The sequence below is a fragment of the Chinchilla lanigera genome, unplaced genomic scaffold (assembly GCF_000276665.1).
Source record: "Chinchilla lanigera isolate Chin_1 unplaced genomic scaffold, ChiLan1.0 scaffold00011, whole genome shotgun sequence".
Classification (NCBI taxonomy): domain Eukaryota; kingdom Metazoa; phylum Chordata; class Mammalia; order Rodentia; family Chinchillidae; genus Chinchilla; species Chinchilla lanigera.
Genome location: NW_004955412.1, coordinates 22,273,226 through 22,345,314, shown reverse-complemented (window position 1 = coordinate 22,345,314; position 72,089 = coordinate 22,273,226). Strand labels below are relative to the sequence as shown.

The window sequence follows — 72,089 nt, the reverse complement described above, 5'->3', positions numbered from 1 at the left end:
CTCCTCCTTCCACTTACTAGCTATGTGCCCTCAAGCATATAACTTAATGCTTTTCAGTGCCAATGTCCTTATCTGTAGAGTGAGGCTAATTAGGGGAAGTACCTCATTTCATTTGGTGTGATGGTTTAGAAAGTGATAGGTATAACACTTCACATACTGCATTCGGTAAGATTCGTGTATACTTGTTTGGCTGGGGCAAAGGAGTCTCTGCTGAAGGGAATGTGTATAGAAGTGTTTTCTTAGGACCAGGGCAGTGAGATCAAAGTTGGAAGAGGAGGAAGTGGGAGGGGAAGGCCTTGGCGAGGATACCAGTTGGTGCCAATAGGCCACTCTCAAAGTCAAGATACCCATTTGCTGAGCCTTAGTAGCCCCAGCACTTGGAAGGGAAAGCGGGTGCCTCTCAACCTGCCTGGACATCCTAAGGTCTCTAACTTTTTGAGTAAGGGAAGTTGTCACTAGGTCTTCATCCTCTTAGTCATCCCTTGAGCTGCTGACTGAGAGAGTTTGGGGCAGAGCCAAGGAATCTGTATTTCCTGAGGGTTCTTTGGTGATTCAGCTGCACAGGCAGCTTGGGAACGATGGCGCAGGCTACTCAGTGCAGTTAAAACTGTTCGTGGAAGAGCCTCTGCCTGAGCTGTGTACTTGCTCTTCGCCACGGATCATTAGTCCTGCAATTCCATGAAACAGACTTTTGTTTGGATTAACAAATATCCTCATTTGAACTGCACTTGTGCTTTGATGTGAAGTCACTGAGTCCTAGCACTGAAGATCAAATTCAACAAGTGTACAGAATTCTGGAAAGGGAAAAGGGAAAGAGCTGATCTGGGAAAAGGGGATGAAGTGGAAACATCAGACTTGTTTGGGGGCCCAGAAGAGCGAGCATTGGTTGACATGAAAGAAGACAGACAGAGAGGGTACACCAGAAGGGGGAAAAAGGCCCAGAATGAATGGAGCAGATCGCAAGGACAAAATGCCTTTTCGGTCAGCTAGCTACACCCCTGAAACTGACATTGACAGGGCCCTTACCAGATGACTGACATTGAGCCAAATATTTTAATACCAATTCGAGTTTCATTGCAATCTGGCCATCGAGGCCTTGTAATTCCGACCTTACAAGTGAAGAAGTAATTACCTTGTCCAATGAGGCAGACAGGTGGCCTTACATCCTTGAGTCTTAGATGCAAAGAGGCAAGAGCAAGCATTTTTGGAGAAGAGTTCTGGCTGGTGATTAGACCTCCTGTAATCTTCACTCTCTTGTTTTCCTAGATCCATCCGGCAGCACGTAGCTTCAGCTCATTCTATTCCTAAGAATGGAGGGAAGGAACTATCACCAACTGAGTTACCATATGCTAAACCTGTGTTCAAAGATTGTCAGAGCAGGGCACTAACAAAATACTGTCCTCCCAGCTCCCAGCTCCCAGCTCCCAGCTCCCAGCTCCCAGGAGCAGCAAGCACATTTGGAGAATTCCTCTCTCAGCTTCTGGTACGCATGGCAAACCACTACTATTACAGCCCAGAACTCTTCCTTGCATGGCTCTGTCTGCCTCAGAACCTATCTCAGGATATTGCTCCTAGTAGTTGGATGCAGTTGACACGAGTTGAAGAATACTGACTCTCCCTACTTAATTTATATCCTTAAACAAGTTGCTTATGATACTGGTGTCCTGGCTCTAACCCCGACACATGCCTTGCCCTCATCAGCCCTCCAAGTGCTCAGGTCTGTCCTCTGTTCTCCTGCTGCTACAATAGACCAATTACTTGCAGGCAGAGTGTCACAGCTCTTTCAAATGTTAAATGTAGAGTTCCTGGAGCTTTTTGCTGCTGTCTCCTACTCACTGGATTTGCTCTCTTGGGATACCAACCCAGCCCAAGTCAACACAGTCAGCCTTTTATAACTATTACAAGCAGGGCTGTTGACTACTGAGAGGTAGTCTTGTATTCTTTTCAATTCTTCATTTATTCATTCACACATATTTACTGAGCTCTTTCTTATGCCTAGCAAATGATTGGGACCTCAGTAGACAATGGTGAATAAAACAGTCCCCCATTCATCCACATCCAGTATAAACTCCTCAACCGTGCAGGAAGGGTGCCCCATCTCATGGCCCAGAGAAGGTCTCTGAAGAAGGATACTCAGCTAGGACCTAATGATAGTTTAGCAAGACAAACAAGGAAGGAAAGGACTCCAGGAACAGACAAGAGTGTGGGTGATGACTAGAACAAGACAGAGGGTGAACTACTGAAGAAACCAGAAAAGGTTTTGTAGGGCTAGAGAGCCGAGCATGAGCTGGTGTTTTACTTTTACTTCTATATGCATCATATTAAGGTATCAGTATTGGCTGTGTCTCTGTACTAGCTCCTGTGCTCTGTGAAAGGCAGGTCTGCATTTTTATTTATATCCTCAGAGGCCAGCCATGGAGCTAGCACACAGTAAGGGCTCACTAAAGGCCTGCTACACTGGACTAAGTAGAGCCAATGGCTCCAGCCTTGGTCTGGTCTGGTGTTTGTCTTTTTCCCACCACTCACATTCTTAGCTCATGTGCCTGAACTTACCCCCACTACAGCAGAGCTCTTGCTACTATAGAACACAATGTCTGAGACTTGCATACCCGCATGAGAACACCTTTGAGAATTTTGATGCACAAATAATTCAGATGTTTGGAGCACAAAAGCTTATCGAGGCAGAACTATTTTAAGACAAAGTAAAGACGTCTTGGCATAAAATCTGCCTTATTTCCTTACTCGTCAGAAGGAACTTTGTAAAATGTCTGAGAAGACTATTGGCTTCCAATGTCCCATTTCCCACAAGGGCAATTCGTTCTCTAATTTTTGTTTTGCTGTCTATATTTTTAGGCGAGTTGTATTATTAGGTAAAGAAAATTATGTTAATAACTAACTTCTATGTATCTATTCTTCTGTAAAGTTCCCTTTGGCTAGTGGGCTTAAAGAAACCTGGAGAGGGCTGGGGATTTAGCTCAGTGGCACAGCACCTGTCTGGCAAGCGTGAGGTTGTGAGTTCGATTCTCACTACTGGAAAAAAAAATGAAAAAAAAAAAAAAAAAAAAGGAAAGAAACCTGGACAGCCAGGTGTGGTGGCACATGCCTGTAATCCCAGCACTCGGGAGGCTGAGGCAGAAGGATTGTTGCAAGTTCGAGGCCAGCCTGGGCTACTAAGTGAGCTCAAGGCCAGCCTGAACAGCATAGCAAGACCCTGTCTCAAAAAGACAAAAAAAAGAGAAATCTGGAGAAAGCGTGCATTTGGTCCATCAGGTTGCTCCATGGTACTCTGTCCATAAAGCTCCAGATCAATACTACATATCTGCAGGTGGAATCTACGACCCTCCTGACCCCCACCTTCCATGCTCAGCTTCCTAATTAGTACACACAAAGGAAAACCCAGCCCACTACTGCCAAGATTACTTCTGCCAGCACTATTCTCAGTACTTACCAATGTTAGCTCTTTTAATCTTCTTAACAGTATTCTGAAGTAGGGATATTGTTACTTTAAACAGAGGAAGCTGAGACAGCCTGACTACAAACTTCACTCTCTTAACGATCATATTATGCTGTCTTTCTCCTGAACAGCCATTGTAGCATGGTAGAAAGCGGCTCTGAGATTTATAATACCCTGCTTTTTCACACTTATGGATGGCATGATCTTGAGGTTATTCAACTTCTCTGAGCCTCAGTTTCATTATCCATAAACGAGGCATAATTTTGAGTGCTATAATAACAAGTCAACGAAAAGAAAAGAAAAGGCTCACATTCTCAGCTCCTGAGCTGGCCATGGAGACTCAGCCCCGAGCATCTAACCTCGGCATCTTTCTTCTTGACTTTACCTGGGACCTTTCCCTGAAGTCTCTGGAAACTCAAGATTCATCCTCAAGGTCACAGGTCTGGAAGCTCCTGAGAACCTTTAGAAAGCAGTGAAGCCTCAGAGCTGCTGCTGTTCCAACATGCCTGCACTGGGCAGTGTCCCCCAAGGGGCAGGGCGAGGATGGGATTGAATATGCCAGGGTTTTACGAAGAGAAGTTTCTGCCAGGCAGGTGCTGTGCCGCTGAGCTATATCCCTGGCCCCAAGAGAAATTTCTGGAGGAGGAAGCAGGAAGGATCTCAGTGTAAATCTACCCAGATGTAGGAAGGTTGGAAAAGTGTCCCAAACATGAAGTCCAACACAGGTTTGGCAAAGCTGTCAGGGAAATCTGGAGCCCACATTGCAGAGGATTGTGTCTCTCCCAGCAAGGGTCTGTCTTATTGTCCTTACCCTCCTCAGTCAGCTAGAAGCTGCTCATGGGTAGCATGGCTGGATTCCACAATGCAATGGCAGGGACACTGATCCGTATGCTCTGATCCTCCCATAGTTGAGTGAAAAGATGAAAGAAAGAAAAATAAGTATAATGTTTGGTTTGTTGTTGTTTTTTTTTTTTTTTGAGACAGGATCTTGCTATGTAGTCCAGGCTGGCCTTGAACTCACTATGTAGCCCAGGCTGGCCTCAAACTCACAGCAATCCTCCTGCCTCAGCCTCCAGAGTGCTTGGATTACAGGCATGAGCCACCATGCCCAGCAGGGTAGAACTTCTTATTCCACTACTTTTTGTAACTGAGAAATTTCCTTAAAATAAAATATTGTACATTATTTGACTTCATCTTGGAGCAATCCCATATTTAGCTTTGTAACACTCCCTATTTATAGTCCGTTTGAATTATAAAATATTTGAGTTTCCTCTACAATAGCTCTGCTGAGAGGAGTCCATGGTAGGATCAACAGTCAGTTGCTTTCACTCTTGCTGGTGATGAAGAGATGACACGCTGGACAAATGACCTTGGTTCTGCTCTTGCCTATGGGCCTCTGCTTCCTTCTCCTAAGGGGCTGGTTTTTGCCTCTTCTGCTGTCTGCCCACGTGTTTATCAATGTCACCCAGGCTAGCTATGCGATAGAATCATCCAGGGAGTTTTTTTTTTAATAACACACACCCATAGACCTGCTTAATCAGCATCTTTGGGGGTAGGACATGGAAAATTACATCTCCGAGAAGCTCCCCAGATGACTGTCATGGTCAGCCAGGTGTGGCAGCTGTGATGAGGTCCACAAAAACTGTATAGCCCTAAGTGACACTGTAAAGCTGAGGTAAAGTACTTACAAACTGCATGTGGAGCTCAAATCACAGTTTGTTCCTATCTCTTTGGAGGCCCGCCTTATACCTGAGTGACCACCTACCTTACAGTCCCATCACCCCATGCTGCCTAGCACCCAGTTGTAGAGTAGGATGGTTCCTCCTGCATAGACTTTGGCATCTTCAAAGCAAGACACTCTAGATGTCTGTCTTGCGTGTTTTCAAAGGAATGTGGGTAAAGCTCTCCGTGTGTGCTCTAAAAGCTTTTTAACAGCTCTTAGTACAGTGGTGGCAAACCTATTGCATCTACTCTACAGCATGCTGTTTGATATCATTGAAAGCTCTAAAAGTTTACCATGCCTGCCTTAGTAGATAAGCACTGTCTTAGTCATCACGTCAGCAAAATGTAAGAGCAGGAGCATAGTAGAAGCAGGCACAAAAGTGCACATTTAAGACTCCCAATCAACAAGCCCTCTAACATGCCATCTTGTGGTTGTACCTCTGTATGACATGTTCATGGGAAAACTACGTCAGCTCCCTGAGAGTGGTTTGGCACTGCTGGTAACGCTGAGTTATCATTTGGATCCGACGTCTATCTGAAGGTGGACGTCTGAAGGGGTCCTCTGAAGGTGATTCCCACAGCAGAGTGTGACTTGGGTGGTGACTAACTGATTCTCCAAGTTCCTGGCAATAGTACCTGGAAAGTGCTCAACAAGTGTCCATAAACAAAGAAGAGTTGTTCCTTGTTTTTGGCCATGGCCTCTGCTGGTGCACTGAGCCTGCTCCATGCCAATACCAACTTGGTACTATGCATAAAGGAAATGGCCATATTAAAAATGTACCATCCGTTAGCATAGTGCTCAATGCTTTCCACAAATCATCTTACTTAATCCTCCCAACAATCCCATGAGGAAGGCATTACAATTGTCACTTTATGCATGAAGTTCAAGTTTAGGGAGATAGTAGTCCTGCTCAGTGTGAAAGCTTGTAAGTGGAAGAGCTCGTATCTAACTATTAAAACCAAACAGTTGCAAAGGCTTTTCCTTGTCTGCCTGCTTCCTTGTAAGAAGCTATTTCAGCCTGGTTAATTCCACTCACTGTGAATTTCTCCAAGGCTGTCTCCGCTTTTCAGGCTTTTTCGCAGTCACTGTGGGTCCAAGTTGGTGCTTCCTCAGCATATTGTCCCTGAGTGTCCCATCCACCTCCCTCTCCACCTTCTAGCTCCTCTCCTTCCTTCTCAGCCCTTGGTGCCCTCGCTTGTTCCCTGCCTTACGGTCTCGAAGAGGTGTTGGTGGGTGAGCTGGGTGAAACTGATCGTGACCTGCCTCACTGTGTCATTCCTTTTCTGCAATCTGTGGCCCTCAGTTCTTTTTCAGGCCACAGGCACCATCAGTTGGTGACAGAGAAGAGAAAAGGGGGCCATCTCCATGAGTTTAACTTTTCATCCTCAAATTAGTGACTTTGTGCAGTTAGTTTCCTACAATGCCTCTCTTCCCCAGATATTTCATTTACATACCCTTTCCCTTCTCATCTTCCTCAACCTTGCACAAATTCCTTCCAGACCTTTGGGGTCAAAGAACACTACAGATACTTCCAAAACTGACCATCTCCATCAGCATCCCCTCAGGTACCCGACAGATTTGCTGTACTCCAGCGCTCTCCTGGTCTGCTTCAAGGCAGAGATTCTGTCCCATTCTCCTGTTGTGAGAGAGTGTAAGACTGACCTGAATACAAACTGCCTCTCAGGATCAATCTTTAGGTGTTTCACCCAGAAAGGTGATGAGAACCAGACCCCACAGACGGCCTAACCCACAAGATAATAGCTAAAAGGCTAAAGTCAGAGCTGGTACTTTTCAGCTGTGCTTGAGAAATGGCAATGCTATGCCAAGACGAATAAACAACTATGAACAGATTTTTCAAGACAGAATCCCGAGTCTTGTCAGGTTAAACGACATATTGGTACAATCAGTTTGTAGATGTGGTTCTTGTTCTTTTTAAATTTTTTTTGCTTTGCCTCTGACATGTGACCAGTCAGTCATTCAGTCACATGGTAAATACTTAGTAAGTGTCTTCTGAATTCCTGGGGACATCATGATGAAGAAGACCTATAGAATTCTGTCCTTCAGGAGTCAAGATTCAACGGACACTAACTATGTGCCACTTTTCACTTACTAAAAATGATGTTGAATACTGAAAAGCCACATAAGTGAATTTCTAAAATGGTCTAAGTATGTGGCAGATTAACTTCAATTGTGCTTTGCTGGTTATTATTCTTCACTGCCTTCCAGTTTGAGAGACAGCAGAGTGACAAGATGGAGAGAAGAATGGGAAAAAGAGAAGCAAAAGCTGGTAAACAGTAGTGTCTGCTTGTCCCAGATAGGTTCAAATGAGGCTGTTTATGTAACCTCCAGAGCCAAGATATGATCAGGGTTCATTTGTTCAGTTATTCATTTATCAAACATTTACAGTGCTTGGCTCTGTGCTTAGTACTATACCCTTGATTTAAAGTAAGACATAAGCCTCTGTCCCCAAGAAGCTTTTATTCTAACAGTTGACTATAAATAAGCTATTTCATAGACCATAACAAAGGTTTTACAGGTTATAGTAGGACCCAGAAGAGAGATTGGTCAGCTTTACCTAAAGATGTAGTATCTGTCTATATATATTCTTTCAGTGCTGGGTATTAAACCTCAGGCGTGTGCCACTGACCACAACCCCAGCCCATGACACAGCATGTTTTGACTGGATTATGAAGAATGGAGATGAGTTCATCACTCAGACAAAACAATGATGGGAAAAGTATGTGCCAACAGCATGGTAAACCAATGACAGATACGTTTATAAAGCTGAGTATAGAATATGAAGTGTCGACAACTTTTAGCAGCTTATATAGGACCAGAGAGGTAATGATCAAAACTAAAAGTGGGGAATAGTGATCAGGCTGTAGGAATTTAACAGATAGTGATAAGGACTTTAGATTCAGTCCTGGAGTTCATATTGAATCACAGATGTGTCTTAGACAAGAAAATAATTGTCATTTTTTAATTTTACAAATCACAGTGTACTATAAAGTTTACTGTATTAGTAAACAGACTCATTACTGTTTCGAAAAACAACTTTTAAAGGGGGAATGAACCAGATTTGATGGCAGATTAGAAATGGGAAAACGGGGGCTGAAGATTTAGCTCAGTGGCACAGCGCCTGCCTGGCAAGCACAAGGTCCTGAGTTCAATTCCCAGTACCAAAAAAAAAAAAGAGAGAAAGAAGTGGCAAGATGATGCAAGAACAGGAGGGTTTTGTAAAACTCTAGAGTCCTCCCTTGGAAAAGTAAATTTGGGATGGTGTATTTAATTGTAATAAAGAAACCGGGAAAGAGATGAGTGAGTCTGAGCCGTTAGGGCAGGGTAGATAGAGCTGGCGAGTGCTCACCTGGGCTGCCATGGACTGTTCAGTAAGGTGCGTCATTTGCCTGCATTTGGTCAAGGACTGGGTGAAATGTTTGGAAGGAGGGAGATGGTGGCTAAATTAGATCTGGAGATAAATGCACCAGGAGCCCCTCCTCAGGATTGACAGATATCAATCACTAAGTCAGTGGCAAGCTAGCTGGAGTGAGCGCTGTTTGCTACCATGACTGGGGTACCAACAAATGCTTGATGAACGTATGCCCAGGGACGGGATGCTCCTTTCCTTCTGTCTGCATCATGTGCTCTGTGTGGGGCAGTTACTGTGCCATGCGTAGGCTGCTTGTGCGGCTCATAAGCATTACAGTTCCACGGCTGGGAGTATTGCTGGTTACTGAAGCTTTAGGGGACTTGGTGCACAGAGGACCACCAGGGCCCCTTGTGTCGGGCTGCTTGTTAGGTGGGTAGTTGCCTTAGAGAAGGATGTTTCGTGGCGGTCATTTCTTGAGGGCAACTTCCTTGCCAGTCCTGTTGGCAGAGAACACAGGGATGGGGGCAGCTCCCTGGGGCCTGGGGAAGGCTGGCTGGCCAGGATGCAGAAGGCTCACAGCTGCTGAAACTCTCCCACTGGCTTCCAGATCTGAGAGGCAGTGGGGGCTGTGGAGGACATGGCATTTCTCATGCTTATTAGGAAGGAAGGCAGCACCCACAGAACCACTGACTTGTGTTTTTATGCTGAGCATCAGGACTTACTTGAGGATAGGTGAGAACAAGGACCTCTCAGAGCATTAGTGTCAGTCTTCCCTGACCTCATGAAGGCACAGGATGCCTGAGCTGAGCCTCTTCTCACATTGCCTCTAGTGGGGCCACTGTGCTCTTCTTCCTAACTGTCCTCATAATAAGAGCTGAGACCAGAGCTAAGGCTGGCAGTATCTGCACGGTTGGAGGAAATCACCCTCCGGCTCCTATTAGTTAATTAAACTCACCTATGACCTTAAACTTTGTGACATCTGTGGGCATCTTTGGGGCATGAAGCTCCTATTTGCAAGTTATCCTAATGTGTGTGCACTCATGTGAGTTTAAACGGGCTTGTATGTCTTGGAAAGGAATTCTCCATATCTTATTCAATGAAGAACGTAAGTTTCAAAACAGTAGGTAAAGTATGAACCTGGTGTCATGAAATATATTATGAGCACTTATACATACAGTTGCTTTGTGGTGTCCATGGGGGATTGAGTCTAGGACTCTGAGGATACCAAAACCTGCAGATGCTCAAGTGCCTTCCATAAACGGAGTAGTATTTGCATATAACCTATGAATACCTTACTGTACGCTTTGAATCATCCTTAGGGTGCTTACAATACCTAAAGCAGTGCAAATGCTATATAAGTATTTGTTACACTTTATTCTTAAAGAGATAATGACAACAGAAGAAAGCCTATATATGTTCAGGACAGGTACATTTTTTCCTGAATATCTTCTATCAGCAGTTGATTGACTCTGCAGATACAGACACCACATATATGAGGGCCTGATTGTGTGTCTGCCTATAGTTATATATAGAGAAAAACCTGGGAGGGTGCACAGTACACTAAAATATTAGCTGTTGCTTTCTGTCTATTTCAAGATTCAAGGTAGAGTAAGTGTGCTCAGCATGTGTTTTGTCTTTTGGCATCTGCATTCCTTCTTTTTTACTCCTATTTATTTACTTTTTTATTTTTGCTGTGCTAGGAATTGAACCCAGGGCCTCCCACACGCTAGGCAAGCCCTCTACTACTGAGCTACACCTGTAGTCCTTCTTTATGTTCTAATGACTATATACTGCTTATATAAAAGTGGCAATACTACTAATAATAAACATAAGACAACAAAGACTTAAAACTTCCTCCCCTGATACATTTTTAGCACCAGGCCTGAGGACAGCCAGGACAGACCTGAGAGAAATGAAGGTCACAAACCCAAGAGAATTCAGAGGACTCTGCTCCTCGGTCCTGTGTGGGTTCTCCTGCAGGTCTGTGTGGAACACAGAAAAATGGAACGTGCACAGAACCATTTGGATGACTCTGTTCTCTGAGTCTATGCCTGCAGATGAGGGAGGACATGGGTGACTAAACTGGTGCAGGCCTGGAGGTGGGGTGGAGGCAGAATAAGCAAAGAAAATATAAAAATAGGGAGAACTCTTGCTAACTATGTTGACTAACTGGAATTTTTGCAGTGGAATTCCCTGTGAATAATATTCATATTAACAAAGTGGGTGGCACTCACTTCAGTATTTCTTTGAATTTGGAAAAACCTTTGCTATATTATCCACCCACCTCCCCAACCCTTATTCTGGGATCATAAACCCCACCCCAAACTTGGAGTAGCTGAAACTTTTTGGAGTCTGACACAGTTGAAAGTGTGAAATGCAGCCATCTGGTAGGCCAGGAAGCAAGTGGTTTTGAAATATTTATGCCCATGAGTTATCAGCCATGACTTTTTAACCATGTATTGGAGTTTCTGAGCAGAAGCAATTGCCTGGGGCTCTGGTTACTCAGCCAAGATCTTTTGGCTGGGCTTTTTCCTTTAGGAGGAAGTATATAAGAAACACAGCAAGAAAAAAATCATAGTTCCCTTTCTACTTCATAGGCCCTTTTGTGTGTTTTTGGTAGGAATGCTGGTTGTGAGGAGTGTGCTGGTGCTGAGATTAATAACCCAAGAGACTCTCAGAGTCCCCCTGAGCTTTAAAAATGTTTTACAGCTCTGAGTAATTAAGAATGGGGGAGAAGAGCCCATCTTAATCAGCAGCATGAGTTTAAATTTTGGACTCCCTGGTAAAGTATATGCAAGGGTCATTACCTTTCATTAATTACGCCATAAACACTTCAGCAGAAAAGGGCCACTGGCTATGGGAGGAAGGATTGGGAGGCAGGTCAGATGCCCTTTGGCTGACAGTTGCGCCCTGGATCCAGGGGGATGGTCTTCCCCTCTGCACTTTCTTCAGAGAAACTCAGGGACCAGCCTCTTTCCAGGGTGGGGGATGGGCACCCAAGGACATACCTAGAAGAATCTTTATGGGTTAGTCTCCTCGCAACTGTTTTTTTAATTAATTAATTTTATCAGTACCTTTCAGATATACATAATGATCACATTCACCACAGTTCCACCAAAATGTGTTATTGATGATTTCTTTTTTTATTTTAAAGGGAAAAAAAAAACAATAAAAAATGATACAGAATTTCAGAACAAGATAATAGAAAATTAAAAATGGTTATTATATTGCATAATGTTATCTTCAAAGTAATTGCTCAGGTTACCAAATATAGGTTTGCTAAATTGAATAAACAATATAAGCACTAACTGTTCCTTTCAATGAACTAATAGAAATTAGTACAATTACCTTAGCTAACTTATGTGTATGTGTGTGTGTGTGTGTGTGTGTGTGTGTGTGTGTGTGTGTGTGTATTTTTTTCCTGGGCTTCTTTTCTCCTTTCCCCTATCCCAGTTGTTCTTTCCTTTTGAGCAGTTTCTTTCCCTTTCACAATGTCAACTGTAACTTTTGGATCTTAATTATTCTTTCAGTTTCTTACACTAGAGAGACAATACAATGTTTATACATGCAGGTCTGATTTACTTCACTTATGAGTATGATCTCTAGTTGCATCCATTTGCCCATAGAAACCTCAAGTTTATCTCTTTTTATAGCTGAGTAATACTCTATTGTATAAAAATACTACATCTTTTTTAATCTATTACTAAGTTGATGGGCATTTGGGTTGTTTCCAAGATTTAGCTATTACAAATTGTGCTGCTATAAACATGGGTGCACATATATCACTGTGGTATGATGCTTTCAATTCTTCTGGGAAAGTACCCAGAAGGGGAATAGCTGGATCATATGGGATCTCTAGTCCTAGGTTTTTGAGGGGTCTCCACACTGATTTCCACAGTGGTTGTATCAGTCTACACTCCCACTGACAGTGAAGTGTTCCTTTTTTTCCACAGCCCTGCCAGCATTTATTATTGGTTGATCTTTCTGATGATAGCCATTCTTTTGGGGATAAGATGGAATCTCACTGTTGTTTTAATTTGCATTTCTCAAATGAGCATTAGTATTGAACATTGTCATATATTTATTTACCATTTGTATTTCTTCATCTGAGAAGTTTGTATTCATCTCAGATGCCCATTTTTGGATTGGGTCTTTGAATTTTGAGGGCCTGATTTTTTAAAAAATTCTTTTTTTTTTTTTTTTTGGTTTTTCTCTGGTGCTGGGAACCGAACTCACAACCTTGCGCTTGCCAGGCAGGCACTTTGCTGCTGAGCTAAATCCCCAGCCCCAAAAATTCTTTACATATTCAAGACAGAAGTCTTTTGTCTGAGGGACAATTGGCTAAAATTTTTTGCCAATTCATGAGTTTTCTTTTCTTGGATTTACTTTGATTTGCAAAAACTTTTTAATAAGATGAGAACCCAGTTGTTGATTTTTTGTAATATTTTCTGTGTGATCAGGATTTTATTCATAAAATCTTTGCCTATATCTATGTCTTCAAGAGTTCTACTATTCTGTCTCCCAGCAGATTTAGTGTTTTTGTTTTAATATTTAGATCTTTGATTGATTTCAATTTAAGTTTAGTGCATGGTGAGAGATATGGGTCTAGGTTCAGTCTTCAGCATGTGGAAAGCCAGTTTTTTCAGCACCAATTATTAAAAAGGCTATCTTTCTTCCAGTCAAGGGATTTGGTTCCTTTGTCAAAGATAAAGTAAGTGAGTGTGTCTGGAGTTGTTTCTGCATCTTCTAATCTGTTCCATTGATCCTAGGATCTATTTTTTCTGCTAGTACCATGCTGTTTCTATCACAGTAGTTTTCTAGTATAGTTTTAAGACAGGGATTGTGTTCCCCCCCTCCCTTGCCTTTGTTGCCCAGAGTTACCTTTGCCATTCCAGGTCTTTTGTAGTTTCAAATGAATTTTAGTATCATTTTCCCTAATTCAGTGTGATATACAGTTGGAATTTTGATTGAGATTGCATGAAATTTGTATAACAATTTTGGAAGTATGGCCATTTTCACTATATTGGTTCTTCCCACCCAAGAATAAGAGATATCTTTTCATTTTCTGATATCCTTTTTGATCTCCTTTTTCAATGTAAAGGTCTTCTTTCATTAGATTGATTCCTAAGTATTTCATTTTTTTGGATGCTATTGTGAAAGGTGTTGTTTCCCCAATTTCTCTCTCAGTGAGTCTGTTATTTACGTACAGGAATGCTACTGACTTTCGAGTGTTGACTTTGTATCCAGCTATGGGATTGAATTTAGTTATTAAACCTAGAAGTCATGGGGTCTTCTGTGTAGAGTATCATGTCATTCACAAATGATATAATTTAACTTCTTCCTTTCCTATCTTTATTCTTTTTATTTTTTTCTCTTGTCTAATTGCCCTGGCTAATGTTTCCAGAAATATATTGAACAGGAGTGATACTGGACATCTTTGTCTTATTCCTGATTTTAGAGTGAAAACTTTCAGTTTTTGAACATTTAGTGTGCTGTTGGCAGTTGATTTGTCATAGATGGCTTTTATCAGATTGATATTAAAAAACCATCTACTCCAATTTTCTGTAGGATTTTTTTTATCATCAGTGGGTGTTGGACTTTGACAAATCCTTTTTCTGCATCTATCATCCTCTCCACTGTTGTCAGACAAAATAGGGGCAGCAAAGACAGACAGATAGAACAAAGTTTTTTTCCCCATTTCCAGCTGAAGCAGTTAATATTGGATCACTTACATAGGAGATGTTCTTGGGACTTTTCCAGATTATTTTAAGAAGGCAGGCGCTTTCTGAAAATGAGCATTCTGCTTTTGGTTAATGTTTGAAGCCCATCTGTGATTGATTTACTAGCGTGCTAATAATATTTTGCTTTCTTCTGTTTTCTCTCCAAAGCACCATAAATGTCTTCCCTATTCCTGTGTATATACCAGCCCAGTTGTAGAGAGGCCAAAGTCACAGATTTTAAGACCCTGAGGTATTTACAGTTTGATTGGACAGCTGATTTAAGAGTTAGTACTCTTGCTCTTAACCTAATGTTGGGGTGGAGAGCATCTTCTGTCAAAACAACATGGCACCTGAGATTTGAGGATTTGTATTCTGGTTTGTCTTCTTGTTATGGTTTGTGTTTGGGTGTCCCCCCAAAGCCTCATGCGGTCTCGGGTCAGGCTTTTAGGGTTTGATTATGGGTGTGAGAGCTACACCCACCCTGGGGTGGATAGTTTGCATATGTAAGGGAGAGGAAGAGGGTGCTTGAGGCCATTCCACCCTTGTGGGTGCTTGTTGCTTTGCTGTGTTCCGTCGCCATGAGCTGTAGCTCTCTGCCATGTGCCAGTCTGCCTTGTAATCTGCCGAGTATGGACTGAAACCTCCACAAACTGTAAGCAAAATAAACTTTTCCTTCCTTAATTTTGGGCATCAGGTATTTTGTCCCAGCAAAGAGAGAAAAGTAACCAAGACACTTCTCCACTTCAGAGATTAAAGTCATGGAAGAAACGAATAGAAAAGCCAATCATAGGTTATACGTCTAACATGGATTTAACACTCATAGCTGCCTGTGGATATTGAGCCAGACACTATACTAAGAACTTGTATGAAATCCTTATTTAATTCTAGTACCCACGAAGGAGGCACTAGTCTGACTATGTCATAGATGGGGAAACTGTAGATTAGAGAGAAAAGCAACCTGCCCAAGTCTCCACGCTAATGTGGGGCCAGGATATGAATCCAGATCATTGTATACAATGGCTTGTGTTTTTATACCCAGCATTGTATTCCCCTGAAGGCAACAGGAAGGAGACATTTGACAATAACCCTGTTCCTTTAAGAAATTATCCTCTGAGTTAGAAAAACCATTTCCTAACTTTAATACAACTGTTTCAACTCCAGTTACAGAGCCCTCACTCAGTAGTCTATTTGATCCTTTACTCTTTGCACTGTGGATTTTGGTGCTAGTAAGAGAATATTAATTAGAGGACTTAGGGGTCTCCTGCCAGAGAACTCATCTGGAAAGAGACAGCAGCCAGAAAGGGTCAGTCCCAAGTACAGCATGGCATCAGCCACTAAGATCTGTGCCCTCATTCCACATCTGAGTCCCGCAGGGAGCAAGGAAAGAGCTGATTATCTGGTCTATTTCCATCCTCCTCTTGACATCACTTGTGTCTGTGTGCCTCATTAGAGAAGCTTGTTAGAACATCCTGATAGAAGGAGCCTTTGAGTTGTTTGCCTGGCTGGCCCATTTTTCCCAGACAATGCCATTTACACCCAGATCACAGCATTATGCAGGTGCCCACTCCTGGCCTTACCCCAAGCTATTTGTGCAGAGCTGAACTTTTGAGTAAAACTGAGCCAATCAGAGTCCCTTCCTTAAAGTTAGGAATTGGCTCTGTAAAGTAATGGTTGGATCAATAATGTGTGGACTTGGGAGCTAGAAAACTAGTCTTTATACAGAAAAGATAAATAAATAAATCACAGAGAGAAGAGCAGAGACAGATGGAGAGCAAAGACAGACACCTTTCCTGTCTCTGCTTCCAGTCCCCTTTATCCTGTTCTTGTCTCCGCAATACCCTACTTTTGTTTTTATAATAAAATCCTTGCAACAGGGAATCCTAACTTGTCTGAGCTTTATGAATTAGAACAGTTGCAATTTTCTCACTGAAGCCACAGTGTGAGGTCTACTTCCCCCCTGTAGGTGAAATGATTTTGCTCGGCCCTAAAGCAATAGTTTATGTCCTTATCTACTTTCACAAGGTGAGGAATGAGGTATGGATAAGCAAGACTGGTAGAAAAATGGCTGAAAAGCAAATGTACTTTAGAGAGTGAACATCTGTTATCTTAGATTATGATTGATGGCACATTATCTAACTGGGCTGTTTTTCCATTTTGCTTCTCCATGCACCCTATAGCCCTGAGGATACTACAGGAAAAAATTTCATACACAGAAGCAGTTGCTTTTCTTTATGTCCCCAGAAAGATGCAAACCAGGAAGACTGAAAGTCTTCACTGTTGTCAAATCAAAATCTAATGGTTAAGGAATCAGTAGCATTGAGGCCCAGGAGGTTCTGGGAATAAACAACCCAGCTGTGGAGTCAAAAGGAAAACACACTGTTGCAAAGTTTACCAGCATAACAGGGCTTCAGTCTCTACCCTGCTGCCTCTGCATCCTCTGGCAGGATAGCCAGGGGACCAATGCAGCCCTTGTATAAGTTTTCCAGGGATGCTCTAACGAAGTACCACAAGCCGGTTAGCTTAAAACAACAGACTTGGTACCGGAAAAAAACCAAGAAACAAACAAACAAACAAAAAAACAGCAACAGAAACGTATTATCTCACAATACCTCTGGAAGCTAGAAATCCAAAATTAAAGTGCTTGAGGGGCTGTGAAACCAGTGAAATCTGTAAGGCGGTAGTGTTCTTTGCCTTTTCTGGCTCACAGGAGTTCCATGTGCCCCTTGATTTGCAGCTGTGCCATTCTATCCTTTGTCTGTGTCATCACATGGTGGGCATTCCTCCTGTGTGTTCACATCATCTTCCAGCTGTGTGAGTTTGTATCCACATTTCTCTCTTCTCATAGTGAAACCAGTTTCATTGGATGAGAGACTTACCTTACTACTAAATAGCTTACTTCTCACTAATTATATCTATGACAACCCTATTTCCAAATCAGGCCACATTCTGAGATACTGAGGATTAGGAATTCAACACATCTTATGTGGGTAAGGAGCATAATTTAAACCATTTGATATGACTTGAAGCAATAGAAGTGTCCCAAGGAGCCTGATGCAGTGGGTGTGTTAAGGTAGGTGATGAGCCTCAGGAAATTTGATAAACTGATTGAGTTACTAGTAAAAGACAGTTTCATGAAAAGCCAAGATTGAGAATTTATACCAAAGGAAGAAAGAAGCAGGCATGTGACCCTGGGGGAAGATTTTGCTCAAAATGGAAGAGGAATTACTTTGAGGAGAGCATTCAGTCAGTTTCTTGATTCTCTCCAGGTCTAGCAATGATGAACATGTAGGAAGAAATATTTAAAATGGTGCTCCAGTTTGTGCATGGTGTTAGTGTCCCACACAGGCACTAATGCTGCAAGCTTGATACCCAGGGTGGTGCTGTTGAGTTAGTAGAAACTTAAAGATGTGAACCCTATGCAAGGTAAAATCGATTGAGCTCTGCCCTTGGAAGGGATTAATGCCAGTCTTGTGAAGTGGAGTTTGTTCTTAGACCATGGATTATTAGACAGCAGAGCCATCCCATACACTTATCCCCTTCTATACATTGCTATTTCCCTTTCTGCTTCTCTGTCATGTTGTGATGCAGCCTGGTAGCCCACACCAGAGGCTAAACAGGTGGAGCCAACTGATTTTGGACTTTCTACTTCCAAATGTTCCAAATCTTCCAAATCTTTCTACTTCCAAATCTTTTCCTTTAGAAAGTACACATCCTCAGATATTTTGTTATAGCAACAGAAAAATAACTAATAAAAACTCTCTAGCACATATTGGAACCCATACCAACAGCAGTCAATAATGCCAAAAATGAGTTATTATGGTTACTTTGATCCCATCTATGCTCTAGATTGGTAAGATAGAAGAAACCCTACTTACATCAAAATTAGATAGTGTGAGGAGTAGAGGAAGAAATAGCAAGAGGCCATCTCAGTTCATCTTCATATAAAGTTTGGCTTTAGGAGAGTATTATAGGATCTGTTAGTGAAACTTCAACCAAAGGAGATGGGGTCTCAAGTCAGGTCTATATTCCCAAGATTAGAACTGTAGCATGACTGAGAAAAGGGGACAAAAAGCCCATTAAATGATTTATGTATGTGTTGTCAAGATTAAGAAAAAGATAATGTCAAGGAGAGCTCACAATTAGACATTGGATGAAGGAAAGGTTGATTACTAGAAGGTCTTGTTTGCCTCCTTACCTGAAGCATTAGGGAGGGATTACATCCTTCCCTCTTCTACTCCCATCTAAAAGCACAGGACACATTTCAAGCCAAGGGCTCAATGCGTAAATGTTGGTTGGAGGAACATGGGCATATATAACCTAATGAAGATTGGCTGGTAAGTAGAGCAGGACTGAACCTATGGAGTTATATCCAATAATTTGGAGAAGCAGAAGGAGAGGGGCTGACATAATCAGTCTCAGAGTTTATGTGATCTGTCCCTAGCAGGGTGTGAAGTGGAAGAAAACACAAGGTAGAGAGAAGGAAGGAGGACGCTTGAAAGCATTATAGCTCCTTCTGTGCTGGCTTTTGCTGATTTAAGTTTCATTATCAGGTTTGTAATATATCAATAGGCATTCCATATTCAAGTTTAAGAATTTATTATCTTCTCGAGGGAAATATGAATTTAAATTATCCTTGTCATTGTTTCTCTGTATTTCTTAATTGGTTGTATTGATTTTTTTTTCTGGGAAGTATATCAGAATCTACGCATGATTACCATGAGTAAGTCCTGTTCCTGTTAAAGAACTAGAAGTATTCTTGGAATAGTTAACACCCCATTGAGCACAGATTCTTATTGTTATTGCTCTTGAGAGCTAAGGGCAGAGAGTTTAGGGAACAGATTGTAACTCCAATTCTATTCATGAAATTAGGAGATAATATTAGAGAGTTTTTCCAGTGCAAAGTAACTCCCTCAGGATGCAAACTTCCACTGACTTTGCAGAAGTCTGATCATCTAGCCACTACTAGACCACTTCCAGGGATGAGCAGCACATCTGTTTGCCAGGCAATAAGCTTTGGTATTGGACAACAGTCTGAGAATCTGACATAGTAGGTCTGGGATGAGATCCAAGAATCTGTACTGTAATGTTAACAATGCTATGTTATCAAGTTATAGCAATGTTTGACCGTGTTCTGGGACCACTGTTTCCAATCGGAGCTTTTCAAAATTATTTCAGCCACACAGCCTGTAGATAGAAAACAACAACCTCTACAGAATCAGGATCTTCAAGGGAGGATAAAGAGTAGGAGAGTCATTAGGCTGGAGCTCTGAATTCGAGAAATCCTCAAAGGTGTGCAACTGTCTAGTGATGGGGTCAGGCCTGGTCATTAGCTCTAGTTACAACATTTCAGCCCCTAAAAGCTACTACAAGGTTAGAAAAATAGACCTACGGTAAGGGATGTCAATTTTACAAAGGCTCCAGGCATCATTGTGTGGAAACTGAATAGGGAAAACCCATAAAAGAAGAGCTAGGGTAGAGCTCCAAGCCTGCTTGCTAGGGTATCCCCCAATCCCAGTGTGCCCACCCTGGCTAAGAACTCCTTTGTGCTCATGGGTAGCAAACTATTGCTTGAGAATTTTCGGTTTGTCAACATCCCTCTTAATCTGAGGCAGTGAAAATGGTCCATATGCCCATCAACTTCTGGAAGGATACAGGCATAATTTATTGCAAGACAGAAAATAATTTCCTACCATCTCGCAAGAAGCACACAAAGCCCAGATAAGGCTCCAAAGCATTACTTTCCCCTGAAGATGGTTTTATTAATTTCATTTCAGAAAGGACTTCATGGAGACCTTCTCTATCTTGTATCTCTCCCTCTTGGCTTCAGACCAACATGTCTTGGATTTTCCCTGTAAGAATGGGTAAAATTCCTTACTGCAATGGGTGTACACCTATGTGTTCCAGATTCTTCAGAATGGAACAATCCTAATGCCATTCTTGAATCATTTCTCATAGCATATTTTCAAAGATGGACCAAAGTTAAAAAATTAGCTTTTGGGCTGGGGGAGGTAGCTCAATAGAAGTGTACTTGCCCAGCATGTACAAGGCCATGGGTTTGATCTCCAGCAAAACACACACACATACACACACACACACACACACACGCACACATGCACACACTCCCCAAAACCATTTTACTATAACCTTCAAACCCCCCTCTTTCCACCAGGGAAAAGTTAAGGAAGAAATGAGAAGAATGAGAGAAATAAAAGTTTAAGCTTCCACATACACGGTCCAGATAGAGTCTGACTGAACAGTCAGGGGATTATCACTTCTTTTCTCTGAACTGTTGTACTATATTTCATTGCTTCTAAGATATACTTTCCCCCTCTAATTTGAACATCTCTGGAACTGGAAGACAGCTTGCAATCAGTGATGTGTCTTCCTTATTTGGCAAGATTTTTTTCTTAGTTGTATGTAATGTAGTGACACATTCCAGTAAGAGTCAAAGTCAGTGAAATCCAATAATTTGAACCTGCTTTTCATCTTTATGAAAGTAGCTCATCTCAGTGATCACAGGCCCTCATTGCTGAGCATAACTCTTTCAGTGACCTAGCAATAGCTAAGAACAAGTAATAGATTTTGTGCATGCCTCAATGAAAGAAAGATACAGCACTTTAAAAATCCACCAATCTAATAACCCTATTTTTCTTTATTTAAAAAAATTTTCCTCCTTTATTAGTACGCATTTGCAGTACATAATGATTACTTTCTTTGTGGCAAGTTGCTACATATACATAGCACATTTTAATTTATTTTTCATCCCCTTCCTGTCTGTCCTCAGTGTCTTGATCCTCTTCTCGTCTGAAAAACCTCCATTACCTGTCTTTTACTTTGCTCTTTATTTATACTTTGGGCTTCTCATATAAAAGAAACCATGTGATATTTAAACTTGTGTGTCTGATTTATTTCACTTAATACTGTGCTGTCAGGATGCACCCATTTTCCTACAAATGATTCAAGTTTATCTTTCTTTATGGCAGAGTAGTACTTTGTTGTGCATAAATATCATATTTTCTTTATCCATTGATCTGTAGATTCATGTATAGGCTGCTTCCAAGATTTAGCTATTATAAATTGTGCTGCTATAAACAGGAGCAAACATGTAACACTGTGATATGATGGCTTTAACTCTTTTGGGGAGATACCTAGGAGGGAAATACAGAGGCTGGGTCAAATGGAATTCCTATTTTTAGTTTTTTGAGGAATTTCCATGCTGACTTCCACTGGTTGTACAAGTTTCTTTCTATTCCACCAACAATGTAGAAGGATTCATTTTATCCTGGAACTTCACCAGCATATGTTATTTGACTTCTTGATGATAGCCATTCTTTCAGGAGTAACATGGAATTGCAGTGTTGTTTTAATTTGCATTTCTCTAGTGGCCACTGATGTTGAACATTTCGTTATGTCTTTATTGGCCATTTATACTTTTTTAAAGAAGTGTCTATTCATTTCATTTGCCCATTTTTTGATTGGGTCTTTCATTTTGGAGGTCTAATTTTTTTAGTTCCTTATGTATGCTAAATATTAGTCCTTTGAGGAATGACCTCATTTTTAAGGGAAGTTTATTAATTCAATCACTAACTTTTAAACTGAATATCGATTATGCACCAATTATAGTTCTAAATATAAGTATATATAGGAGTCTCCCTTCATTCATGGAGCATACATTCTGACATGGTCCTCAGATCCAGATAACACCAAACCCTAAAAACACTCTGTATTTTCATCTACATATGTATGTATGATTTAGGTTAATTTATAAATTAGCCTGAGTAACACATTAACAAGAATAACTAGTGATATAATAGAACAATTGAAATAATATACTGCAATAAGAATTATAAAAACCATATGATTTTTTTTATTTGTGAAATTTTCTATTAAATGTTTATAGATCACAGAAGACTCTAGGCAGATAAAATTCCAAAAGTGAAAACAAGGATATAGGGGGTTACTGTAATTTTAATATTCTGCTATATTTAACTAAATATAAGCAAAATATTTATTAATGAGATATTTTGCATTCCTTTTTACACCTAGTCATCAAACTCCAGTGTGTATTTTTAGGAATAACACATCTCCACTAGAGCTAGCCACATTCCAAGCACCAAGTAGCCCCCTTTGTCTAGAAGCTACTATTTAGGGGAATGTGGTTCCAAGAAGTGGAGACAGAAAATACAAAAGTAAACAAATAGGATCTCTTTAGATAGGGATAGCTATGAAACAAATAAAATAAGATCATGGGATCAAGAGTGTGGTGGATTAACAACTTGTGGTCAACTTGTAACACCCAGCTGAACTGAGTAAGTGTGGTGCTGGGTGTGGGAGGCCCACCTGTGGATTGTTGCCAGCAGCCTAAGAGGCAGAACTGGAGAAGAAGAGAAGGTGTTGGGAGCTGTTTGTTTTCCTGGTGCTGTTGGTTCTCCTGGAGGAGCTTGTCTTGCTGGTTTTCCTGATATGAACTTGGCTGTTCTCATCATTGAAGGAACTTGAGACCTATTGTCACTGAGAATGGCTACAGTTCACTTTGGGGGAGCTCTGGTCCTTTGAGCATCACTTTCTCACTCCAGAGGGGAAGATGGTACACTATTCAATGTCCTGGAGAAGCTTATGATGCTGGCTTTCCTGATATGGACTCAGCTGTTCTCATCTTCCAAGATTTCATTGTTGTTGAGGATGGCTATGGTACCTTCCAGAGGAGCTCTGGTACTTACTATGAGCATTGCTTCCTGGCTCCAGTGTAGATCCTGCAGCCTTCTAGCACAGATCCTTCTTCCCACTGGCACAGATTTTCTAGCTTCCACTGCTGACCTTTGGGCCTTCCCAGCACAGGTCCATGAAACAGGCTTGCATGAGACATGGTCATGGGCCCTTGACCTCTAGTTGGACTTGTGGGGGGCATTGTGGTGGGCCCTATGTCTCTAGCTGGGCTCATACAGGACATTTCCATGGACCCAGGCCCTCAGCTGAATTCTTTTGGTTTCTAGTGTGTGGACAGATTTCCTGAACTTTTTTGAACTATACTCTTTGGGTGACTATTATAAAATAACCCTGTAAATTATGTGTCATGTATTTAATTATTCCCCTTGCAAACCCTGACTAGAATAAAGAGTGACTGAATGGGAATTATTATGATAAAGCCTTTTCACTTTATTTTATTCCATTTTAATTCATTTTATTTTATTGTAATTATCCTTGAGATTTACTCTCTTACCATATGTACTGTAAGTGCATGACAAATTGTTATTGACTGTAGATCCAATGTTGTATAGTGGATCCCTAGAAGTTATTCATTCTGCTTAACTGAAACTTTATGCCTATTGATTAGCATCTCCCACTTTGCCTTCCTGCCAACCCCTGACATCCATTATTTCATCCTTTAAGGCTATGAATTTGACTATTTTTGGTATCACATATAAGTGGAATCATGTCATATTAGTCTATAACTGACTTATTTCACTTTGCATTGTGTACATATGTCTCATCCATGTTGTCCTGTATTACAGGATTTCCTTCTCTTATAAGGCTGAATAATAACAGTTCTTTCTAAGAAGCTCATGTCAAGATAAGATCTAGCAGGTGAGTAGTAGCCTGCTATGCTAATATGAGATGGAAGAGGGGTCCAGGTGGCAAGAACAGAGAGAGCAAATTTCCTGTGGTAGAAATGAATTTGGAACACAATGAACATTGGTGTCACTTTAGCAGTGTGTGTGTGTGTGTCTGTGTGTATGTGTGTGTGTATCTGTGTGTGTTTGGTGGGTGAGGGTAGAAGTGGAATGGGATGAACAGTTAAACAGATACTAGTTGATGAAAGACCTTGTGAGAATTATAAAGAATTGGAAAATGATGTTGCTTTGTCTTTTTTTTATGACATCACACTTAACTTATAATGACAATTGAATTCATTTTTAAAGTATTTATATCCACTTGTTTAACAATCAAGTGTGAAATCAACCAGGGATTTGTCTTGGTCTGTTTTCTGTTACTATAACACAATACCTAGTACTGAGTAATTTATAACAAGGAGAAATGTACTTGGTTCACAACTCTGAAGACTAAAAAGCCCAAAAGCATGCTGTGAGCATTTGCTTGGCATCTGGTTGGCAAGAACATGGTACTGGCATCTTCTCACTACGCTGTAACATGGTGGAGGATACTTCATGGTGAAATAGAGCAAGAATGTGAACTCAGGTCTCTTCTTGTAAAGCCACTAATGCCATCGGGGGAATCCATCCTCATCTAATCTTTTTTTTTTTTTTTTTTTTGTACAAGGAATCAAACTCAGGACCTTGAACTTGCCAGGCAGCGCTTGGGCCACTGAGCTATATCCCTGGCCCCTCATCTAATCTTAATGCTCTTCTAAAGGTTCCACCTCTGAATACCATTAACATGTAGATTTCGTGATTAAATTTCCAATGCATGATCTTTAGGGGTGCACATTCAAACCATAGCAGGACTTGTATGTAGATTTTTAGTGTAAGATCTTCAAAAGCCATCCCTTTTCCTTTGATGCAAGTTGGACATCATCTTTTGGCATCTTTCCTCTTTTTTGTGACATGTGAAAGATTACCGGAGCCCGTGCCTGCAAGCTCCCCCAGTGCCTGAGGGTGCCATTCTAATAGGCCTGGAGACATGCTTAGATTTTTAGTGAGCTAAGTCTTTCTCCCTACATTACTCCATATCTTCACCTTCATTTCTCCTTTTATGTCCTTTGTATTATTTTTTTCAGTTTAAAAAAATCATTTGATGGTCAAGGCAGAAGTACAATAGCAATTGAATTAATTTCACTTTCTATCATCTCTTACAATTATATCATTTTCCCTAACTTCTCTTTTCTTCTCTGCACATACAAATGTTGGTTGATTATTTTCTTTTTTTTTTTTTGCACAAGTTTCAACTCACACAGGGTACTGCTTTCTCTGTATCAGTGTTTATGTTAGCCTTGTCTTTTGTGTTTTGGATGACGAATGGTAGTAATCATCTTCCTCTCAGGTTTCCAGACATCAAGGTAGCATTGACTCAATTTACCTTAGGTCCAGCACTGGCCCAGTTCTTATGCTAGTCAGGGCTCTCAGTTGAGTATTACAGAAAGACAGTGCAATTGATTTAAACCAAGAGCAAGTACACTGATCTGGGAACACTGGACTGGGACATTCACTGATCTACAACACAATAGAATCTAAGTTTTAAAGATGTTAACAAGATTCTATCTGTCTTTTTGTTTTGTTTTCACCATTTGTTTTGATTCTTGAAAGGCCCTCTTGCTTGGTCCTGCCAGCCAAGAAAGAAAAAAAGTGTCTCTTTCTTAATAGCATTATCAAAGTCTCAGATATGGCTTCCATTGGCCACTCTTAGGGCCTAAACCTACTCCACACCAGTCCTCAGGGGATGTGGGCTTCTTATTAACTAATTTTGGGGTATGTGCCTTATGCAAGGCACATGGCCTGTGAACATTAAAGATGATTTCTCATAGGAACATCAATCAGAGTCCTGTTACAAGCAGAAAGGAAAATGGATAATAGGCAGGTATGAAATACCCAAATGACCCCCACCAGCCTGTACCTGGTTGCACCTTCCCTTTAGTTCTGACTTGTATTTGCTATGCCTTTACTTTAGCTGAGCTACCTATAATTTTCTGCCTAGGTCGTTAAAAAGCCACTTAACTAGTCTTCCAGCTTCTATCTTCTTCAGCACAATTTGCAGGACACTGTTTATGTGAAAAACTATATGAGTATGCCATGCAGCATCATGGACTTGACCTTCTCCCCAACTCCTTACCTGCCAGGTGTGCTCTTCAAGTAGTCTCCCAAAGTACCTATAAAGTTGTGGGTGTGTCACTTTCTGTGGAAGAATCACTAGACCCCAAAAAGAAACCATAAAGATCATCAACCAAAGGAGGTAAAGAAACAACCTGTTTAAAAGGTAGGAGCTGAGTTTGGTGAAACAATGAGAAGGAATAGCTACCTCGTATGAGACTCACCAATGTAAGGAACACAAAGCAGTGCCAGCACTGTCCCCTAAATACAAAGAGGTTACAATATTACAATGTGGCAGAGAGAATTTTGTGAGTGCCTGTCTAGGATATGCTACTACATAGGAGAAGCCATGGGAGGTACTCTACTCATAGTTCACTGATACCTTGTGACTAGAACCATGAGGGACAGAATTATGATGGACATGGCATTTGAGTTGGCCCTTAAAAAACAGGGTGGGTTTTACTGGCTAAGAAGGGGTGAGGGGAAAGCAAAGCTGGTAAAGAGAACAGCTCAAACAAACCCATGGAAAGTTGGCCAGTAGGTCAGAGAATAATGCATAGCTCCCTCCCTTAAGCTGCTTCCTTAGGGTGCTTGGGGACAGACAGTGGGACTAGGTTTGGGCCAGATTGTCCAGGATATTGAGTTGGATTTTGAAGATACTGGAATGTGTCAGGTTACTGTAAAAGATATATAATCCCAAAGACAAGCAAGCATCTGCCTGATGGTCTGAGGGCTATTTGCCCTTTATCTGTTTCCAAGAGAGACAGACCTGAGCTCCTGGGATCCACCATGGTGGGGCTGGCATCTCCCACCCTCTTCGTGGGAGGATAGGCCTGTCACCTCAGCAACTAAGACTCACATCCCAGACATAGATTAGCACAGGGTCCTCAGAGCATCTTGATATTGCATCCTTATTCCTGGCCCCATCTTTGCCCCCTGCTGGGATGTATTCATTTGGAATTCTTCAGTGTAACTGAGGTGGCCCCAGGGGGCTATGCAAGATTTTAGAGTAGTAGTGGGCGGAGTGGCAGCAAGAGACAGTGTGGGCCCTATTTGCATGCTCAGTGTGTGGTATAATTTCCCAGCTGGCCTGAAAGGTCAGCCAGGGGATCTTGTTTGTGAAACTAGAAAGAAGTGTAAGTTGCTGACTGTATCTTCTTTTAATTCTTTCTCCCTCCTACTCTGGGACTGGAAGTTGGGTTATGCTTCTTGCCAGGAGCTTTCCTTCCTTGTCAACTGACTGCCTCTTTCTTCCCCTCTAAAAGGGGAAGGATGGGTTCCTTGGCTGTATTTCTGATAGTTTCTGAAAGGACTTCAATTTTTCACTGGCAGAGATGGCTTCAGTGTGACTTGCACGGCATCACATGGTGTGTGTATCCGTACTTTGCCCCCAGGTGCCCTGGGAAACACACCCCAGCAATTGGGGGTCCTTGGATTGAGGGAGCAAAGAGTGGTGGAGTCAGAAACATTGGCGTGAGGTAGCATACATGGCCAATTTGAGTGGCTTCCCATTGTCCACTTGACCAGACCATTGGAAGGAGGTCACAGATGCCTCCTCTGTGATCCAGACCCGTTTAGAAAATGCTGGGTGATGAAGAGATGCCCAGATGTCCCATAGCAAGGATTCATTTCTGGAAGACTTTGGCCTTCTCCTTGGCTGCATTTCAACAAGATCCTGCCCCATTTCTCCTTCTGTTCCTTTGCTAGTGGTGAGATTAGCAGTGGACCTTCACTATAGCAGAATGTTGATGTCTCTGACCCAGCTCATCAAAAAAAGAGACACTGATCTGTTGGTTGGAAATATTCCTGGGCTTTGGTTAGAATATACTGGAGAATTTACACACACACACACACACACACACACACACACACACACACAGAGAGAGAGTGAAGGAAGCCTAGCTCCTCATTAAAAGGCAGTGTCCTCCGTAAGTCAGAAGAGCATTTGCTAAAGGGCTGGGGATGTGGCTTGGTGGTAGAGAGGCCCTGGGATCAATCATCAGCACTGTGCATGAGGAGACATAGAATCTGCTAGATTTAGATGACCCAGGTAAAACTCCCAGCTCTCCATCTCTTGCCTGTGAGCTGGGACAAGTTACATTCAGAGTATCAAGTTCCATATCTGTTAAACAGGTCACTGTTAGCTCTTACCTCACAGTGCTATTGGAAAAACTAGAAGAGATAATGTACAGGGTCTAGCATGGAGCTTGGTGCATATCATGTATTCAATAAGGAGTGACTAGGTTATTAAGGTGATGGCTTTGGCATGATTGCTTGGCAGTGATTAATTGAAGAGGGGAACATTGTTCAGAATCAGAATCCCAAATACTCCCAGCTGCTGTGGTTCCCACAAACATCGCAGGCAGCTGTCACAAAATGGCATTTACCAGGGGGTTAACTTAACACTTACTATTAATTTTAGGACCCAGCTGGGTCATCCCCAGGCTTCAGTGACTTCCCGCTCATGACTGGCACACTGCCTCGCAGCAGCAATCTTCTCTGTAACTTCCAGATTGACCTCAGGAGGGTGGTTGTGGTCAGCTATCAAAGGGTTGTTAATTTTACACATATACCACATTAACACACACTTTAAATGGTCTCATTAGTTTTTGTGCTGATATTCAGCTTTGAAATTATTGCTTTGGCTGTATAGCCCCTGAGGACAAAGGCTCTCATTATTTTTAGGGATAACACCCCTGCTCACCCATAAACCCAAGATGGCTTCTACTTGGGCTTTTTCTGTGGTTCACTTGTCCTGTTAGACTGGAGAGATGGTATGTCAGAAACTTCCATTTTGCTGTTGCACTGGGACAAATGTAGGCGGGGTAAGTCAACTGCACGAATGCAGGAGGAGAGTTGCCACATAGGTGAAAAGAATCAGCTGCTACAGCGGACGACAAACTCAAAAGTAGTCAGCAGCACTACTCATTTCAAAGGACTGACACTGATTATGTAGAGTGTGTGTGCACTTTTGCCTTATGCTCAGCCTGGTTATGCTCTGAAGAAGAAACCTTCAGCAAAAGAGGGACTCGATACATCTTACAAAATTTCAAAGGAGAATCGTTAAAGGCCAGCTGTGGGTATATCTCAACAGTGCCTTTTAGCTCTGAGTGCCAGAGTGTTACATTTTAAAATGTGCTCTTTCTGGACTACTCAGAGCCTTTATTTCTTAGGTTTTTTTAAAAAAATATTATCTCATATGTTTTGATTGTGGAAGCTGTTCATGGTACTGTGTGAAGCCCCTGGGGCAAAGTGCATGTATGAGGCCCCAAATCTCTGGTGACCACTTTTTTATTAGAGATTGGAGGAGGGCTTCAGTGGGGCTGGTAGCTAGAATTCACTCCCATGGCCTCCCCTGGCTTCTGCTTGAGGAGCTATGGCTAAACAGCCTGAAAAATGTTTCTCTCTTTTTTGGGGGCTGAGTTTGAAGGTCTTAGTAAAACTTCACTACATCTTTTCTACAGCCACTGTCCATAAAAAGGAACTCTAACTAGCCATAAGCCTCTGCTCTGGCAGATAGCAGTGCAAACTCTGTGTACGCGTGTCTCATTAGCAAACCAGTAATGGGAAACCTCAGTTGTGGGGACTTTCAGCGGGTAGCCACCTACCCACTAGTTCACGACCAACATTAATCAAGCATGCAGGGGCATTTTGCCAAGACAGTTTCCCACATAGTTGTCATTTAGCATCTAACCTCCTTGTTGGGTGATAAACTCCAAGAGCCCAGGTCTGCTCATCACAATGGACTCTGCATGCATTCCAGCACTCATTGAGCGGCTGTGAATGAAGGAATTATAGCTACACATAAACATGCCCTGAATTAAGAACTTTGAGCTGAATCATCCTCTTGTGGTCGTGTGTGTTTAAAAATGAAAAAAGTATTTATTACACATGATTAAACAAAGAAAACAAGTCACAGAACATTATGTACCTAAAATTCCAGTTTTGCAAGAGAAAGAAACCCAGACAGAGGAAGAAGATGTCAGGAGATAACAGACCTCCAAAGAGCTGGGAGAGTCAGAGAAAACCAACCCTAAATATTAATAGGGGTGTCTTAGGGTAGTAATAAGGTATTTTCTCTTGTGTCTCTTCGTAGTCTCCAAAATTTTTATAGTGCACATATATTAGAAACTCTTTTATTAAAATTATTAACAGATCCAAAATACATTGAAACTTGTGCCTTATAGTAACTTGGCAAACCAAATGTCACCTTAGTGGCAGAGACCTTTTCATCAGCTGCAGTCGCTGTATTTATGCATCCTCTTTTCTTCTGAGGGCTGTAATTTGTATTTCAACTTGAAGAACTAGGTAAGAGAGTGAAAGAATAACTCAAAAGCTCCTAGTAATCTGGAGGCTGAATTTTCTCCAAGCAAGCAGATCTCTTTGGGGGAAGTAGGGAACAATCGTACTGAATGAAGAGGTGAGCTGAGGTCACCATTAAATAGATGTGTTGCTTTTCTCAGAGTTGGCTGAAAAGATCAAGTGACTTCCTCTAGTGAGAAGTTACAGTCTGATGATTAACAGAATTTCCTCACAGCTTCTCAGGCTTCAATTCTTATTCTTCCAAGTGCTGGCCTCACTGCTTTCTCTCCTCTCCAGGGACAGCAGTCAGAATTGCAATTCCCAGAGAAAAACAGCAGAGCTGCACTTTGCTGGGGAGACTTAGTGTTAAAGGTGGTCTGGGGAGGCAGCCTGGAGACTGAAAAGGGCAGGGAGAAGCACCCAAAAAAGAGAGAAGTCACACCCATTGCTCCCGAGGGTTTGTACTCCAACTGATACTCCTCTTACTGCTTGAAAATCTCCCTCAGCCCCTTAGTGTTCATTAGAGATGTAGCTATTCTGAAGTCATATGGAAAAAGGTATATAATAATTCCGTTCAATAAAGATGCCCTAATTTGTGCATTGAATTCATTATTTAAATATAATAGCGATCTAATCCCACATGTTTTTGCATACTATCCTACTTTTGGTATATAATGTCTTATTTATTTGGTTCTTCTTTATGCAGTTTTGTATTATAATATACCTCACAACCTGTTGTAGCCCACCTCAAACACTCTTTTGAGCTGCAGTGTGGCATAAATTCATTCATTATGGTTTTTTTTAGGGTAAGGTAAAGGCTAAATGCTATAACAAGGGGTGTAGACTTGTGCAATCACTGTGGAAATCCTTGAGGAGATTTCTCCAAAAATTAGGGAGGTCCCATTTGACCCAGTTATTTCCCTGCTGGGTATCTTCCAAGGAGAATTAAAAACTTCATACCACAGCAATATATGTGCACCCATGTTTATAGCAGCACAATTTGTAATAGCTAGATCGTAGAAATAACCAAATACCCATCAACCAAAGAATGTATAAAAAAAGTGTGGTGTTTTTTACAATGGAGTACCACTCATCCATAAAGAAGGATAAACTGGAGACTTTTATGGGTAAGTGGATGCAACTCAGGACCATGCTCATAAGTGAAATAAATTAGACTCACATGTGTAAATATCATATTGTCTCCCTAGTATGAGAAGCTGAAAGAGTAAATACAATCCAAAATGTACAACAGATATTGGGAAATAAGAGTAAACTGTTCCAAAGGAAAGAGAAACTGGGATGGAGGAAAGGAGAAAAGAATGAAGGGAAAAGCAAGTATAAAAAAGCAAATATATTTATAGATAGATAGATGATAGATAGGTGATAGATATAGATAGATAGATAGATAGATAGATATGAATGATAGTTAAGATAGTTATCCTACTAATTTCTCTCCATTCATTGAAAAGAAACATTTGTACTAATATTGTTTGGACAATTAAATGCCTATATTTTGTACTCTGAGTAAATAATTTAAAGATAACAATACACAATGTGTTAACCATTGTTACTCTCCAGATATCTTGTTTTGAAATCTTGTTTTATATTTTCTCTTTAAAATAAAATAAAAAAAATAAACTGCTGTGACAAAAGTGTGCCCCTTTCTTTTTAATATACATTCCCAGTGCAAGCTGGGGGCTAAAAAGTAGGCTGTGCCTCATGAATCCCTGAATATATATATATATCTTTTATGTATATAATTGTATATATTATATACATTCTATATTTACAAATCTCACTAAATTATCGAGGCTAACCTTGAACTTGTGATCCTCCTGCCTCAGCCTTTACAGCAGCTGGGATTACAAGCCTACACCTCCGTGCCCAGCTTCTTGAATTCTTTTGAGGTGCATCCAAAGATTTGTTGTCCTGCCAATGATAAGGTTATGTCACTGATGGTTCACTATGGCCTTTGGACATGTCCACATTTCAGCTTGTGAGGAGAGACAGAGGAAATCCAGAGTAACCTGTTTATCTTTTCTTTTATTATTATTTTTTTATTTTAAAAATTAAAAAGAAACTAACAAAACAACAATGTAGGCAAAATCGAAACAACAGAAATGATACATGACCTCAAAACAGAATGATAGGAATTAACAACGGTTGCCACATTATATACTGTTATCTTCAATGAAGTTGCTCAGTCCACCAGACATAAGAATGCATTAATAAAGTTTATACTTTAGAGTAGCTTTAGATTCACAGCAAAACTGAGCAGAAAATATAGTAGGAGGTTACATATCTCCTGGCCTTTCCCAGCAATATCCCAAACCAGAATGGGATGCTTTTTATAACCAATGAAACTATGTGAACACATCATTATTCCTTGAAGTTTATAATTCATATTTGGCTTCACTCTGAATAGCTATATATTCAATAGGTTTTACAGAGGCATGACAAATATCTACAAAGTAGTGTTTTATAGGATAATTTCACTACTCCCCCCAAACCCTCTGTGCTCTGCTGTTCATCCCTCTCTCTCCACAACCATTAGCAAGTACTGATTGTTGTGTTTTGTTTGTTGAGACAGGGTCTCACTATACAGTCTGAACTGACCTTGAACTCACTATGTAGCCCAAGCTTGCCTCAAAATGTGCAGCGATCCTCTTCTCTCGGCCTTATCAAGTGCTGGGATTACAGGTGTGTGCCACCATGCCCAGCTGATCTTTTTCCTGTCTCTAAAGTTTTGCCTTTCCCAGAATGCCATGTAGTTAGAGTCAAACAGTATGCAGTCCTTTCACTTCTTCCACTTAGTCATATGATAGCTCATTTCTTTTTAGCACTGAATATCTCAGTGTCTGGATGTGCCACAGATTACTCACTCACCTACGTAAAGACATTTTTATTGCTTTGAAGTTTTGTCAGTTATGAATAAAGCTGCTATAAACATCCATGTGCAGGCTATTGTGTGGATATAAGTTTTCAATCCATTTAGGTAAATAACCAAGAACCATGATTGTTGGGTTATATGGTGACAGTATGTTTAGTTTTGTAAAGAACTGCTAAACTGTCTTCCAAAATGGCTGAACCATTTTGCGTTTCAGCCAGAAATGAATGAGAATTGCTGTTACTTCCACATCCTTGCCAGCCTGCTTTGTTGTTAGTGTTTCAGATTTTGACCATTCTAACAGGCTGTGTAGTGATAATTTATTGTGTTAACCTACAATTCTCTGTTGACGTGTGACACTGAGTACCTTCTAAAATGTTTACTTGCCCTCTATTGTGTATATTTCTTGATGACATATTTGTTCAGCTTTTGCAAATTTTAAATTGAGCCATTTATTTTCTTATGTTGTGTTTTAAGACATTTTTGATACTTTACTTAGTCTTTTATAGGTCTTCTGCATTCTAGATTACTTCCTGCACTGATTTGGCTATGGCTTGAGTGTGTACCCATAGGGTTCATGTGTTGGACCGGGACTTAATGTGGCAAGATGAGATGTATTGGAACCTTTCAACAACAGGCTCCATAAGAGATCCTCAGGTCACTGATGGAGCTACCTGCAGACGAGATTAAGGTAATTCTCATAAAACCCTTGAGCGCTCATGGGAACAAGTTGTTACAAAAGTGAGTAGGTGCTTCAGTCACTTTCTGGCTTCCCATTTGGTGATTTAAATCTCTTCCTCCCATGGGAGCTCTTGCCATTACATAATCTGCTATTAGGCCCTCACCAGAGGCCAAACCAATGGGGTTGCCCAATCTTGAACTTACAGCCTCCAAAACCACCCACTAAGTAAACTTCTTTCCTCTGCTTTCTTTTTATACAAAGAAATTTGTATATTTATTTATCCATTCTGTGATGGTGGGAATTAAACCGAAGACCTCACACATGCTAGACAAGCACTACCAGTGAGCTACACCCCAGTGACACCTCTTTATAAAATTAGCCTGACATTTTGTTATAGGAACAGAACAAAGACTAATACAGTTTCTCTTGTAACCATGTAGAGCATGGATATAGAGGGAAGAAGACATATATAAATGAGACCAGAGCAAGGGAGACAAACGTAACTGAAGTACATTAACCAGGAGGCTGAGAGCTGAGCTAGTGCAGAGGAGAAAACATAGAGAGGAGAATTCAATTAGGAATATAGCTGGGAAATTACAGGAAAAAGATTGAATGGTCAGTTGTAGTGGGGTGAATTAGAAAGAACAGTCTGGGATAAGTCCCAGGTTTCTGACTGCAGTAACTGAGGGGATTATAATGGCCAAGACAGAGAGAGGAAGGAAAGGAAAAGGATCCAAACTGGGGGCTGTGAGGCAATGATGTGTTTAGTTTGGGCCATGTGAGTTTCCATGTGCAATTTCCAGGGCAGACGTCTAGCAGACTATAACTGAGCAAGTCTGAAGTCAGGCAGCACTGTTGGTCTTGGAGGTTTGGATTTGAGAGCCATCAGCATGGGAGGTGAGGATTAGAGTTGTAACTGTGCTGGATAGTGTTGGAAAACAAATCAACGGACCAGAAGAAAACCCTTAGGACACTTTAGGTGGCTGATGCCCCAACATCCTGTTACCTCTGGACCCTAGAGTGGATATATTCCTACAACGTCCCTGAGTCTACCGCTTTGGCCAGAAATTTTGTTCTGCCAGATCGTTAAGGAGACCAAATCCACACAGGAGTTGGAAAGACAGTGCATGGTTGATACATTGTTTCAACTTGAGAAGTTTAAGTGACGCAGCAGGGGGCCAGGGTCCTCTTTCTGTAAACACCTTCATCCTGAGCTTGTGGAAAAGGAAGACCCAGAGATGGTGTGGGTCAATAGACTTAGCCCACATATAATATAAGGAAGAAAAGAGGCTTGTTTTCCTTTCTTTTTGCTCTTGCTGCTTTTGCTGTCTTCTGCTGCCTTGAACTGTTGCCCTTGTGTCACGCCACTCTACCTTGGAGCCAGCTGATTACAGACTGAAACCTCCACAAACTGTGAGCTAAGTAAACCTTTCCTTCCTTAATTTTGGCTGTCAGGTATTTTGTCTCAGCAAGGAGAGAAAAGTAAGACAGGCGAACAAGCTAATTGCCACAGATCATACCAGTTCTTTGCCATGGTGCACTTTGCCAGCCACCGGGAGAAGGTGACATCCAAAGACCTTATTTTAATTGAAAATGATTAGATATAAGGTATTTAGAAAAGATTTGACTAGAGAAGGTCCTTTTGATTGGGGCTGACAAGTTCGCGGTGGTTCTTAGCAAGTCACTCCTTAGAAAAGCGAGAAGTCACAAGGCAGTGCCCCCCACCCACGGGGGATTTAAGCTCTTTTATTAAGAAGTTAATAAAAACTCCTTCCTCTTCACCTGTTCCCCTCCAGTCCCCCTCGACAAAAGCCAACCCTGCCTTCATCTGCCTTGGCAGAACCAGACGTTCAACTCTTATGAACAACCCACACTGCGCGGGCTGTTCTGACCCATGGATACCCACTCCCGGAAAATGTTCTGGCCCACAAACACCCTCCCTGAAAGATAGCTTAAAAACCACACACTTTGCTCAGCTCAGGGCTGTCCTAGTGTACTGGGAAGCCGGCAGTTTCACTCCCCCCAATAAAGACTCCTCTCTTGTCAGAGGTCTGGTCGGGTTCTGTGTGGGTCTCGGTCCAAACATATAAAAAAGATCTTATTTGAATCCAAGCTACAGGCATTGAAAAGACAACCTCGGCCAAAAATCAATGTGAAATTTAAGAAAAGAAAAACTTCAGGAAAAAGAATTATCGCAGCCCTGCAAGACTTTCCTTGGGATTAACACCACTGAGTTTTCTCCATGTTTGCTGTGACTGAAGAGTAATAATTAATAAGTGTAAAAATAAACTCCTGGTTTCCAAGGAGAAAAAAGAACTGAGGAAGTAAAGACCCCAATGAAGGTGCTATTTTGAAGATTCTTGGTTGAGAAGAAAAGCAGAGGTCCCCAGAGACTTGCTCATTAATAGGCAAGTCCTGGTGTATTTATAGTCTGAGGGCAGTGAACTAAAAGAAAGCAACAGAACAAATTTATAGACAAAAGGGGATTATGGATGGAGCAAGGTTCCAAAGGTGAAAGTAGATAATGAGTAAAAAGCTGAGATGGGGATGGAAGGTGGGGTGGGATTCTATACACGTCAGAGTGGAGCAGGAAATCATCTTGAACAGAAGTGACACCTTCCCCGGAACCCTTAAAAAGAGAAAATGAGATAAAGCTTTCTTGGTTGCTGATGGATGTGGAAGAATTTCAGGACAATGGCGTCATTTACTTGATGAAAGATAGGGCAAGGCCGTGTGCTGAGAGATGTCTGGGGCTAAATGGGAAGGTTTGGCATGAACACTAGGTGGAATGGAAGAGCAGGTGCCAACTGAGAATTGATACAGAAAAGAGAGAAAGACCAGACTGGGTGACAATGCAAAGAGCAAGGAACTTGTACAGTATTCTATGAAATACTAACAGTGGCAATGGTGTATGAGAGCAAGGAGGAGGGAAATAGATTTTGCAAATATATTTCAGTTAGTTCTAGAGCAGTAACTAACTCTTGGGCATTTTAGGTCAATTCTCAAAGTAGCATTATGAAGCATGTTACTATTTCCCTCTGCTGTAGATAAAGTGAGACTCACAAAAAATGGTGACTTAGGTTAGACAATCAGCAAAGGCAGGACTTAAAACTAGATATATAAACTCCTGGCTTCACATAGACATCAAGTGATATTTAAAGAATTGCTAATCTAAGTCAGGAATAAAAATACGCATCTTGGGTTGATTTTTTCCAAGAGTGAACACCAATCTTCTCCTTTCTCTTCTCCTTGTGACCATAATCACAGGGCAGTCAGTGGCTTGCCAGCATGATGTTGACATCAAGGTGAGCCTCGACTTTCACACAGCCTTCCTAGGCGCACACACACACACACACCGCATGCTTGGTCACAGCTGCATGCCTCTGTACCTGCTGCCTTTCTTCCTGGAATATCCTCCTTTAACTGTCCCTTGGCCAGCTCCTACGTTGGCCTTTCAAATCTCTAGTAACCTCTTTCCTGAGGGCAAAGCTAAATGCCTTAGTTTGTGCTTCTACTCATACCTTGGGCACATCCTTTATTCCATCATATTGGAATTTTTGCCTACACACCTTTTCCTCACTGGACTAGGAGTTCCTCACAGGTAAGCGCTGTGCCTTGAGTGTCTTTGTATCTCTATACGAAACGCCAAGAACAGTGCTTGGTGTAAATATGGGTTAGTAACCTGCAAATACAGGAAATAGACCTTCTCCTTTGGGTATATCTCAGTGGAAACCAGCCAAAAGCATCAGTTAACTTGCCACACAATTTGTCTAGCAAGCTCATTATTCTTTGACTGAGATGACAGCATGTGGCAGAAACACAAAGGGAGATAATTAGGAAAATATTTCTTCCTTTCCCTGAGACTTTTTTTCTTTTCACCTTCAAATGTGTAGTATTTTAATACATCCAGAAATTAATTACATTCCTCTACTCTACTACTACTATTTTTCTGGTCCAGATCACTGTCCTTCTTTGTATGGATGATTGTAGCACCTTTCTAACTTGTTTCGCTGCTTTCCCATTCCCAGAACTGAGCTTATTCCCCATACCTAGATTCTGCATCGCAGCAATCCTGTTGCAGTGCAAGACTGTGTCCCTTCTTTGCCTCATCACTTGCAGTGGCTCCCATCTCACTCCATGTGAAACCAAAGTCCTTTCAAATCTTTCCAGTGCTCTGCACTGTCTGGCCCCTGTTAACACTGACTCCACCCTCTTCTCAGCTCCCTGGGCATCCCCAGCATTCAGAAGGTACTAGGCCCACATCCACCTTAGAAGTGCGGGTGGAATCCCTTGCCTGGAATTCTCCCCCAGCCAGTTCCACTATTACTCTTTTCTTCCTTTCCACTCTTTCATTCAGGCATCTCCTTCTTGGCAGGGCAGCCTTGATATCCTGTGAAACACTGCTGTCTTCCATTCCTGCCCCTCTGGTTACCTATCCATTTCTCTGTTACATTTTCTGCCTAGTGCTCAGTGCTAGCTGGCATAGCATATGTTTTACTTACTTACTTCGCTTATTTTCTGCCTGCCTTAGAAGGTCAATGATTTAGTTCCCTTACTCATTTCTGTATCCTTCACACCCAGAACAGCGTGTGGCTGAGTAGGCACTCAGTGAGTATTTGTTGACTGAGTTGTGATTCAAAGCTGACCGCTCATTTCCTGGTTAAAAATGCTTGGTTCTCAAATAGCTTGTTGGTTTAATTAGAGTGTATTCCTTTCAAAAGGACAGAACTTTTACACGTCATGCCTCTTGATCAGTGCAAAGTGATGACCCTCAGAGCTCACTGCATCTGTCCTGTGAATTGTCTACTCCATTTATGCCTGATCAGCTCAGCCATCCCAGACTACAGTGTTTCCCTTCTCACTCCCTCCATTACCTGGTCTCAAGAAAACTTCATCACTCCTGGAGAAATTCTTCCTTTCCAGCGCTTCTGCTGATTTAATCTTTGCTTTTTAATCAGCTCTAAGGAGGTGGGGGTGGAAGTGGAGAATGTACTCAGACCATCATACATCATTTTATGGAAGAAAAGCCCTGACATTTTCATTGGCAAAATCAATCTTAAAGCTCTGGGACTGGAAAGGACCTAAGAGGTCAGCCCATCCATCTTCACACCTCTGGGCAGGTCTGTATTGAAAAGTCACCCACCACATGCTACTGTCTTGTTTCTTCTCTGACTATTCTCTAAGGAAACTACCTTCCTGACCTCTTTGGAAAAGCCATTTTGGTGCCTTAGTGGAAAATGTAAACTTATTGTTAAAGTATTTGCAATACCATAGAACATGAAATTGCAGTATAAGTGAACAATCTCAGAGGTGTAGGCAGGAGGTGGGCTCCGAGGTCAGACCAGCTTGAGAATGAATTTTGTATTGACCACTAGCTAACTGGGTGACCTTGTGAAAATTAGCCTTAAAGGAACAAATCATAAAACAAGAAGAAAAATTTTAAAAGAAATCCTAAGGAATTTATAAGTGCATATATATACAAGAAAATAATAAATGTTTATGATCAGTATGTATAAATAAACAAATATGCCCCATCATGGTAGCACATGTCTACTGTCCTAGCTTCTTGGGAGCCTGAGACAGGAGACTTGCACATTGAAGGTCAGCCTGAGCAACTTAGTGAGACCCTGTCTCAAAATAAAAAGGGCTGAAAATGATGATAATAATATTTGCTAATATTTAATAGCTACTTTCCATTTCATATACATCAGGCAATCAGAGCAACCTTATATAGATCAGCTCATTAACAGTGAGTTGCTGCTTTCACTCAAGGTTACTGCTTTCATTATTACTATTATCATCTTTAAAGGCCCAGGAGGAGCATGACAAATAGCTTTTCTTTCTTGATTGATCCATTATTTTGTTGCAAAACTCAATGAGATGCATCTAATTCAGTGTGAGTGGCTGATGTCAACTCTGCTAAAGAGAGCAACAGGAGAAGAGGAAGGGGCCGAAAAGGAAGGCAGTGAGTCAGTCAGTAAGAGGAAGCAGCCTGCTACCCTGAGCACCTTCTTAATTGCACAAGTGCTGGACACTGAAGTTCACTTCTCAGGCCTGCACGGAGTAGGCTGCCTCTTACCACAGCATAATTGGTGACTGGGATAGGAAAGGGACGGCAGAAAGGGGACATAGAGTATTTGGGGTAGTGTGCTAAATTTCTGTGATTTGTGAGTACACATCTCTCTAAAAGTATAGGTAAGAGGTAGGGAAGGATTTGATTTTAATCTGGAAAAAAAAAAAAAAAACCCCCAACACCATAGCAGATCAAGTTGACCTAGCCAAGTAAGAGGCTTGGTGTGAATGATACAGTGAATTTGATGATGTTGGTAGTCTACTTTCCATTCCTGTAACAGATACTTGAGATAATCAAGTTGCAAAGAGGAAAGGTTTATTTTTGCTCACAGTTTCATAGTCAAGAACACCCACTGCTTTTGGACCTGTGATACGGCAGAAAAATCATAATGGGGAGCATGTGGTAGAACAAGCTGCTCACCTCAGGGCCAGTGGGAAGCAAAGAGAGAGAGAAGATGACACAGAAGACCCACAGTTCCCTTCAAGGGCACATCCCTAATGACCTAACTCCTTCTCACTAGACCCACCTCTCAAAGGAATTTGACAGGGGCGTGAACAAGCCTTTAATACATTGCCTTTGGGGGACATTTATTCAAACCATAGCAACAATGTTGCAACATTCTCAAAAAATAGTTTCATGTACTTTTTTTTACTATAAAGAATTTATGATTGCTATTTCCAAAATACTAAAGAAAATGTAGCAAGAAAAAATTTTAGAGACTATGTCTAGTCCCTTGCCCCTTCTCTGGCAGTTTTCCTGCTCTGCTTTCCAGCTGCCATGAACTAAATAACTCTGCTCTGCCATGTTCTCGTGCCATGATGTTGCTGCTCTGGAGCAAATGTTGCTTCTCATGGACCAAAGCCTCAGAAACCATAAACCAAACTAAATCTCTTCTGCTTTAAATTGTATTTGGGGGTTGGGTCAAATGACTCCAAGTGAGAAACCTGACTAATACAAACACACCAGAGGGAAGAATGTGCAGAGACAAGGGGAGAAGACCATCTACAAGCCAAGAAGAAGTCCTGGGAAAGATTCTTCACTTCACGGGAAACCAAACTTACAGACATCTCAGTTGTGAGTTTGTAGCCTCCAGATCTGAGACAATAAATTTCTGTTTCTAAGCCAAAAAAAGTTTTTAGAGACTATGACTACTACAGTTTATTATAAAGGAAAAAAAGCCTGCTATATATTAAAAATTCCTCCAGTTGCTGAATTTCCAGAGGATGCCTAACACAAAGATATCTGAGGTATAGCAGTTTTCTATACTAAAAGAACGTGATGAGCAGGTTACAAAGAATAGTGCAATTCAAATTACCTGCATTGGTACCAAACCTAAAATGTCCTTCCTGAATTGCTGCACTCCAGTTCAAATTAATAACAGATCAATTTCTAAATTGTTGAACAAGTAGATGCTTTCTAAGAGCATTTTTGAATGAGCTCCTTTTATTCTAGGAGACAACAGGAGAAGTGAGCTCACCTTTCTTAGGAAGTACCTCCTTCAAATGCCTCATATCTGTTTCTCTTTTATTCATTCATCTCCCAGAGCCATATCCAGGACCTTCCAACCTCAGACCCTCCCAATTTATGCAGCGATTTCTCCTCCCTCTTCCCTCAGTAGCTCATCCTCTAAGTTTGGGTTAAATATTGCCCACTGAGAGAGGCTTTTCTGAGTTACTCTGTTCAAAGCAGGGTGCCCCACCATGGTCTGATTGTTTTCTGGCTCATCAGCTTATCTGTTTTCTTGTGAATGGTTTCTCCCTATGAGATTATAAAGTAGCCAAGACTATCTGGTCTAAGCTAGTTGAGGCTAAAGTAGGCAGAAGTCATGTCTGCTTCTTTTCTCATGATGGTCTCCGCATCTAGCACACCGACTGAGATCAAGTAGAAACTTAACGTACATCAGTTTGTTACATTTGGTCCAAAGCTGCCTCTGGACATATTTCAAGTTTGCTCTTCACAGTGAACTCTAACCTAACTTTGTGTGTAAAGATTGTAATCTACTCTTACAACAAGTAGCTAATCGTTCAAATCATGTTCAAATAAGGCACGCGTCCTGTCTCTATACCATACATCACTTCCTTTCTTCTGGCAACAAATATAACCAGTTCATGTACTGGGGAAGGGCATTTTGAAACATTTTTTGGTCCAAACAGCTGCCCAGTTCTAGAACCACAAATAAAACCAGTTAAGTTCTGCAAAACTAGATGTGTTATGATTTTGTCTTTTAATGGTTCAAATAAGAAGAGTGAAATTTTTCCTTTTAACAGGACACATTTATAAAAAAAAAATAAACACCCAGAATACTAGTCCTTTCTCAGATGTGTATAAGTCTATATAGGAGGTTCATACAATTTCTTTAGCTAAAGATGGTTACCATTTGACCTTAGGTTATTCAAGACCCAGAATAAGGTTGTCAAGATATATTAACTTAAATAAATACAGTTTGAATTAAGGTTCACCTGTGTTTGAGTAGTTGGGGTTGGGGGATCTTACTGTTTAAAAGAGAAATGTAAATACCTTTCGCTTTGGGCTCTTAGTACCTACAAAGGGAGCACCTCATGCAGCATGAGGGCAGAGAGTAATATTCCGTGTCCTTATACAACTGTACAAGGTAAATATCAAGTCGCAGACACTTATTAACAGCTGGATTGGGAACCCACTTTCTGCCAGGCCCTAAGATAATGTTGCAATAATGCTCAGCACTCTTCTCATTTTACTAATGATGAAAACGAGGCTGTAGAAATTTAATAATTCTTCCAAGTCCTCAAACTTAGCAAGTGGCAAGAGAAGAGGCACAATCAAATGCCAGATCTGCTTAATGCCCAGACTCACGCAATTAGCCCTCATTTCAAATAGACATCCTAACTGGGAGTCCTGTCTGAGGCTGCACAATGTGGATCCAGGAATGGATATCCCAGGAAAGAAGTAAAGAAAGCACATGGCTTCCAGGTGGCTGTCTTTCCTTAGAACACACCATCAAACATATAGTAGAAAACATTAGCTTCTCCAAGCAAGAATGAGCCTAACATTTCTGAGCAATTAAATGAATGAAGGTCAAGAAGAATGAGATAATAACAATGGGAAAGACTGACAAGATCCTCTCGGGAAGAATGGAGTCAGCTAGATTTTCACAAGGGAATGCGGAATGGAAGAAGAAAGTATATGAGTACAGCTTCCTTAGTGGTCACTTCTGCCAACTCCCCTCAACAATATCCCATATCAGCTATATAACTTTTGGCTCCAAATGCAGCCAGGAAGGGTGGGAGGAATGGTCTGAAGATTCCAGGGCTGTGTTGCATGGCCGGTATTCGCCTGTGAGATTCAAGGTACTCACAAACTGGGGGGTGGGGTAGGGGGGTGGGCGGTGAACTTTAGGAAAGGCAGATATCTGTTTCCTCCATATGTGCAGTTGTGTACTTCAGTCATATATCAAAACAATTTTAAAATAAATAAAGGCATAAAATCAAATACTTTTTTTTGAAAAGGAGCCAGGAATCTACCCATAGTCCCAGGTTTCTCAGCCTGAGGCAGGAGGATCACTTGAGCCAAGGAGTTTGAGGTCAGCCTGGGCAACATAGCAACATAGGGAAACCCTGTTTCAACAAAACAAAACACCAAAGAAGGTTATGGCATAAGTCAGTGGTAGAGTGTGTACTTGGCATGCTAAAGGTCCTACGTTGGAACCCCAGCACAAGAAGAAAGAAGGGAAGGAGGGAGAGAGGAGGGGAGGAAAGGAAGAAAGGAGGGATGGAGGGAAAGCTGAAAGAGCTTTGCACACTTATACACTTATGAGTTACTAGCTGATTCCCAACTTTGCTGAAGAGGACAATTTGTGTCCCTTGTATTAGTGTATGTTTGCAAAAAAGAAGAGTGATGTTCATTTTGAGGTGTTGATATATTCATGTAACGTATCTTGATCATTTTTCATCCCTTTGCCCTCCCTCCGCCTCATCCCCTTCACCATCTCCCACAGTCTGCCCTCTTGTTTCCTACTATCCCTCCTTTATTTTAGTCATTTTTTAATTTATTTTTTATAGTTTAGGTTTCCCATGTAAGGGAAACCATGCAATATTTGAAGAGGACAACTGTCTTGTTTAGTTTTCTTGTTGCTAAGACAAAATACTTGACACCCAAAGTTAAGGCAGGAAAGGTTTATGTAGCTCACAGTTTGTAGAGGTTTCAGTCCATAGGCAGTTGACTGCAGGGCAGAGGGGCATCAGAGAGGAGAAACAGTTCTTGGCAGGAAGAAGACAGCAAAGCAAGCAAGGGATCTTAGCAGCTTTTTTCTGCCTCTTTTATATTCTATGTAGGCTACCGGCATTACAGCAGTGCCAAATCAGCGGACTGATCTAGTAATAACCCACTGTCAGTCCTAGCATCACACGTTCTTAATCCCAGCACCCTTAATCCTAGCATTGCACCATGAATCTACCACACACTCTAGATCCAGTTACCTCTGAAAAAGCCCTACTTATGGCTTCAGGAGCCCTGTGGGGGACAGTTAGACACAAGTCATAACACCAACTAATAAGGAAAATCTTGCAAAGATGCTCAGGGTGTTGACATCTGAAGGAATGCTATCATGATTACTTGAGGAAATTTTCTGTAGAATCTTGAGCAGCACATTCCCATTCTCCTGTCTTCATTCTTGTGTTGGAAAGAAAGAAAAAACTATAACATGTAGAAGTTCAGTTCCTGCTGAGGGGCAGCCCTCCCAATGCCTTACTGGTCCTTTTCCAGAGGACAGGGGCTTCTGCCTTTCGGTAATACAGAAGGGACCTGAGCATCACTGAGGAAGATTAACTCTTTATGGTTCAAATTACTGGGTTCTGTATAACACTGCTGAGACAAGGCAATGTGCCCAAGTCCCTTTGCCCTCCTCTCCTCTGGGATGGGTTCCATATGAATAAGAGCATGATTTATTTCTCCTGTTAAATTTCTTCAAACGTCATTAACTCTATTTGTGTATGTCCTTATTGGACCATGCTGTGCTATTTAGTACCCACTTAAAGTGGATATCAAGGAAAGCACTTGCTTATTGCCAGCATTTAATACAAGTATCTAATTAAGTTTGGGGTATTGTGTTAATTATCATCTATATCTATAAAGTTTATTAAGCTATCTGATTTTAATACGATCTTACTGCAATTAGTGATTATGTATTCATCCAACTGCTAAGATAAAAAACATTAAATCTGGATATGTAAGGAAAATTGTTTCAATTCACCTAACCATTAGATTTGATCATAAAATGTTTATTAGAATGAGGCACAGTTTTAGTTTACATTCATATCTTTAGAGCACCCGTCACCAATTCTTATGGGCAGGACTTTTACAGTCAGTGTCACCCTTTCAGACCTTGTATTAGCCATGAATTCCATTTGCCTAGATTAGGTTGTTTTTGTTTTTGTTTTTGTTTTTTTTCTTTTTGGTACCAAGAATCAAACTCATGACCTCAGGTTTGTGAGGCAAGTGCTTAAGCTGCTGAGCTATACTCCCTGCTAGATTTGTTTTTTTAAAACACAAAACTTTAGGAGTTTTCTCTTCCTTTCTCAACTTCATAAATACTATTTAAAAACTTCCCCTTGGCAAAGAATTTAAACTTTCACAATGAATATGTTAAAAAGTCCTCCTTGTACCTTTTCCTCTCACAGAGAAGATGAGAGTCGCCTGACCAAAATGTGCCCAAGCCCTTGCACTGAGCCTACAAGTGTCCATTCTTCTTACTTGCCTGCCTCCACTCAGACCGGACTATGTTTCCTTCTGCTCTATTGGGCTCAGCCCATCCAGCCTTCTCTTAACTCCATCTGGATCTCTTCCACCTCCTCAATCTGTCTCTTCCTTCTGTATTTAATCCAAATTTCTCATATTTATAAACCATGCCCCATCTTGACCCAATCCCCTGACATCTCCTACCGGTATGCTGTGTCTCTCTCTCTCTTTCTCTCTTTTCCTCCCCTACACCTAAGAGGTCCTTCTGAAGAGCCTTCTCTTCCTTTATCAATCATCGATTGCATGTCCTCATAGCCATCTAGCTTCTGCTCCTGTCCTTCTACTGAAACACTTTTATCAAGTTCACCCTTGACTTTCCTGGGTTAAACACCAAGGCTTTTTGATAGTATTTGTCACTACTTGCATCTCTGCTTTTGGAAACACTCTCTTACTTTGGTTCTCTCAAAGCAGTATTCCCTTGGCTGGTCCGGCTGTCCTAGCTCCTCCTTGATTTCTTTATGGGTTCCTCTTCCTCTGTGTAACCATCATAGATTCTTTAGAATTCCATCCTTGGCCCAATTCTTACTTAGCACACACTTTCTGAGCCATCTCTTCCTGGCTTTTGTTCACATCTATACTCTAACAACCCCCAAATCTATATCCCTCAGCTTACACACTACATCTGTCCCACTCACACAACAGTGGGAAGATATTTCTTCTATACAAACCTAATCCCACCATCTCACTGAATACCCTCTTCAGTGGTAGAAGAGGGTACTCTTGTTCACTGCTCTTAAGATAAAACCAACTTCTTTTCAGGTCCAAAAAGCTCTCTAGAGTTCATACCTGGATTTATCGTTCCAGTTTTCTAGAACTCTACATTCCTACCCTAGTGGACCTCTTCTAGTGTCTTGGATGCTCATGTTCTTTTAACTCTGAACTGTCTTTCATCCAGTTTTCCTACCTAGAACTCTCCTCTGTTAGCCCTCCTGCTTGACACTTTCAGACCTCTGGTTAAATGTCATATCCTTTATAACCTTACTCCAAGCTGCTAAATCCTGCTGACCTATGGCCTCATAGCATTTCTGCACACTCAGTATTGTTATGGTTTATATCTAAAATGTTCTCCAAAGCCTCATGCACTCCTAAGTGGGGATTTTGGGAGAGACTAGATTATGGATGTGATAACTAGATTAGCCCACTTATTGGTTTAGAACAGTTCTGGGTGTGGCTGGATGGATTTACTGAAGACAGAAGATCCACTTCGAGTGTGAGTGGCATGAACCAACAGGCTTGCATCCTGAATGACATAAAAAGGGAAAGGGAGGCTCATTCCAGATGCTTTCTTCTGCCTATGCTGCCATGGACTATTTCTCCTCTGCTGCCCTGCCTTGGAGCCAACCAGCTATGGACTGAAACCTCTAAAAACAGTGAATGAAAATAAACCTTTCCTTCTTTAACTTGTGGGTGTTGCATATTTTGTCTCAGCAATGAGGAAGTAATTAAGACCCCATCAACATATTCACTATATTTTTTAAAAATATTGCTTACTTCTTTATCTTACTTCCTAGCCGAATGCCTGATATATTATAGCTAATTGAAGTTATTTGTTGAATGCACCTATTTATCCCAGTGACAATAACATTATCTAAACATTCATGTTTGTCTTGGTTACTGTTCTCTTGCTGCTGAGACAAAATACTCAACATCCAAAATTAAGGAAGGAAAGGTTTATTTAGCTCACAGTTTGTGGAGGTTTCAGTCTATACTCAGCTGTCTCCAAGGCAGAGTGTCACATGGCAGAGGGCAGCATTCATGGTGGCAGAAAGCAGCAAAAAGCAGCAAGAGCAAAAAGGGAGGAGCAGCAGCAAGCAAGCCTCTTTCCAGCCCTTATATTGTATGCAGGCTACTCTACTCGTGGGTAGAGCACTTACACCCATAACGCCAGCATTGGACCATAAGTCAATCAAAAATTCGAAAAGTCAGCCCCATGACTGCATGAGGCTTTGGGGGCACATTTAGACAAACCATAACAATGTTTGAGAATTTTTACTTCCAGGAAATGTTCCTGTGTGTTTTCCCATGTGCTAGGGAACTGCTGCTTCCAAACCAATCTATTCATTCAGAACAGTTAGATTATTTTATGAAATCACAGAAGAGGGTGCAACACCTAAAGACAGTTGTGTTGCACTCCTACTATAAGAAATAGGGTGTGTGTCTAAATTGAAATCTGATTCAAACAACTCATGGCTATGTTTTCTTCTCAAACCTGCCGAGAAGTTTCCACATGTGCTCTAAAAACTCATTTGAGTATTATGATTAATAGGATCATGAAAACATTTTTCTTTTAACATCTAAAAAGTATTTACTATACTCCTAGACATAATTTTATTAATTCTAGATTTTTCCAAAGGACAAAAAACAGCGGGCTGGGGAGGTAGCTGAGTGGTAGAATGCTTGCCTAGCAAAAACCCATCAAAACAGCAATACAATTGTAGTTTCTAATGAAAAGTCAGATAAATATGCAGATATTTTAACTTCACAGAAAAACCACCAGGAATGTACTAGTTTCATAGCATTGAGAACAATCTTTTCATATGTTTCCTGTGGGTGAGACACAAAGAATGGGGAATGCATGGGTCTTCCTGCAGCTTATAGAAATGCTGCATCTTTTAGACCTTGCCCTATTCATTCTTAATTCTGCCATTTAGAAAGATCTTTGCTTGGTGTTTTTTCCCTCTGTATCTGAACCTAAAATATTGGGAAATCTCAACCTCAGATAAATACAACATTGCATGAGAATTGAAAAAACAAAAACAGAATCAAAGTAAATCATTATTCAACTGTCAGAATGGTGAGAATGACTGATATTCTGCATCATCAAGACTGATATTTTGCCCCAAGGGGAAGATGTGTATGCATCCACATATTGTACTTTATTTGAAATGTGTTGTTTTGTGAGCTTTGTTTTTGCTGCTTTTGTTGAGCCTAAAAAAAAATGACCAGAGATGGAACAGTGGAGCTTTAACCACCGTTAAAAAGAACACAGCAGGGAGCATGCATCACCACCAGGCTGATTTAGGAGCATGGTTTTCTAAAGACAAGGGAGTAGATGACCTTTCTGGATCCCTCCAGTCTGATGATTTTATGATTCCATGCACGTCTTCTGTCTAGACATACAATGTGGATGCTTTTGTTTTTATAGCTATAACACAGGAAAAAGTATAACTGCTCCACCTACAGTCTGAGCCTAGAAAGTGCTCAGTGTTAAGTAGGAAAACACCCAAACCATGTAAAACCAGGGAAAAAACTCCACTGAAAAGAATACAATTTCAGAGTGCAAAGCAGAGACTACCTCACTCTAAGAATCTATATTTACTTTTAGGCTAGCCTTTCTGACAGAAACTTTAATATCTGTGACTTGCACCATTCCCAGTAATCTCATTCATGTATTTAATGTCTCATAGGGGACCCCAGCCCATGAGGAGAAAGAAAATGTGGCTCTTGGGCTGGGGATATAGCTCAGTGGCACAAGTGCCTGCCTGGCAAACACAAGGTCCTGAGTTTGATTCCCAGCTCAAAAAAAAGTGGTAGAAAATGTGGCTCTTCTTTTGACATGTCAGGAACAAAGACCTGGAAAGGTCTAATGCAGAATATCAGTCATTTTCACCATTCTGACAGTTGAGTAATGGTTTGCTTTGATTCTGTTTTTGTTTTTTCAGTTCTCATGCAATGTTGTATTTATCTGAGGTTGAGATTTCCCAATATTTTAGGTTCAGATACAGAGGGAAAAAACACCAAGCAAAGATCTTTCTAAATGGCAGAATTTCTAAATGGCAGATCTTTCTAAATGGCAGCCTTTCCTGGAAAGGCTGTCTCTTACTGATGTGACCTGCTTGGAGAGGGCTTCCTCGATTTCCTTATTGAACAGTACCTCATGAGTTCTTTATTTTTTAAAGATCAATTAAGTATATATGATAGACCTTTCATTGTCTTGAGATATAATATGTGTACTGAACACTACATGAAGCCCAAGGCTCTCCTCAGCCCCCTGAGCCTCAAGTTCCTTGTTTGAACCCACCTGACAGACCTAGGACTGAATTATTGAGAAAAAAGAAGACAAGAAAAAGAAGGGAGGAACACCTTTATACCTCTTTGAGTCCTCGTTCTCAGTCCTAACCAAGTTCTACAGTTGGGCCTAATGCAGCCCTTTTCCACCAACAAGCTCCCACTTTCTGATTCCTATTCAAGAGATTATCCAATCTGATATTGGCATCCCCAAAGGAGTAGAAACTTCCCAGCTAGCTCCTAACCCAAAAGGCTGACCAACAAATTTCCTAATTTCCTGTAGGGTGGTGGTTGGAACAATGAATCTTTTAAGGATTATCTACAACCCCTTGGTAAATGATTTAAGATTCATCAAAGGATTACTTTTTCCACAACTGTAACGGTGCAAAAAACTTACAACTATAGTTGCCTAGTGTGATTTCATTAGTATAGTGGCTGTAGAGAGGATTTGAACACTTAATTTTGACATGTTTTGTCCCCTAGATCTTCTCAGTAGAGCTACTATTTCAGCTTACAAACTCACCGTGTGACATTGAGCAATGCACCTTATTTATTCAGACTGGTTTCTCTTTCTGCAAATAAAAGGTTGATCTCATGATTCTTAATGTCCTGGATAGGTCTTTGGGAATAGATAGTCCTAGACAGCCCACTTTGTGTCATGCACATCTGTGAATGAATCATAGAGGCTTCAACCTAGAAGAAGAGACGAGAGTGGAACTGAGCTTGAAGACCCTCATCCTGTGAGAGGCGTTAAGGTGTCAAGCGGGGGTTGGGGGGTGGGGATTGCTGATTTAGAGTGAATAAAACTGACAGCCATTTCATAGGCTGTGAAATGAAGTTTAGATCTGAGTTTAAGTCCTAAGTTCAAAGCTTCATTTTGCCGTAAACTTGCTCTGTGAATTGGACAAATCACCTAAAACTGCCAGTCTCAAATGTAGTCATCTGTAAAGTATGGGATTTTCCTCCTATGTTTTTGGGGAGGATTAACTGTCACAAAACAAAGGGGTCTGTAGAATATATTACACAAAATAGGGATTTAACAATGGAAGATATTTGCAATACAATAGGTGCTTAATTCCAAAATATAAACTCAGAACCAATACATGACTCCATGTCAGTTTTATTCCATATCTCCCTTTGCTAAAAGTGATGCCTCAAAACACTTGTCTACTAAGCAATTTTCTTTGCTGTTGGCAAGTAAGCGTTCAGGTCTTCAGTTTCACAGAAATGTGTCTGTTATTTCCTATACATGTTTAGAGTCCTACTCTTTCCCAATCAATGTCATAATTTTATTTTTTATTATGTTATTTTATTAGTACACTTAGTATATAATGTTCACATTCGCCTTAGGGAGTAGGTACATACATTTAACACACCTTAATTCCTTTTAATCTATTTCCTTTCCTCTCCTCTATCCTAGTCTCCAGAAATACAATGGTTACATTCATTGTGGGAAGTTGGTACATTATACAACATATCCCAGTTCTTTTCACTTCCCCTTCCCCTCCTTTGCTCCCCTACCTTTCATCTCTTCCTCCCCTTCCCATTAATATGTAAAACTCAGTAAAGATGGGAATTCAACATGCTGCCTGTACAACTTAACTTTGAGATAGATTTCTGAAATCTCAGTCTTACAACTACAAGAGATAAGGGTTTATTTTAGGTCATAGTGAGGTAGGATAGAAGAAAGAAAAACTAGGTAGAAAAGAAACAAGGAAATTGAGATTTTAAAATTAAGAACAACTACAGCTTCAAGATGCAAAAGTTATTCAAGGCTTTTCCCTTCTAAAAAACTAACACATACACACAAATTTAAAGTTCCTTTTACAATAAGTCTGTGAATCAGGGCTCTTAACTGCCCTTCTCACTGTAAATTGTACTTCCCCTATTCCAAGGAAGCAGCAATATTGTGGGCAGCATATCTCAACTTCAAATACAAGTACGTGGCTTGCATTGTAACCTGACAATGAGAATACACGTCTCAATGGCCCATCTTGAAGACACCCCCTTAAATGTACCCCAGTCTGGCTTGTAACGAGACATTTCTCTGAGCACTCACACTCCACTCTTAGGAAAACCTAACAAACACTCCTTATGTCTCTTTTTTTTTTTTTTAATTTTTTTTTTTATTTTAAAGATAAAAGGAGGGAAACATTAACAGACATACCACATTTTACAACATATCACAAGCACAATACAGACAATACAGAGTTACAAACAAAGTGGTAGGGAATTAACAATGGTGGTTGTATTACATTAGTACCATGTCCTGAAAATTCTTTTTTATGCAACTAGAGTCAGTGAATCGGCAAACTTACTTTAAAAGGACGGGATAGGTTCCTTCTTTCAGTCTCATTTACAATAGGATTTTGTGGTTCTTCAATTGAATCCTGACCTAGGATAAAGTCATGAGTTCATCATTTTTTGCTCAAGTTTCTCAATACACTTAGGAGCAAAATCAGTCCATCGCAGCCCTTATTTCCACTAAAATGTTCTATGCAGAAAATACTGGTTCCTCCAAAGTCTTTCCTTATATAGGTATCTAGTACAGGTATCTGTGGGCAAACTTTGTTTTACATTCCACAGACGTCTAATGTCCTCTTTACTGTTGGAAATAAGGTCATCATGACTTTAAATCTAATTGTATCAGAGAACCAATCGCAGATAACACAGCGCCAATTTTGAGAACGCATCCTTAAGCTTCTGACCCCAGAGCCATTCTCAAGGCGAAGCTCATTATCAGTGTTTCATCAGAGAAGTGAGGCTTCAACCATAGGCAACTGCTGCTTAACAGTCTATGTGAGGTGATTGTTTCTGTGTTTGCTGTTGTAACATGAAATGACAGAGCAGAAAGAAAAGAAATGTGAATGTGAGGTGGGGGAAGCAAGGACATACTAGAACTTGAGAGGTTTAGGTGAACAACTCATGAAGGCAACAGCTCCTGTCATCCTATCATCTCCAAACCTCAACTTTGAAGAAAGACTGCCCTGCCTTGGGAGCTGCTACCCTTTGTTACAGTTTATATCTAAAATGCCCCCCTCAAGTCTCAGGTATTTGGAAACTGATGGGATCATCAGGTGCTATATTCATCAATGGACTCATTCTTTGATGAGTTTAGTAGCTAGACGTGCTGTTAGGAGGTTGGGCCTAGTTGGAGGTGGATCATTGCAGGTATTGACCCAGAAGGATGTGTTTTTGTCCCAGGCTCCTCTTCTGCCTGCTTCCTGGCCTCCTTGGATTGAGCAGCTTTGCTCTGCCATCTCCTTTCACAATTGGAATTTATGCTTGGAGTCAGCTGACCATGGACTGAACCCACTGGAAACTATGAACCAAATAAATCTCTCCTCTTTCAAATTATGTTGTGCATTTTGTCCTAGAGATGGGAAAGTAGCTGATATGCCCTTCATCATGGGGTTAAACAAAAATGAGGCCCAGAATCTGGAGCAGCACTGGGCAGATCAGATGGGTGATAAGTGACAAGTGAGTGACAAGCATTTTGTGAACTGGTCCATCTTCCCAAAGGTGGCTGCTCCTCCACTTACACCTTTCTAAGTCACACACAAAACAACTTGTGTAACCTTGCTAACCTGGAACTAGGCAGGAAAGTCATTTGGGAGCCAGAGCCCTGGCTCAGGTGAGGTATCACAAGTCCACCACACCACTGGTCAAAGGAGGAATCTCACTGAAATAAAGTACTTTGAACTTAATAATAATGAAAATACAGGTATTTGATACTATGTATCAAAATGTGTAGGCTACAGTTACAGAAATCCTTACAAGGAACTTGTGGCATTAAGAGTTTATAAATAAAAAGATTAAATCAATAATCTGAGCATTGAAACTGAAGATAAGCAATAAGAGGAAAATCAACCACACCCAAAGTTAATGTCTTAGTTCATTAGGGCCACTATAGCAAAATACCTGAAAACTGGATAGTGTATAAACAACAGACTTACTTCTCACACCTGTAGAAGTGTAGGCCTGATCTCTGTTTCTGAGATGGTGCCTTGAATGCTTTATTCTCTAGCAGGGATGAATGCTGCATCCTCACATGATGGAAAGGATGGAAAAGGGTGGGAAGCAGTTGTCTGAAGTCTTTTTTTATAATATTGTGAACCTCACATGATCAAGAAAAAAGAAAATAGCTAGGAGTGGTCATGCAGCACTAGGACCCAGCACTAGGGAGGCAGAGGCAGGAGGACCATGAATTCAAGACCAGCTTGGGCAACAAAGCAAGACTCTCTCTCAAAAACAAGAAAAGAGAGAGAGAGTGAGAGACAGAAAGAGACAGACAGAGAGAGAGAGAGAGAGAGAGAGAGAGAGAGAGAGAGAGAGAGAAGAAAGAAAAGAAAAAGGAAGAAAGAAAAAGAAAGAAAGAAAGAAAGAAAGAAAGAAAGAAAGAAAGAAAGAAAGAAAGAAAGAAAGAGAAAAAGAAAGAAAGATCATCAATATAAGTCATAAAAAAGGAAGTATCACTATGGGTACTACAGGCATTAAAATGTTAATGAGGGAATTGGGAACGTTCAAATTACTTTATGGCATCAAATTTTATAACTTAAATGAGCATATTTCTTTTAAAAAGTATTCAAACTAATAGGAAATAAAAATATGAAGTTCTATCTATTAATAATTGAATTTATTTTCAAAAACCTTCTCACAAAGAAAGTTCCAGGCTTGCACTGAAGTAAGCAATGACTTCTTAGGTATGACATAAAATGCAGTAATTATACAAGACAAAAGTTGGTAAGTTGGTCTTAAAATTAAACATTTTCCATAGCATATCATTAACGAAATGAAAATGCAAGCTAAATTGGAGTAAATATTTGTAATAAGTACATCTGATGAAAAATTTATCTCAATTTATAAACAATTCTTTGAAGGCAATGATGCAAAGAAAAGCCACCCTCTGCCTCTGCATACTAGGGATTGAACCCAGGGCCTTTATGCTTCCTATATCTATCTCCCAATGTTTGTTTCTTGAGACAAGGGCTCCAAAGTTACTAAATTTTCTAGCCTTGGCTAGAATTGGCAATCCTGGTGCCTCAATTTCCCAGAGTACTGAGAAAACCCATTTTTTAAAAAATAGTCCCAAAAACAAATACTTCACAAAAAGATATAAAAAGTATAAAACAAAACAAGAACCATGAGAAAAGGTGCTTAACATCATTATTTAAAGGAAAATGCAAATTAAGCCATCATGGGACTTTACATGCACTAAAAATGCTTAAAAATACAGAAGGACAAAACTGGAAAAAAATGGAATTGTCACTACTGGTGGTAAAAATGTAAAATGGTAGTCACTTTAGAAAAGTTTACATTTCTCACAATATTAAACATCCACATACCCATAACCTCACAATTCTAATTGGTATTTACCTAAGAGAAATTAAAACATAAACACACAAAACTTGAGACAAAAATTTGCAGCAGCTTTATTTATAATAACCCATACTGGAAATAACCCAAATAATCATCAACCAATGGATTAAAAAATAGCACTACACTTCAGTGGAATACTATCTAATAATAAAAAGGGACAAACTACAGATTTATGCAACAGCATGAATCTCACAATGTGTTAAGCTAAAGAAACCAAACACAAGAGCACATACTGTCTGATTCAATTCAAATGAAATTCTAAAACAGGCAAAATTAACCTCCAGTAAACTGAAAATAGATCAGTGGTTACCTAGGCCTGGGGAGAGATGAACTGCAGAGGGAAATTAAACTTTTTCTGGTAAAGAAAATGTTCTAAATCTTGATTGGAGATGACATTGTTGTATAAATTTGTAAAGGCTCATTAAGTTGTACTGTTAAATTGGGTATGTTTTATGTAAATTATACTTCTACTAAGCTAACCAAAAAAAAAAAAAAGACAGAAATCACCAGTATATCTGAATGTGCACTAAGTTTCTAGGTTTGTTTCTTTGTTGGTAGAACGTGTCAGAGGTCAAGTTTACATTTAAATAAATGTCTTAGCTAAATTATAATAATGAAATAGAGGAAGATACGATGCAGTGAATAAAAACCTATGATATGAATGCTTTTAAATGACTAACTTTTCATACCAATATGCTATTTTGTGATTAAATATGTTTGAGTATCACAAGTTGTTAGAAAAACCAAGTACACACTCTGCCTCTTGGGGGATTTAATCAATATATTAAACCTTTATCAAATGTTTAAGAAACCTTAATTAATGAAGCATATGTGGTGTTAAATGTTTAGAATTTGGTATAGTTTTGGAATTATTCATCAAAGAAATGACTTTTTTTTTTTACAAATTTTACTGTACTTGTAATTTAGTAATATAATCTTCAAGTTGACCAGAGTTAAGGGGGCACACACACACACATCTGCCTTTCTTGGTGTAAGCAACCCTTTTCTATGAAGATCCATTCATAGCCCGAGCACTGTGTTAAGAGACAGGTAGACTCCACTGCCAATTTGTATGTGGTCAGAATCAGGGCTACTGGTTGATTGAGGGGAAAAATATATCTTCAAATAGGTACAATCTTTGACTCTTCTCCTTTTGACACCCCCAAGGCACTCAACAAATGTCAAGTAAGGAAAACAACTTGGTGGGTAAAAGAGAGCATTAGAACACATTAAATATGTGTATCCACTGCAGTGCTTGGCACCTACTTGGGATTTACTAAATATGCACTGAACAGAATGACATTTTCATCACTTCATTTAATACATTCAGCGAAGTATTTATTGAAGCTCAATTACGTATCAGGTATTTTGTAAGAATGCATGGATTAACGCAATGATGATTTCTATTTTCAAGGCCTAGAATAAATACAGTGCACATAACAACAAAAGATGATCAAAAGCAGGAACTGCTGAAATACAGTCAGTCAAGTTTTTCGAGTCTGAAGTTATAAACACAAGGAAGGAAAGTTCTTTCCTGTTAGTAATTTCTTGCTGCCTTCGACTGGGTCATTTACAAATAGGAATTTACTTCACACTGTTACAGAGCCGGGTAAGTCCAAGATTAAGGTCCCAGAGGGTTTGGTGTCTGGCAGACTCAAACTCTGTTTCCATAATGGCGCCTTGGTGCTGTATCCTCTGGAGGGAACAAATGCTGGGTCTTCACATGACAGAAGGAATTATAACACAAAAAGGATAGAGCTCCCTTATACTTTTAATTCCATTTATGAGGGCGTGGCTTAATTACTCCTAATGGTCCTGCCTCTTAATGTTATCATCTTGATGATCAGTTGGGTTTTAATGTATCAATTTTAGGGGACACATTTAGACCACAGCATCCCGCAAATTGTTTAGTTTCTTTGGATAACTTTATTCCTGCTCTGCATGGCTAATGAATGACTTCACACTTTTTCTACCTAAATGCATCCCAAATCTTTGCTCTGTTATCTCCTACACATCACTCCTCTATAAAATAACTGCATGTGCTGTAAACAGCATGCACTCAAAACTGAACTCCTAATTCTCTCCCAAACCTGTCCCTGGGCTCTAGAAGACAGGAAGCAAAAGAAAAGGGGAGGGTAGATTCCTCGCATTCAGTATTAAGAGACAGGAGAAAGATGAAGACACAGTACATTTCTGTGGGTTTCTCAACTGTGCTCTCAATCATCTCCATCTACCTCCCAGTTTCTACCAGCAAAGGAAAAAAATGTAACTTTTTTTACTTCATTTTCCACTTTGATAACTATAAAAGGTTTCAAAGTCAAAGGGAAAGTTTCTCAATTGCCATTCCTCTAGGAAGGCATTTAGGTCCTCACTTCCCTGAATATTCTGAACTGCTCTAATAGAGAATACGAGAACATGATGTATATGTGCTGCTGGAGTGAGCACAAGAAGAACATGATGAAGCATAAAAAAAAGAATTTTTCAACATAATTCAGCTTTAAAAGACCAGAATTTAAGAAGGGTGAGAAGGCAGAGATTAATCTGACCATTCTTAACACTTTAAAAATTTTCCTTCTCATAAATTATGTGCTTTCCTCTGTATTAGACAGGAATAAAATCTATTAATTTTCACATTGCTATCAGTTATGGAATTAAACACTGGGACAACTAATGCAGAGAGAACCTGAAATATTTCGGAGCTCATTTATCATTCTGACATCTTTATTTCCTCCATTCTCCTCATGAAGAGGGTAATAAACCACATGAATGTGGTAAAGTTTGCTATCTGCTCAAGAAACTGGCTTCCTCATTGCTCCAGCATATAGCCAGTCATGGGATGAAACCTTTTCCAGTCCAGGGGGGCATGACTGATTTTTGTCCAAGAAATGTGAGTGAGCAAAAGACATACACTCCTAGGCCCCTCTCAGAGAAACTCTCCATACACACACGTTTCCTTCTTTCCCCATGTACCCCGTGACAAAGTGGATTCTAAACTAAAAATTAGGAAGAGCCACAAGGTAGAGCTTGAGTTTCAGAATGACCGTGTGGAAACCTGCTGATGACCAGGAACATCCACGTGAGTTTCTGTGAGAAGTGAACCCTGCAACAGCTACTTAACTTCTTTGAGTTCTCGTTTCTTCATGTCAAAGACTCATAGCAATGCCTAGTGAAGAAGAAAAGCTCAATGCATATTAGATGTCACTATTATTGAGCAATAAATTTACTTCTCTTTAATTTTCTTCTCTTTCTTAGGCAAGGTGGAACACTGAGCCGGGTAGAACTAGTGAAAAGTACTCAGCTGCATTTACCTGTTATAAAAAACTAACTGGTACATGGAATTCAACGTAAGAACATTTTCTTCTGGATCCCAGGGATTAAATTTTATGACTAGTCTCCTGCTAAAGTACAGCAGTACCTTGGCTCACAAACTCAATTCTCTCCGTAATTCTGGTCACAAGTTGAACTGGATGAGAACCGAATCAAATTTCCCCATAAGGTCAACATTGAACCTAAACATAAATCTAATAAAGATGTGAAATACAAGAATGTAATATCCCCCTTCTCTCTTTCTCTGCTAGAGTGAGCATCTGGGAAGGTTCTAAAACAGTTTAAACAATCCACATTGTCCCTGGTTTCAAATTTACATCAATTTGTGCAATGAATATTTTGCACTATTACAATATTTAACCGATGCAGTTTAATAACAGTATGATCAACTTTTATTGATTTTACATAAATAACAATAAAGTATCTTTAAAATTATGGTTTTCCAATATAGTTATGTTACAACACACAACTTTTTTTTAAGAAAGTATTTGTCAAATCTTTTTGAAGAGGCGGTGTGGGAAAGTGCTGACGGAGAAAGAGGAGAATGAGGTTTGTACACAAATCTTCAAAGATAAGACTGCAATATTTGGCAATTATTTCCTGTTACAAGAGACAGGTTTGTAACTGTGAAAAATATCCAAAGTGCAGTGCATTGATTTAATTAAAAAATCATCAGTGCCAAATATATTATTTGAGCATCAAATTTCCCTACCTATACTCAGTTTCCTAACTTTTATGCTTATTAAATAACGGTTTTACATGGTAATCATCAATATCTTCAGTTAAATAACCTCACATTTGAATTAAATCATGGCAACACTGTTATTTTTTTTTTAATTCCAATTTATTTATCCATTAGTAAAATGGACCACTTGATGATATCCCAGAAAATGAGGCTTTTATAGGAAAATGATAACCCTATATCTGCTACTACCCTTGGTATAATAACTAATATATCAGACTTTTATCCAAACTGATTGTTCTACTTGAGCAAAATCCTACAAGTAGTCATTATCATACCAATACTGAAGTAGCCATTCCTCAACAAAGAACCATCTTCACATTAGTATTTCTTGATTAGGGTACTTAAGCCTTGGTATTATTGAACACAATGAATTTTTCTTACTGAGTATGGGTGGAGTAAGGCAAAAGGATATATAGCCAGGTCCCTTCAGTAGTTTATTCTTTAATTTAAAACTATTGTAGAGGCTATACAAACTATAGATCTGCTGGTTGGAAAGATACACACTGTTCTCGGACGAACGCTCAGTACTTGAAACATGGTATTAGAATCTTGGTGTTCACAGCATCTTCTTTTGATCTACCACATGGCCATTCCTCAGCAGCGTGCACAACGCTGATTTTCAAATGACGCCACTTACTTGCCATGTATCTTCACTGGGTATCGATTATTTCTCCTTATTAAAAATATTTAAGATTTGGGCAATAATCTACTCTATCTTCGTGAGCTCTCCATTGCCTAATTTTTCATTTTTATAACCATTCTCTGAAGGGCTATTGCAATTTTGTTCCGTCACACTCTTCACGTAACTATGTGGTCCCTTTCCCTCAAAGGAGGAAGGATTTTTGAATGAGCCTCCGATTCTATCCCACAAGGTGAAGTACTGTCCGTAGTTATAGTCAAAGAACAGGTGGTGGTCTGTATGATGAGCTGAGCCATTAATAAACGGCCTGAAGATCTTGGGGACACGAAAATCACCATCATGAATGGAAATTGTCCAGACATTAACAAGGATGTACAAACCTAAGTACACCAACTTGTGTAATGGAAAAATAAAAGGGTATATATGGTAAGGTAGACTCTGAAGAAAGCCATCCAAAGGGTGAAAAGCATGACTTGCAAATGGAGTAGGAATCTTCCACACATGATGAGGTTTATGTATGCGCTAAAGAAGAAAGGGACATAATTAGCACCATGAACTTAACAGTCTACTTCATACTCATGTTACAGAGGTGACCTATCTAAAAGATCCCTTTGAAATTAGCAAAACTGCCTTAAAAGGGCCTCTTCCTTTAATCCACAAGTGAAATTTTAACACAGTCCCTCTAGATCCATAAAGAAGAGTACAAATAAAATGTACCTGGTACTTCCTATGACTCTGGCTACTTAAACATTTAAAAGAGGAAATTCTTGGGAAAGAGAATAAATTTTATAATCATACACTGCTGAAATGTGTAATATTCTTTCTATTTCCCGTTCTAATGACTCTACCTTGTATACAAGTTTATGATGAAGGCCTCTGTGAATCCAGTAGATCAGCATGTCGGTGAAAAAGAGGAAGGATATTACACTAACAATGAGGTGAAACCAGCCTAGAAGAGATAACAGGGAACAGAAGAATCAAGATTTGGCTGCCAGGACTAGAGTTCACTTTTTATATGTCCATGCAAGTGCAAAATGGAATCCTACAGTCGAACAGTATAAACTATTTTGGCTAACTCAATACATTAGAAGTTAATCTCCCCTCACTCCATGCAGTCTGGTCATTTCCTCATTTTTCTTCTCATAAGAACTTGAAATGAGGGCTGGGGATTTAGCTCAGTGGCACATAGCCTGCCTGGCAAGAGCAAGGTCGTGAGTTCGATTTCCAGTACCGGAAAAAAACCAACTTGAAATGGCCAAGATTTAGTTGACTTTTTTTTACATTTTTAAAATATTACTTACAATACACAAAAACCAAAAATTTTAGATATAAGTGATTAATTTCTTATTAAACCATAAAGAGACAGATATAAGTAATTAATTTCTTATTAAATCATGAAGAGACAGAAAAGGACAGTCTCGAGACATCTTTAAATATGAGAATGCTACTTGATCATTTTCCTTCACAGTAGCCTTCCTACAACATTATCTTAACAATAGGATCTTCTCGCTTAGAACTCTATTTTCTACTAAATACCTCTGGCTAGCATTAATGCACAATCTGATCCTTTCTGACTTTTCTAACCTTGTCATTCCCATACTTCTGCTCTAACTAGGTGAGTTTACTCAGCGTCCTCCTGAAATGTCGCTACTCTTAAACTTCCATCCCTTTGCTCACCATCCATTTGCCAAGTGACAGAAGCAAGTTACTGAAATGCTCTGTATACCTAATCTACTCACCTATAAAAGGAACACAGTAACAGTTGCCACCTCATAGAACTGTTGTAGAAAAAAAATGCATCGAGACGTGTGAAGAGCTTAGGACTGTCACTAGCACATTTTAATACTCAAGTGCTAACGCTATTCTTATTTTCTCTAGTCTAAATACCAAAAATATATCTTGATGAAATAATTTCAGAATTGTACAAATTTTAATTATGGCAAGACTGTTTACAACAGAAACAAATATAAATATCTAAAGGTCTAATGATTAGGGATCAATTAATAATTTGCAGACATACACACAAAAAGATACTGTAATTAATATACTATTTAATGTCAACACTTATTGATATGAAATTATGTCCATATTTATTGAGGTGAAAAAAGGGTGCAAATCAATATGTACAGTACAATTGCATTTTTGCAATGTAAACAATAAGTATACAGGCACAGAAAAGTTGGACGATACATGACAAACGATTTATGGTTTCTTAAAAATCTGTATTTTCTGATTTTCAGAAACGTTCATGTGTTACTTGACTCACTTTTTTAGAAGTCTGAATTCATTAAAAAATAATAGAAAACAACCCTGTCTGATCACTTAATTTTCTCCCAGGCAAAATTTCATCGATAATACACTTTAAAGTTGATATGTAAAATGAAAGAAATACGTATATGTGGCAAGATATGAACTCATGAAAGCAAAAGGTTAAAAACAACAATATAAAAGAAGAAAAAAGAGGGAGAATTATTTCTATATAGAAATCAGCCCAGTTTAGACCAGCCTCTGCACCGCTGTCTCCTTTACTTACCATGTGGAAACTCTATGTCGTCATACAATTTGCTGTAACCTTTCACCTCTAGCAGGAACAAAGCAACGGTGGGAATACTGATCCATGGCATTGACTGGACAGTGAATTTAATCTCTCGATAGACTTGATTCTGAAAATAAAATCTCCAGTATTTTAAAAGTCACAAAATCTATGCTTGACAAAAATGGCATAAAATTGTTTTGGACTGGATTTTTAAACTCTCTCTTACATATATGGAAAGGCTTACCTCCATAATGTTTCTATAAAAATTTCAATACATGGGAGCATGTAAGAAAATACTCCTTTTGTATTGAGCAAACAACGTAACTATCTTAAATTCTACAATGATTTCTCCTTCCCACAAAATTTGTATTCTGAATTTCTATTTATGAAATAATCATTTCTTTCGTAATTAACTTCCATCCCCAAACCTATTCTTAAAAAAAATTCACAACAGGGATGTAGTTCAGTGGTGCAGTACCTGCCTTGATAGCAAGAAGCCCTGAGTAGGGGCTGGGGATTTAGCTCAGCGGCAAAAGCGCCTGCCTGGCAAGCGCAAGGTGGTGAGTTCGGTTCCCGGTACCGGAGAAAAACAAACAAAAGAAACAAACAAAAAAAACAAAAAAAGAAGCCCTGAGTTAATTCCTGCTACCAAAAAAGAAAAAAAGCCCCTAAAAAATGTTTAGTCCTTGTAGTAAATGACAAATACAAATAACTGAATGACTATAAACAACTCTAATGCTATGAGTTTGAATCCCATCTGACCAAAGAAAAATATACATTTAAAACATATTTGTTTGTGAAAGTCAAACAAAAATAACTGCATAAAGTCAGTACATTTATTATTCACTGTATTAGCAAAAAAATTCTCATATGCATCTAGCAAGGTAAGATAGTAGGCTTATAGTAAAAAAATTAGATTCATTCATATGTTTAAATTAAGGATGAAGAGATTGTCACTCAGAAAACTAATCTAAACTATTTTAGGGGCTGATTTCAAAAATTTTACTGGTTACATATACCCAGTTTAATCCGAAAATCTGGCAAAAACATCACATATTTTTACTATATATCACATTTTATTTTACTGCTACAGTAGCTAGAAAACAGGTAAGAAAATATCTTACCTTTAAAAATAGTGGATGTTTCATTAATGAATGGTCGTAGATAAAATAATAGCTCAGTGATGCACAGAGGAAATAAAGGACAAAAGCACCAAGGTTCGTTACAATCAGGAGACCAATAGTCTGTCGGAAAATGTCATCCTCCGGCCATGTAGATGGATATACATAGGGTGTAAAAAAGTAATAATCTGCGTAATTGAGAACATAGTCCATCTTCGACCCTGAAAGATAAACACATGCAACTATTCCTTATCACAGCTACCTTTTTCTAAGCAAAACTTTTTCAGAAAAACATGAAGTTTCCAATTTAGGATTTTATGTAGCACAAGTCTGTTGCCCATAGGTTCGTCTAAATGCCATCCTTAGCATCGAAGAGAACCTCCACATACGCACCTGTGTGGCGAGCCTTGTTACTGCACTGCTGTTTCTTCAGAAAGCAGTCACGTGTTTTGCAGGTTTGCTGGGAACACCATCACCACCACGATGACTGTGACAATATGCTTGGCAACTTCCTCATGTTTTTGTTTTTGTTTTTATTTTATGAAGGAAGCTGGGCACCTATAAGTATAAAGTCTCCGGCATGCACCCCTCTGTGACACTCTTCCTGCATCAGGGTCGTGCACACTGGAATGTTTTTCCCTTCTCATTTCTAAGTAGAGATTACTGCTCAGGAAGTGCTAATTCACTCTGTCCAAGATGCAAAGATTGTTCTCAGTCTTGTGAAAGGTTTTACACTTGGCAAATGACTATGCTGGAAGCTGTAGTCTGCTCTTGATAGAGGTGGGGCCAAAGGATTGAGTGTGTCTTGTAGCATTAGGTGCCTGGTTACACTGGCAACCAGGCTCCTTGGGTAGGCCACCGCTAATCCCATAGAAACATGGAATCTAGCTGCGGTGGAACAACCTGTGGTGGAATGAAAGGCCTTTGAGCAAACCCGAGCAGCTCCTTTGCCAACATCCTCTAAATTTGGATTTCATGATTCAGGCAGGTGACATCCTAAATACCATCTCTAGTCCAATCTCCTCATATTCTACAGGAAGTCACTAAAGCCCAGTTAGAGAAACTGAGGCCCAGGAAGCTTTTCCTCTAGGCCATCAAACTAGTAAGTGACATAAACCCAGCTCTAATTCCATGTTAGGGTTCCTGCGGCAACACTGCACATCGTAAAGATGGGAATGGAGAAGACCAGGTGTTCAAATGGCTACAAGTTCCATCACATCTCTGTCCTTTGAGGACTCATATTTCAGTGCAGTCTTTCTTTGCCCAGTAAGTCCAACACTTGGGCTTTCTCAGGGACAGTTTATAGTGACTGTCTTTTTTAGTGTATATAGGGCCATACTTTCTCATTTCCATGTATGTCTCATAATTTCTTTTGCAGAAAAGGAGTATTTGAAATAATGTAATATGGCAACTCTGGAAATCATATTATCTATATGCTTTCCCACCCTACCCTCAGGGCTTCACGCTGCTGGGCATGTAAGTGATTTTCGTGAATCCTTGTATAATACCTGTATTCTTTATTGGGCACCATTACTGAAACTCTAGTGATGACTGGATACAATTTCCTAAAAAGCCTTGAACCAATAGGTCTCCCAGCCTTTGCTGTAGTGCCATGGGGTGGGGGTGGGGTGGGGCATGATTTCAGTATTTCTGTGGATAGTTTACACCTCTAAGGTGGCCTTCACTTCCAGCTTGAACAGATAGTCAAGCTCCAAGATGACAGATCAGAGCCTGTTCCTTTCTTTTTTGGGTACACGCACAGCCCTTTGTCTCTTCCCATGGAGGTCTCATTGCCCCAAGTGACCTTCTTAATTTTTTGTTCAGACTCTTCTTAGGGCCTACTGGTAACAGCACTTCCAGGAGCTCTGATGTTAAACAATGATTACTCTTGACAAACACCTTATAAGGATAGGATGTTTACAGTAAGCAAGTTCTAAGACAGGTCTAAGAAAGACAAGCCTGAAGAATAGAGTTTTTCAGGGTACTGCATGAAGGTCAAACAGTGACAATTCTCTGGGTGGGAATTCTGGGTGAGCTGCAGACTTATTCTATTTCCCCCAATGGTTGCCAGGTTACTGTTTTTCTGTGATTATGTTTATTAGTTTATTAGTTTTCTTTCTTTCTTTTTTTTTTTAGGGCTATTAGTTTTCAAAACTCCCAGTAAGAAGAAGAAAGGGCAAGTTACAATGTCACAAAGCTCATTGTTCCTACTGGGATTTAGCAATTTTTCTCAAACTAATGCTTCCTAGAATTACCGCAAACTTTTACTTTCTAGAGATCCAAAAATGCTGATTTTGACAACTTTTGTTAGTATTTTTTGTTTTTTTATTTTGCTTTTACAGTGCAGCAGATTTTTTTTACTCTACTATTTGGAAGTCACCATTTCTCTTTACAGTACAGGGCTACCATTCTCACTTAGAACATCTTGCTGGCCTCAGGTATATTTTGAAATTCAGAATTTCTAGGCTTTGCAAAGATCATAAATATCACCTTGTCACATTAATATGCGTTTAGTATATGTATGAATATTCACATTAAGTGGAATACATAAATACTACATACAGTATTGTAGTTTATTTATATGAGGATAACTTCTTATACCTATGTATATACTTACAAATACAGTAAGCTAAATATATAATATAGTCTAATAATTGATTAGAGAATTGGTAAAGACTATAAAAACTTTATTGCTTTTCTTTTCACATAGAGTAAATTTTCAAATACATACAAAATCAAAGCTAAATCCCTGAAGATGTAGATATTCATGGGTACAGGAAAGACTCCTCACATCTGGTCACTTGAGGATCTTGGAGTAGGGTCCATCAAGCTGGGATTAGACACTGATGATGGGCCAGATCACGGTTCTCAGGTGATAACACACTGCCACCCAAGATGGCCTTTTGAAAAGATTTCTACCAATGCCGCGTCTTATGAACATGTGTTTCCGTGTGTGTGATAGCTCTCTGTCACAGTGCTTTAGCGCAATTCAGCCATCTGTGTTCACAATGTAGCCATTGACATCATTCATGTTATCAGTACCGTCCTCATGCTTTCATGTCTTTAAAAACCTCCCAGTAATTCCTCCATCACCCAACAAATGACTGACAGAAGCACCATGATCAACGTTGAGCATTTCGAGGACAGCTTCTTCTGACTTACTAATGGTTTTAGCCATTAAATGTATTGTGCAAGTAATGAGGTTGGGTATCATTGTCTCACTAGTAAAGAAAACCCTTCAAAATATTTGTAGGTTCATTTCCAAATCCCACTGTCAGCTAAAATACAAAACATTTATTAATATGGATTTGTCAACATCATTTTGTGCACTAAGTAACTTTGAAAAAAGACCTTTATGACTGAGCTCTTAAGGAAGTTTTGACTCCTGGGCCACCATTAGTTGTGTGGGCAGCACAAACACTTTTCCAGGGACGACACTCCTTGGCAAGAAAGGCTGTATTTCCAGTCATAACCTATGTGTGTGTTTGGAAGTCTGTGGGGGCGGGGGGAGGGGATAAATGCTAGTAACATTACTTTCACCAAAGTCAAAGAACTGTCTAGGAATAATAAAAACTGTCAATGTTTGCTACACTTTCACACTGTTCCCCAAACTTCTGAATCCTTCCTTCTTGATGCTACTATTCTTCCTGAGTGGCAGTTCTTCATATACCCTAGGTTGTTTCATGATTTATAGAGCAATGAGTACCATTTATTTCCCTACTGTCAAATCAATTTAAACATGGTTAGGATCTTCATTTTCTGTCCCACACAATTTTTTCCTGCTTTTCACTAGTTATTGGTCTTTGCTGCCACTGTAAAACAATCTTTGCCTTCCTTATAACACATGTTGGGGGTTCCCACACTGTCTTTTTCAGTAAGATATCTCAACAGACACATCATGCACCAGCATCTCTAAAAACCCTACTTTCTGTCCTGAGTAATTAAGAGTGACAAATGTCGATTCATTTTCGTTATTTTTTTTTTTTTCATTTTCGTTATTCTCATCAGGTTAAACCATTTTCAATGTTTTCACATGCAATTAAATCCAAAGTAACAAACCAACAAAAAAAGTGAAACAACATCAGCAAGCAAAAGGCAGGAATACCTGGTAAGTGCACCAAGACAAAACTGGCTCTTCAGTTGGAGTTAGGATTCGACATCAAATAGGCACAAGGGCTGATCCTAAAACAAAACCAAATGCAAAAACAACCTTGTGGTTTTCAGGTCTCTGCAGACTTGGAGATGGTGACTAACCCTACACTGAGTAAATGCCTACAAGCACTAGAGCCAGAGCTGGTCAAAGAGAATTGTACTTGTAACTTTTTAATAAACACATACTGTTAAATTCCTCCCCGTAGTGGATGTTCTACTTTGTGAGCTCACAAACTACGGAAGATCATGCTTATTTCTCTACAACCTTACTAAAGGAGGATATTATCAAACTTTCAGACATTCATCAATTTAACAGGAAAGAAAAAACAACTTGATGTATATTTAATCTAGATTCACCTTATCAGCATGGTTAATCATTATTATTTTTTCTGTAAATGATCTGTTTTTAATCCCTTGCCCATTTTCTCTTTGAGCTGTTTAGCTTCTTCATGAAAATCAAATTCTAGAAGCTCATTATTTATGAGTTTAGACTTCTTCTTGTAATATGATTTTCAAAGTTTTTTCATGACTTTTCAGGGAAAGAAAAATTTAACACTAACTCCTAGGTATTCACATAAATAATAAGTAACTCCAGGGAACATACATACTCCATAATTTGAAAAGGGTGTTGCTGTATCACAAAGGTTGGTAAGAACTCCACTAATCTATATGTTCCTTATACGGATATTCCTCAGGGTTATGTCCCAATAAACCTATCACAAATAGAAAATGTCAATTGAAAATACCTTTAATACATCTATCCTTCTGAAAATCCTAGATCAGCAACACCATACACTGTAGAGTTTTAGCTGTTTCTCCTGATCATGGTATGGCTAATTGGGACATGTAGCTTACTGCTACTGACTAGCAAAGGCAAGCACTGTACAGCACTTACAAGACAGGGGAAAGAATAAAATTCAAAATATGATTTCTAACAAATATGAATCACTCTCATACCATTTTCAGCCAAAACAAAATCTTGCTTTGAACTATCATTAAGTAATAGGGACAATTTGTAATGCCACAGAACCCTAATTCACTACACTACTGTACATAGAATAGTATGGTACAACCAAAAAAAGAACCAAACATTAACTAGGAATCTTTTTCATTCAATCTTATTATCAGATATAAAGAAAACCTTAACAGAATCTCAGTCCTTCACTTTAAAAAACTCCCAGCTGTGCACGTCGACACACATCTGCAATCCCTGCACTCTGGGAGGTTGAGGAAGGAGGAGGCTGCAAACTTAAGCACAGTCTGAGCAACTTAGCAAGACACTGTCTCACAAATAAAAATTTTAAAAGGCTGGGATATACCTCAATATAAAGGCCCTGGGTTCAATCCCCTGTATATATATAAAAAAAGTTCCCACAAAACCTGAGAAAACCTCTCTAATTTTCCTTTTAAAACCACACTTATTGTGTTAATTTGTACATACCCTGCACATTATTGCTCTAACAGTAAATCAGTGTTTAGGAGAAGGTAATGTCCCTCAGTTAATCTGGAGGTAGTTCCAATACTATGTTGTTAACCTCGTTCTCATTGTTTTTAAGTTTGGGTATTAATTAATTTGTTGAATGTATTCACAAATACACTGTAATGTCTGACATCTAATACCAAAAAAATCTGATGGATACGATCTCAAAACAATTAAATTCTGAAGTAAGTTTATATTCCAACCCACATGTGTAAAACGGAGATCACAGACTTAAGTGACAAGACTGTAAGCTTTAGGGACTAAGTAGTCTTTTGACACCATGTGACACTCAGGAGATATTCAACAAATAGGAATTATTACTATTACTACGGGGGGAGCCAAAGCTGAGTCAAAATTACTTTAATGTAAGGCCAGAAAAGGTGCCATCTGACTTTTCTTTGCAAAATAATAATTCTGATTAGTATTTACTATGTACTAGGAACTAGAACTACTTTACATATATTAACTCATTGAACTTTCAAAAAGCTCCAAGCGTCAGATATTAGCATCATCCTTATTTTACGGACGAAGGTGGGCACAGAAAATTCAAGTAACCTGCCCAAGGTCACAGAGTAAAAGACGGCTGGAGCTGGAATTGAAACACATGCAGTCTGGTTGCACAGTCCCTGCACTTCACCCAAGTTCTGCTGCCTCTGCACCATGTCAACTGTTAACTCCTCGCATTTAAAAAATTCCTCAAGGAGTCTGTAACCTCAAATAATTTTAAGGGGTTACACTCCCCTGAACTTAGGGGCTTAATCCTAAATACTACTGCTTTAAACATGTCTATATAAAATATTATTTTACCTTTGCAGAAACAGATCTTTTCTTAAAACACAGTTATCAATAAAACACTACTAGGCTCAGAATGACTGAATCTACTATTCTTTTTGCTTAACTTTAAAAATACAGGTAAAAACAGCTAACATTTACTGAGAACCACTTCTTATTATAACTTCGTTTAACTCTTCCAACTCTGTACGCAGGTACTTGTGTAATTTCCACTATACAGATCAGAAACAAATCAGGAATATTTAAATAATGTGTCGAATAACAAGTAATAGCTGTTATGTACAGTACATTCCACAGCCTGTTCTCCTAGCTGGTACACTGTGTCTCAAGATGTCATATATGCCACGGAGAAACTGAGTAATTACATAACGAGCAGAAAAGCACTCTGTAAATGATTACAGATCATGTATTTATTATTAGATATCTATCATTAGAAACTAAAAAAGAAATGATGGTGATATAAACGCGACCACCTAGTCGGTTTCGGTTAACAATACCAGATAGACACAAGCCTCCCAGCCTGGTAACTTTCTCCACGTAGGCAATGTTTTCTTCACCGATATACCACCTTCACGATTATTCTCTACACCACAGGGAGGCCAGGGTACAGCAGTTTTCTTTTTACGATGCGAAAGTAGTCATTTTCCGCTCCCTTCTATTCGTCTGAAACCGGGGGTTGCCCTCTCTCCCTTCTAATTACACTGCCGAAATGACATAATTAATTCTTCCGTCTAATTCCTTTTCCCCTTAGAAAAACAAACGAAACAAAACACAAAAAACACCACTCCCAGAAAGCAGGGTCATCAGCTGCAAAGGAAAGCACGATAGTGCTTTGCGACCACACTTCGCCCAGCAGCCAACACCAAACACCGGCCCGTCCTCCCTGCCCAACCCGCGCCAGTCTCCATCCCTCCGGGCCTCGGCCCCGCCGCCAAGCCCCACGCCAGGCCACCCGGCGGCCCACGCCCGCTCCAGCCCGGCGCCGCCCCCGCCCGCCGGCCTAGCTATCGGAGGGCGTCTCCGCACCGTGCCGGGACCTGGCATCTGGCAGGCAGGCGAGAGACCGCTGCGACGCTGCGAGAAAGGAAGGTCCTGGCCCACACCTGAGCCGCGCCTCGGGTATATTGCGCTTGCTGGCTCCGTGCACTCGCACCTACCTGGACAGGGCTGGAAATCGGGTCCCACAGCGCCGCTGAGCTGCGCGCAGCGGCCGGCGTCCGCAGCCAACACACCCAAGGAGAGGACCTGAGCGGTACGCAGGCGGCAGGCGCGGCAGCCAATCAGCGGCCGGCGCCATAAGCTGATATGACGGCGGATCGCGCGACTCGGCAGTTCGCCGCCCTCCGCGGTCACGTGTTGGCGCGCTCCAGGCCACGCCCCCTTCTCCCGCTCGCGACCTAAGGGAGGGTGGGAACTCGGTACCTCACTGGAACCGCTGAGGACCGAGTTTTTCAGGTTCCAAGTGTGTTTGCCTGTTTTCTAACTGGCTGCGACCCCTGCAAAGGAAGTTTACGGTGTTTTATGTAGACATTTCCAAAAAACGATGCACTTCCCTCAGTGAAATGGAAACCATAGGCTTGTAAGTGTAAGCCGGAGGCACTGTCCCACGCAAAAGAAGGAGGCTCGGGGGCTTATCAGTTGTTGAGCCTATTGTTAAGGGCTAGTGAATGGTTACACCCTGGCCAAACCGGTTCCGAGGTGTTCACTGGCCAGAGAAAGGTAAAAGTCTCCATAACACAAGTTACTGACAAACAAAAGTACAACCTTACAGCTTGAACTGGCTTTTATTTCTGTTTCTCGAATCCAGGTGGCATCCCATCCTGTGAAATAGAGGTCCCACAACCTGATTGGTTGTCTAGGCAAAAAGGGGCTGGAGAAAGCATACATAAAGAACAGTAAGATTGGCTTTTCAGAGTTGCTGTCCTTGTAGTTAACAAGGTTTTGTCATGCTGACTGGAGTAAATTGGGTCCCTTCTGATTGGTTACAGCGTCTCTCCTAGTTCTGTAAGAAAACCGGAAGATCCACTGGAAATGCTACAGTGTAAGGACTGAAACTGTTAAGACTCCAATCCTTAGAACCCTGTATGTGAATATTATATTACATGTCTGTTGTATGCCTCCTACTTTTTAAATCGCGTTTTGTTTCCTTTGTTTCCCTTGTTAT

The 72,089-nt window shown here is 40.2% G+C and overlaps 1 protein-coding gene across 4 annotated transcripts; it reads right to left on the bottom strand.

Moving 5' to 3' along the window:
- Positions 1 to 56,444: 56,444 nt before the first annotated feature.
- On the bottom strand, positions 56,445 to 71,184 carry Sc5d (sterol-C5-desaturase). Of its 4 annotated transcripts, none has more exons than XM_005378361.2 (6): positions 70,952 to 71,065; positions 67,607 to 67,683; positions 63,505 to 63,722; positions 62,378 to 62,507; positions 60,693 to 60,793; positions 56,445 to 60,366 (listed from the first exon to the last, which is right to left on the bottom strand). In XM_005378361.2, the coding sequence occupies exons 3-6, from the start codon at positions 63,712 to 63,714 to the stop codon at positions 59,911 to 59,913; spliced, it is 897 nt and encodes a 298-aa protein (XP_005378418.1). In that variant the 5' UTR covers positions 63,715 to 63,722; positions 67,607 to 67,683; positions 70,952 to 71,065; the 3' UTR covers positions 56,445 to 59,910. The 4 variants fall into 4 exon arrangements, with proteins under 4 accessions (XP_005378418.1, XP_005378420.1, XP_005378417.1 ...); XM_005378360.2 differs by lacking the exon at positions 70,952 to 71,065 and adding an exon at positions 71,083 to 71,184 and having other exon boundaries at positions 56,449 to 60,366; XM_005378363.2 differs by lacking the exons at positions 67,607 to 67,683; positions 70,952 to 71,065 and adding an exon at positions 63,895 to 64,065.
- Positions 71,185 to 72,089: the final 905 nt, after the last annotated feature.

Bases quoted from the DNA above. Each gene is read 5' to 3' on its own strand.
- Sc5d (XM_005378360.2), bottom strand. From the start codon at position 63,714: ATGGACTATGTTCTCAATTACGCAGATTATTACTTTTTTACACCCTAT. The intron at 62,508-63,504 runs GTAAGATATTTT...TTTTATTTTCAG, and splicing joins AACATCCACTATTTTTAAAG to AATCAAGTCTATCGAGAGAT. The intron at 60,367-60,692 runs GTAGAGTCATTA...TTTCTTCTTTAG, and splicing joins ATCATAAACTTGTATACAAG to CGCATACATAAACCTCATCA.